At 38.3% G+C, this 72,089-nt stretch overlaps 2 protein-coding genes across 3 annotated transcripts; both read left to right on the plus strand.

Annotated features, from left to right (window-relative positions):
• The first annotated feature begins 22,087 nt into the window (after nt 1-22,087).
• LOC121987671 (cysteine proteinase inhibitor 1-like) lies at nt 22,088-22,606 on the plus strand. The gene has a single exon (XM_042541406.1). It carries the CDS (start codon nt 22,097-22,099, stop codon nt 22,487-22,489), a length of 393 nt encoding a protein of 130 aa, XP_042397340.1. The 5' UTR covers nt 22,088-22,096; the 3' UTR covers nt 22,490-22,606.
• A 530-nt stretch (nt 22,607-23,136) lies between these two features.
• On the plus strand, nt 23,137-44,788 carry LOC121985146 (putative MO25-like protein At5g47540). Of its 2 annotated transcripts, XM_042538437.1 has the most exons (12): nt 23,137-23,269; nt 23,336-23,496; nt 31,403-31,564; nt 31,727-31,845; nt 32,784-32,858; nt 37,399-37,492; nt 37,847-37,906; nt 38,788-38,856; nt 39,894-39,992; nt 43,934-43,978; nt 44,064-44,166; nt 44,308-44,788. In XM_042538437.1, the coding sequence occupies exons 2-12, from the start codon at nt 23,377-23,379 to the stop codon at nt 44,385-44,387; spliced, it is 1,026 nt and encodes a 341-aa protein (XP_042394371.1). In that variant the 5' UTR covers nt 23,137-23,269; nt 23,336-23,376; the 3' UTR covers nt 44,388-44,788. The 2 variants fall into 2 exon arrangements, with proteins under 2 accessions (XP_042394371.1, XP_042394372.1); XM_042538438.1 differs by lacking the exon at nt 37,847-37,906 and having other exon boundaries at nt 23,201-23,496.
• The last annotated feature ends 27,301 nt before the right edge of the window (nt 44,789-72,089 follow it).

Here is a 72,089-nt window from a genome sequence, read left to right on the forward strand (position 1 = left end):
GATTAACACGAGAATGACAAAGAAAAACATCAATGGACGAAAAAGAAACAAGTGAACTTCATGGCAAATGACAAGGCAGAATTTCATCTGTTGAGCATTTTACCGTCTCAAGAAATCAACTAGATCGAAGCCTACGAGCCAGCCAAGGAACTCTAGGAGAAATTCTTAGAACTACACGAAGGGACCTCGGAACTCGCAAGATAGGACCTGCTCCGGAACCAGATCAACAACCTCTAGTTAGAAGAAAGTAAAACCGTCGCACACCTCTACTCAAGGATCAAAGAACTTATCACCGGACTCATGAATCTTGGACTGAGATTTGCTAAGGTACACGTTTAACTCTTTTCCTAGGACTTTTGAATGGTCAACCCTAGTAGATGTATACTTCATTTCTAGGGACTTAGAGGTAAGTAATTTAGAAGAACTTTTTTCAACTTTTAAAATTCATGAGTCTAGATGTACAAATCTAAAGGAGTCAAAGAACAACATTACTTTAAAGGTAAAAATAGATGAACTAGGTTTTGAAACGTCCCTCGATGATAATGAAATGATATTCATGGTTAAGGAAGTTCAAATTTTTTTTAAAAACTAATAAGTTTAATCAAGTGCAGGCCAAAAAAAAAAGAAAAAAGTAAGTAAGGTGCTATCATTGCAATCAAGAAGGACACATCAAAGATAACTACCCAAAACTGAAGAATAAGGACAAGGATAAGGAAAAGGATAAAAGAACGACCCAGAAGAAGTACAAGAATCTAAAGGCAACATGGGATGAAACATTTTCATCAGATTCGGATGTCGTAGCCTATGCCGGTCTTGCATTGATGGCAAGTCACAAAGAAGACGACGGAGCAAGTTCATCGGAGATGAACATCGAGAGCATCGATGAAGGGGGAGCAATGCCATAAGAAAGCAGCTCTACAGGGGAGTATTAAATAATGAGATCGACAAGATAAGTCACGTACGATTTCTACCCTGATAAGCTATTTGAGTTTATAAAAATATTGTCAAAAAATTCTTGTAAATTAGAAATTGAAAATGGAATATTTAAAAATGAAAATGAGGTATTAGAACTAACTTAACAATATCTTGTCGATTAGAAGATTTCGATAAGATAAAAATTGAAAATGAAAAATTGAAAGTAGAAATAAAAAATTTGAAGCAATAAATTAGAAATTATTCATGACTTAATTGGTATTTTAGATATCATAAGGGTCAAATTAGAAAATTATCATCAAAATATATCCCTAGGAATTTTTGATTAATCCGGTTAGAAGGAACTTATATTGGGTTCCAAAATTATGCTTAAATTAAAATTTTATGCATGTCGTACTTTAAAATTGATTTAATTTTTGTTGTTTGTTTAGAACTATCTAAATAAATTCTTTTGTATAATTTTTTTTCTAAATTAATTCAACATTAATTTTTTTTTGATAAAGAGGATTTCATTTCTTAACCGTAGGAAAATTTTCAACATTTTTTTACTGTTATTGAATTTTATATAAATTATTTATCCAAATACTACTTTTAATATTAAAATTTTTAAAAAAATTATTTTATGAAAATTTATTTATTCTGCGAAGTTACTTGCTATAATACATTTTCAAAAAAAAATTCAAGATTTTTTGAGCTTAAAAACAATTTTAAATAAATTTTTACGAAAATACATCTTTTTATACAAAATAATTTATTATTGGTCAATTTTTTTTAAAAAAAATTAATTACTACTTTCTGTTTAACTATTATAAAAAATTACAGAATTAATTTTCAATTAAAAATAATTTTAACAATTATTTCTCCAAAAATACTTTATAAATTATAAAAGTTTCGATTTTAAACATTTTAAGTTCATAATTTTTTCTGAATGTTAGTAAATTTTTTTCTTAGCTTCAATTTTCCCTTAGAGATTATTTCATATTTATTTCCAAGTTTTTTAAGATTACCTCTATTTTGATGTAATCAAAGGGGGAGAATTAGAGATTAAGTCTAGGGAGGGTATATTTTTTTTTTACATTAACAATTATTAATTGAAATTTATGTACTTGCTATTTTTTTACTATTATTTATTTTTAATTTACCCTGACTTAACTTGGTTTGCTCACATCAAAAAGGGAGAGATTATAAGTATTCCGTGGTAGTTTTGATGTGATCAACCAAGTTAAGTTAGGTCCTATTATGATTTGATCTTTGTGTCTAAATGTGCAGGAACTTAGGAGCACAAGAAGTCGAGCAAAACACACAGCTAACGAGAAGGATGACATTGGAGAGAGTCGACGGGCTTGGTGCATCCAAAGGACGAGGGGCTGCGGAAGAGTACGTGGCGGACAAGAAGGAAGAGCACAGTGTTTCTCAGGGATGAGAAGCTGGAGCGGAAGGTTGCTCAAGAAGGTCGAAAAATAAGTTCGGGTGAGCCTTATTCCGGACGACCGAAATCACTAAAGTGAGCGGAGCTAGAGTGGGAGACTTGGACGGAAAGTCAACCTGAACTTGATTGTGGTCCGGACGCTTGGACCTGAGGCACCCCTGTGCGAAAGCTATCCAGGCGCCCAGAGCTTTTCCAAGCACCCATACCACATAAAATATTATCTTTCGCCTATTGCATAGCCGTTGCGACGCGGATAAACTTTTATCCACACCTAAGTGCCTGGAACCCTTCCAGGCACCCGTATCATGTCACGCCAGCAACGGTCAGTTTCGACTAGTGTGCTATAAATAGAGCCATGGTCTTCTCCTTTCATAACAATACACTCTGTACTTCAATTCTCTTTCAGTTTTTTATTTCTGAGCATTATTTTTGTGTACGAGGCTTCTCCACCTTTGACGTTCAGTTTGAAAAGGAGATCTTGATAGTGCTTACATTCCTTGAAGTAGCAGTCTTGTGATTGCCACCTAAGTAAAAATTCCTTTGTCTCGTACTTGTTTTATTGCTTTATATTTTATTTAAGTGTGTAATTGATAAAACCCGATCGAGTTGAGAAAAGTATTGCTTATTTTATTTTATGCAGGATAATTCACTCCCCTCTTGCCGACCGCAAGGGACCAACATATTTCTCCCACAGACAATAACAATTTATATACCCTGACTGCTTATGAGACTCATTTGTGGTAGCATATGTTGGATCGAACCTGTGTTTTGATTATGTCAAAGGGTCCAAAGTTAAGTTTGTAACGACCCGCCTCCTACTAGCTAGGCTGCGAAGCCGATCGCTACATTATGCTGTGCTGGACTATTAATGCGGAATGAAACTGGCTAATTTAAAATTTTACTGAACTAAATGCCGTAAAGTTTAACTTAGTGTTCTGGGTGTACCTAGGAGTTGTACACATGCTAAGGGAGGTGTTTACAACTGATAATAAACCTCGGATCGATCCACAGACCGATCTACTGATACTGGCACGCTAGGAAACTCCGGATCGTTCAACCGACCGATCCATAAACTACACTGCAATACTGTACGCTGCTGGATCGGTCTGCCGACCGATCCAGCTGGTCCCTGATCGGTCAATGAGACCGATCAGTGGCTTACTGATCGGTCTGCTGACCGATCAGTGAGCCAATCTACCGACCGATCAGAGACTCCCTGATCGGTCTACCGACCGATCAGAGACTCCCTGATCGGTCTGCTGACCGATCAGGGGTTTCTGATTTTGTATCAGGCCCCTGATATCAGCACTGATGCGTGCCAAAGTCCTTACACAACACTATAAAAGCTAAGAGAAACATTCTATTAGGTAATGGCTAACATACTAAACATGATTAAGGCATAGAATACTAATTCATGGCATGTAAACATATAGAAACCAAAACTAACAAGGTTTTAAACTGTTCTCTTGCTAACTAACATAAACATAAGATAACGCTTGCTATAAGTACTAATGCATACTGAACACGTTCTAATGCATAATAAAATAAAACTAGATCCCTAGGATCTTTATTCCAGTTCCTTCCACACACATCTTGATCTGCATTGACCTCCAGCCTCCACTGCTAGTCCATTTTCCTTTTACCTGTATCTGCAGTATAAGGAAAATAGTATCTGTAAGCTAAAAAGCTTAGTAAAAAACCATCTACCTCACTAAAACATGCATACGATGCAAATATGATTTTAAATCATGCTGTTTGAAAGGATATGCTAAGTATACTGAATAAACTAAACATGGCATGGCATATAAGCATACAATCATGGTATATCTAAAGCTGAACATGATATCAATCACATTGTATCAATGAAGAACTAAGCTGATACTAAAAACTGAGCTAAGCTAATACTGAACTACTACTAGGACTGTACTGAATTCACGAACTAATTTGTGAAAGGTTGAAACAATATACATATAGTAAGTGAAAATACTAAACATGCTGCTGATGGGCCCTGGCAACTGTACTTGTTGTGCGTGCATCCCTAACTAGACCCGGGATTGCAAGTTCTGAATCTAGTAGGGTTTACTAGGCTAGCTAAACCTAGGGACGACTATGGGAGCCCAACCCAATGGATATCTAATCCAGTACAGTGCCATTGAAAAGTAAAATACTGAAATAGCTAATACTATTTTGCTGAATCTAGGTTATCTGAACCTAGAACTAAGTTGTCTGAACCTAGAGGCGACTGTGGGAGCCCACCCATTTGGACATCTAGTCTCGTAAAAGCTAAAATAAAAACTGATCATGCTAATTAACATGTTCTATGGCATTTAACTAAATGCCCACTGTATCATAAGGCTGTGCTAGGCATTTTGTCGAGCATTTGGCGCTCTCTAACTCTCCTCTCGATCAGGGAGACCACCTCTAGGCACCCAGCAGCGTCTAAACCCCTATCTACAGAGGATACACGTGCTCGGCCCATCTAGAGATGCTCACTAATCCCTAAATCTGTGAGAAGAGTTAAAATACACACTATATGCTGACAAAATTCAATAAAACTAATCTAATGCATAAAAGAAAACACGCGAGAGCTACTTATACTGCAGGTGAGAGATTTCTTACTTCCTGCGTGTAGTTTCTTACAAATCTGATCGCTAAGTTTCCGGTGGAGATGATCTTCTCGACGATCCGCTCGCGTCTACGTGTTCTTCTCGCGAAGGGGAACGTCCTCGTATCGAAGATCTCGCCGGAAGAAGTTCCCTTGGCCCTTGGGGCTTGGTGTGCCGTGCGTGAGGAAGAGGAGAAGAAGGGAGAGGCGGCGGTGGTGTTGGGTCTCGGTGGAAAAGATTTTGCCGAAACAAAACAAATAAAACCTAAATTTAATATCCACCTAATTAATTCCTATTTCTATTAGAGAATTAATTTAGCTAAAACAATTATAAATATAATTGTTTCTCTTTCCTTTCAGCACACCTCTGCTGGGGCCTCCTGGCTAGCCGAATTCACTTAAGTCCCGGTTCGGTCCAAGGTCACGGGTTCGATCCCCCGCGTACGCTATTTACGCTTCTAATTGTTTTTGTTACTTCCGCTACTTGGAAAATTCTGTAAAAATATTCTAAAATTCCAGAAAAATAATAGAATATTTCTAAAAATAATTTGAGAATTTTTGGGCGTTACAACTCTCCATACCTTATAAAAAGTTCCTCGAAATTAGAATAATTCTGGGTACTTCTGTCTCATGCTGGCTTCTGTCTCCCAAGTTGCCTCTTCTGCTGTGTGACTGTGCCAAATGACTTTGACTAATGGTACTTCCTTGTTCCGCAATTTCTTAACTGCTCGGTCTATTATCTGAATAGGCTGACTATCATAGCTGAGGTCTTTGCGGATCTGTACCGACTGGGGCTCAATCACCTGGGTGGCATCTGGGGTATGTTTCTTCAGCATAGAGACATGAAATACGTTGTGGACAGCTGACATTTCCTGGGGTAGCTCTAGCTCATATGCTACCTTGCCCACTCTTCTGCTGATAAGGTATGGTCCCACATATATGGGACTAAGTTTGCCCTTCTTCCCAAAATGCATCACTCCCTTCATGGGAGCTACTCACGAGGAACTTGTATCCCGAAAACTCTAGCGTCTGTAGTGTATCGACATAGCTTTTAAGGCTCGAGTCTCTATCCTCTGGCGGATCTGCTGTATAGTTCTGTGGTATCTGCTACTAGATCAGTCTGAAGTTCTAGTTCTTTCTATTCACCACTCTCATACCAGCAGATTGGAGATCTACACCTCCGCCCATAGAGAGGCTCGTGGGTGTCATGCCGATAGTGACTGATAGCTGTTGGTATGCAAATTCTGCTAAGCTCGGATATTTGCACCAACTTCCTTAAAGTCTAGGGCACACGGAGCATATCTTGAGTGCACGATTTACTCGCTCCGTCGACCATCCGTCGAGGATGGAATCTTGTCTGAATTTTAACTTAGTGCTTGTACACACTCCCGAGTGTGATGTGAATCTCTTTGTCTGCGAAATGATGGTTCGTGGGACTCCATGTAGTCGGCGATCTCCGAGATACAACCGAGCTAGCTTCTCCATGGAGTAGGATATCTTGATAGCTAAGAAGTGGTGATTTAGTCAACTGTCGACTATTACCCGGATGGCGTCAAAACCATTCGTGGTTCGGGCGGTCCACTATGAAATCCATAGAGATATCCTCCCACTTCCATTACGGAATCTGTATAGGCTGCAGACCTCCGGTCGCTGATGTTCCGCCTTGACCCTCGACAGGTGAGGCGGATGCTAACATATCTGGCGATGTCTCGCTTCATCCGGGCCACCAAAAATGGTTCTTGGTCTTGATACATTTTGGTGGAACACGGATATCGCATAGGGAGTCTTGTGAGCCTCATCTAAAATCTGTCTCCGTAGCTCCTCCTGATCTGGAACACAGAGTCTGTCACCAAAATACAACACCCCGCTATCGGACACTCTGAATTCTCTACTTTCTGATTCTGCTAGCCCTTGCTTGATTTTTTGAATTTCAGGGTCCTGCTCCTGAGCTGACTGAATATCACCAAGCAAGGTAGACTCTAAGGTCATAGTAGAGAGCTGTCCAACGATGAGTTCGAGACCGAAATCTACGATCTCCCTCTGTAGGGGCGGTGACATGGTTGTAAGAGATAACAAGGTAGCACTGGATTTTCTGCTAAGTGCGTCGGCTACCTTATTGGCTTTCCCTGGATGGTAGAGGATGTCTATATCGTAGTTTTTGACCAGCTCAAGCCATCTGCGCTGTCGCATGTTCAGATCCTTCTGAGTGAAGAAGTACTTCAGACTTTGATGATCTGTATACACTCTGCACTGAGCTCCATATAAGTAATGTCTCCAAATTTTGAGAGCGAACACTACTGCTGCAAGCTCAAGGTCATGAGTAGGGTAATTCTTCTCATAATCCTTAAGTTGTTTAGAGGCATAGGCGATCACCTTGCCGTTTTGCATCAGTACTGCTCCTAGTCCCAACTTAGATGCATCACTATAGATGTCAAAGCTGCTGGTGTTGTCTGGTAGAGCCAAAATGGGAGCACTGGTCAATCTCCTTTTTAGCTCGCTGAAGCTGTTCTCACAATCCTCTGTCCACTGAAATTTCCTGTTCTTTCTGGTAAGAGCTGTCAGTGGGGAGGCTATCCTGGAGAAGTCCTCTACAAACTTTCTGTAATATCCTGCTAATCCCAGAAAGCTCCTGATTTCGCTGGCGTTCTTAGGTCTCTTCCAGTTACTTACTACTTCTATCTTGCTGGGATCTACCATAATACCATCCTTTGAGATGATGTGACCCAGGAAGGACACCTGATCTAGCCAAAATTCACATTTCTTGAACTTGGCGTATAGCTGGTTCTGCTGAAGGATCTGCAATACTAGTTTCAGGTGCTCTGAGTGTTCTTCCTGAGTTCCTGAGTAGATAAGAATGTCATCGATAAACACAATAACAAACTTATCTAAATACTCCCTAAATACTCTGTTCATGAGATCCATGAATGTAGCTGGAGCATTGGTCACGCCAAAGGGCATGACTATGAACTCGTAGTGTCCGTATCTGGTTCTGAATGCTGTCTTGGGTATATCCCCTTCTTTAACCTTTACCTGATGATAACCTGATCTGAGATCTATCTTAGAGAACACTGCTGCTCCCTTCAGCTAGTCGAACAGGTCATCGATTCTGGGAAGGGGATACCTGTTCTTGATCGTGACTTGGTTCAGTGATCTATAGTCTATGCACAGTCGCATGCTTCCATCCTTCTTCTTCACAAACAATACAGGCGCTCCCCATGGTGAATGACTCGGGCATATGAAACCCTTGTCAAGCAGCTCCTGTAGTTGCTCCTAAAGTTCCTTCAGTTCTGTTGGAGCCATGCGATAAGGCGCTTTGGAGATAGGATTTGTACCGGGAATGAGCTCTATCTCAAAATCAATCTCCCTGTCTGGTGCTAAGCCTGGTAACTCTTCAGGGAAGACTGCTGGGTAGTCACATACGACTCGAACCTCTGCTAGCTGTTGGTTCTTGTCCTGGCTGGCGTTGACTACGTGTGCTAGGAATCCTGTACATCCTGAATCCAGCAGCTTCTGTGCTTTCATAGCTGAGAGAAACTTCTTGGCCTTTCTCTTTGGTTCCCCGCTGTATTCAAATTGCACTGCCGCTTCAGGTTGGAAGATGACTTTCTGTTTACGGCACTCTATGGTAGCACCATATCTGATCAGAAAGTACATTCCAAAGATAACGTCATAGTCGGCCATCTCTAGTACTATCAGATCACAAAAGAGCTCTCTGTCTGCTATAATGACCGGCACTGCTCTGAGCCAGTGCGTGGATGCCATGATCTCTCCTGAAGGTAGTGCTATCAAAAACTGACCACTGAGTACCTCTGGGGGTATTTCTAATTTTTCGGAGAACATCCTGGCTATATATGAATGGGTTGCCCCAGTATCAAATAGAACAGTAGCACTATACTGTAAAATGCTAATCTGACCTGTGACAACTATCGAGGCATTGGCTACGTCCTCTCTGGTGAGTGAGTAGATCCTCGCATTCGCCATCGCTGGAGGGGCTTCTAATCTGCCCTGGCTGATAAGTGGACCTTCTAGAGCGGCCTGCATCTGATATAACTGAGCGGGGCCTGCATACTGAATCTGCTGTGGTGAGGAAGACCGGTCTTGTTCGGGCCTTGCTTGGCCATGTGCCCTTCTTGTCCACATTCAAAGCATCCTCGTGTGCCCTTGCGACAAACCCACGGTGGAATTTCCCACAAGTAGAACACTTTGGATAAGCTGGGTCGCTTGCTAGATGGTCCTCCTTTTGGGTCACTCCACGATTTGCGCTTCTTGTTGGAGTTCCCTTTCCAGTTTGTGGCCTTCTTGTTTTTTAGTGTGAGAGTTTCCTTGGCCTTTGGACTCGGAGGAGACTTGCTTTTGCTGCTTTATGATAATGCTCTGTGGTCAAGGCACCGCTCACTAACTCCTCGTGGTTTGTGGCCTATATATGCCACCGGCCACGTTCATTGCTATCTCGGCCTCGGCATCTTGAGCATCAGCCGGATTCGTTCCTTCTCTGTGGACTCTGGGCATAGACGAGCCAACTGTTGAATTTCTTCACGGCTTCCTCAACCGAAAGGTTGCCCCAGCGAAACTCGGTGAACTCGTCGTAGTGGCGGTTTGTAACCCGAATGTGAAAGAACTCCTCGAAGAATTCCTTCTCAAGTCACCCATGACATCCGGTTCCTTTGGGCGCTTCGTCGATTCTTTCCCACCACATCGCGTCTCTGTCGAGCGAAGGAGGCACACTTCACCTTCTCGTGTTACGGCGTCCCGAAGCTCCATCGTGCTCTCCAGTGTTTTGAACCGGCTTGTGCATCCCATGGTTCACTAGTGCACGAGAAGTTCTCGGCTTGACTCACGCCACTGGATCGGATAGGCTTCCTTTCTTGGCTCATCTGCTGGGGCTACTGGTCTTGGTGCTGTAGGCTGGTGGTGGAACCTCTAAGACTTCTAGAGTCGTCGGGTTCGGTTCCAGTGTGGGGGTACTCTCTGATTAGCCTTTAAGGTGGCTATTTCATGTTGCTGTTCAGCTAGCTGCTGCCGTAACTGAGCCACTCATGCCTCTTGCTGGGGCTCGGTGGCTAGTGCCCTTCTAGGGCGTCCTCGTGCCATTGCTAGAGACATAGAGGACAGAACATGAATAACTATTACAATCATAATTGTATAACTATCGTTATCATGTTATATACTATCACATACTATCATGCAGCAGTTTATCTATAAACATGAACTATAACAAGGAAACAGAAAGCATAAATAAAGTAGAGGTATTCTTACTTGGAAGCTGTAGGTTCAATGCTGATGTGTGTGTAGGAAGTATGGAACACTGCTCTGATACCACTCTGTAACGACCCGCCTCCTACTAGCTAGGCTGCGAAGCCGATCGCTACATTATGCTGTGCTGGACTATTAATGCGGAATGAAAACTGGCTAATTTAAAATTTTACTGAACTAAATGCCGTAAAGTTTAACTTAGTGTTCTGGGTGTACCTAGGAGTTGTACACATGCTAAGGGAGGTGTTTACAACTGATAATAAACCTCGGATCGATCCACAGACCGATCTACTGATACTGGCACGCTAGGAAACTTCGGATCGTTCAACCGACCGATCCATAAACTACACTGCAATACTGTACGCTGCTGGATCGGTCTGCCGACCGATCCAGCTGGTCCCTGATCCGTCAATGAGACCGATCGGTGAGCCATTTTTTTCACGACCCAGCTCTTGATCGATCCACGGATCGATCGACCGACCGATCAGAGACTCCCTGATCGGTCTGCTGACCGATCAGGGGTTTCTGATTTCGTATCAGGCCCCTGATATCAGCACTGATGCGTGCCAAAGTCATTACACAACACTATAAAAGCTAAGAGAAACATTCTATTAGGTAATGACTAATATACTAAACATGATTAAGGCATAGAATACTAATTCATGGCATGTAAACATATAGAAACCAAAACTAACAAGGTTTTAAACTGTTCTCTTGCTAACTAACAGAAACATAAGATAACGCTTACTATAAGTACTAATGCATACTGAACACGTTCTAATGCATAATAAAATAAAACTAGATCCCTAGGATCTTTATTCCAGTTCCTTCCACACACATCTTGATCTGCATTGACCTCCAGCCTCCACTGCTAGTCCATTTTCCTTTTACCTGTATCTGCAGTATAAGGAAAATAGTATCTGTAAGCTAAAAAGCTTAGTAAGAAACCATCTACCTCACTAAAACATGCATACGATGCAAATATGATTTTAAATCATGCTGTTTGAAAGGATATACTAAGTATACTGAATAAACTAAACATGGCATGACATATAAGCATACAATCATGGCATATCTAAAGCTGAACATGATATCAATCACATTGTATCAATGAAGAACTAAGCTGATACTAAAAACTGAGCTAAGCTAATACTGAACTACTACTAGGACTGTACTGAATTCACGAACTAATTTGTGAAAGGTTGAAACCATATACATATAGTAAGTGAAAATACTAAACATGCTGCTGATGGGCCCTGGCAACTGTACTTGCTGTGCGCGCATCCCTAACTAGACCCGGGATTGCAAGTTCCGAATCTAGTAAACCTAGGGACGACTATGGGAGCCCAACCCAATGGATATCTAATCCAGTACAGTGCCACTGAAAAGTAAAATACTGAAATAGCTAATACTATTTTGCTGAATCTAGGTTATCTGAACCTAGAACTAGGTTGTCTGAACCTAGAGGTGACTGTGGGAGCCCACCCATTTGGACATCTAGTCTCGTAAAAGCTGAAATAAAAATTGATCATGCTAATTAACTTGTTCTATGGCATTTAACTAAATGCCCACTGTATCATAAGGCTGTGCTAGGCATTTTGTCGAGCATTTGGCGCTCTCTAACTCTCCTCTCAATTAGGGAGACCACCTCTAGGCACCCAGCATCGTCTAAACCCCTATCTACAGAGGATACACGTGCTCGGCCCATCTAGAGATGCTCACTAATCCCTAAATCTGTGAGAAGAGTTAAAATACACACTATATGCTGACAAAATTCAATAAAACAAATCTAATGCATAAAAGAAAACACGCGAGAGCTACTTATACTGCAGGTGAGGGGTTTCTTACTTCCTGCGCGTAGTTTCTTACAAATCTGATCGCTAGGTTTCCGGTGGAGATGATCTTCTCGACGATCTGCTCGCGTCTACGTGTTCTTCTCGTGAAGGGGAACGTTCTCGTATCGAAGATCTCGCCGGAAGAAGTTCCCTTAGCCCTTGGGGCTTGGTGTGCCGTGCGTGAGGAAGAGGAGAAGAAGGGAGAGGCGGCGGTGGTGTTTGGTCTCGGTGGAAAAGATTTTGCCGAAACAAAAAAAATAAAACCTAAACTTAATATCCACCTAATTAATTCCTATTTCTATTAGAGAATTAATTTAGCTAAAACAATTATAAATATAATTGTTTCTCTTTCCTTTCAGCACACCCCTGCTGGGGCCTCTTGGCTAGCCGGATTCACTTAAGTCCCGGTTCGGTCCAAGGTCACGGGTTCGATCCCCCGCGTACGCTATTTACGCTTCTAATTGTTTTTGCTACTTCCGCTACTCGGAAAATTCCGTAAAAATATTCTAAAATTCCAGAAAAATAATAGAATATTTCTAAAAATAATTTGAGAATTTTCGGGTGTTACAAAGTTGTCTTATTGTCTAACAAGGTTCATTGAGCTTGCAAGAAAGTCTTAAGTGTTATTAGGTAAAAGTCCTAGCTGTAGTTAGGCAGGTGAAAAACCCTAGGGGGCGGTAACCTAGGTCCTAAGGGGTGGTAACCTTAAGCAGAAAGTCTTGGCAGGTCGAAGGCTTTGGGTAAAAATCCTAGAGTCGGGGACTCTAGGTTAAAATCTTGGTGTCGCGAACCGGGTGGAAGACTGGACGGGTCGTGGAGCGAACATTCAGCAGAAAGTCCTGGAGATTCGGACGATGAGCAAAAGTCCAGTTGATCTGAAGGATCAAACTGAAAAACAGGTAAACTCTCCTGAGTGGAGTAGGCGAGGATGCGTTCCTCGGTGAGGGAATAGTAGGCGTCGGTTCGACCTAGGGTTTCCGGATGTGAAATCTGAAATCAGAACCGGACAGTCCGGAGACTGTCAAAATAAGTTTATATTTATCTTATTTTGTTGTACTAGCTTTATTTTGCAGGGTATGTCTTGTTTGTAGATTAACATGCCTTGCAGGACGGAAACTGCACAAGAAAAGTCTCGGATGAACAGTCCCAAGGCGCCCTCCATGGAGCTTGGAGGCGCCTCGGGTGACTTGGTCGACAACCTCGCAGTAAGGCACGAGGGCGCCCTCCATGGAGCTTGAGGGCGCCCTGTACGCTGGATAGAGGGTGCCTTCCATGGAGCTTGGAGGCGCCCTAAGGTGGATAAGCAGTGAAGATGTAGAGCTTATCAACGTAGCTGATTCGACGGAGTTGGGGGTGCCCTCAATGGGCTACTTAAGGCTAGTTTGAACAACAGCTAAGCATATCAAGAATCTGGCAATCCTTCTTCCGTGTGCTGCTAACAAGACGATCCGACGAAGTCCTAATTCTACTCCGACCACCAGAAGCTTTCAATTTCAGTTTTTCTTGTTGTCGATATAACATTTGATAGTGCTTTAATTTGTATTATTTTGTAATATTTCTGAATTGATAGTGATTGCCCAAAGTAAACACTCAACGAGTGTGGGCCTTGGAGTAGGAGTCGCCACAGGCTCCGAACCAAGTAAATCCTTAGTGTTTGTGTGTTGTTTTGTTTTTTTGATGCGTGTTTTACTCTAACGAATGAATTAGCTACGAGCCCTATTCACCCCCCCCCCCCCCCTCTAGCGCTTTCGATCCTACAGCATATTGTTGTGTGCAGTCAAGATTTGTTATATACTGGCTATGTATTTGTTCATGCAAGTTTTGGATGTACTATATGTATTCCTTATTTGTTGGTTTTATTTGGTTGATCAAGTTTGTAGATGACTATATTAGTGTTCTTACTCTTACTTTTGTTAGTAAGTAACATTACATGACACTGCTTCTTTTGAGATCCTTATATATAGTGTCATGTACTATGTATCTTATATCCATTGAGTATTTTATACTCACCACCCTTTACTTTTTTTTGACTTCTAGGTTAGCAGATAGAGGGCAAATTGTGTCAACTACCCTAGTGTCGCTCAAAGATAAATGCTTACTAGTCCCGCTTGACTTTGAGTTATCGAGTTTCATTTTTATGTTGTTGTGATTCGGTTGCTTTTCATTGCGTATCAACTCTTTGAGTTTTGGTAAAATTATAATAATCTTTACCTTATTTAGTTTTGTTTAGTTTTAATATGTTCACATGTTCATGTATGCATGCCCACATTATTATCTTAAAGTTAGTAAGTTTCTATTTTGCATCAATGTTTATTTTACTTGATCTGAGTTTGATATCGTATTTCTCATATTATCACTAAGAGGTATGGTCCGGTTTGGGGGGACAAGTATATCCTCGGGATGTGACAATCAGAGGGAATGATGTGCTTCTGACAGGATGTCGTGTCTGGGTAAGAAAGGTACCCCCTGTAGGGGATCGAACGGCCGGCTTGAAGGGGGGTTGGATAGACGGCGCCCCCAAATACTCGCTTCTTTCTACAACGTTAGTGCGCAAGCGAAAATGCAAACAAAGCAAGTAGAAAGCTAAATACTAAAGGAAAGAATGCAAACCAAGCTACACGATCATTTACGTGGTTCGGAGATAAAGCTCCTACTCCACGGCGTGTCCGTAAGGTGGACGATCCCTATCTGTCGGTGGATTACTCCCCGGAAGATCTCCGGCTAGCTCAAACCTCCTTGTGGGTGGAGAAACCTCACCACAAACTCACCAAGACCTCTTGGACACAAGGGAAACTCTTGAGCACTTGTAGACTACTAATTAGACCTTAACCAAGTCTAATTTCGTCAGTCTCAACCAAGCTTCCAAGGCTTGGTTATATAGGTCACGGGTTGGAAAACCCCGCTTACCAGTCGACTGCTAAAACATGCAGTCGACTGCCCTCTGTGAAAATTCGACCGTTACATCCCAACGGCTCGATTCCACACTAACCGAGCGAACAGAGACATTCTGTTCGCTGCCAGTCGACTGCTAAAACATGCAGTCGACTGCTACAGTACTGCTACGGTAAACCCCCTAAAACTAGGATTTTACTCCGAGTACAATCTCTCATGCACTCGTACCCTCACCCTTATGACTCATTTGACGCTTCATTTGCAGCTTTGACCTCTTACCTTCAAGCCTACTTCCTTTGGCTCTCGTCCCTCGGATGCATTCAAGCCCGCGGCTCGTCCCCAATGTCATCTTTCGCGTATGCCTCGAAGTCGCTTCCCTCGGCCCTTGTCCTCGCTGCCTTATCCACGGTCCCTCAGATGCTCCATCCTTCACCGGACCCGAAGCCATCAACCTGAGTCACATGTGTATCCTGCAAACCTGCACAACTGAAATACACATATCAAATACAAGGGTGAACCTAACTTAAACCCTTTTCCCAAACACCAAAACACATGGTCGCACGGACCATTGGGATTGCTCCAACACCCCCATCATCACATCAGGTCACATTATCTATATATGGTATTGTAAGAGATCTCGTGGGATCACACTACCTTAATCACACTGCTCTATGTGTCATGCCAGTCCACGTGCTAAAATATCTTGAACTGGGAGTTGGAGGGAGCGATGCCTTGGAAATCTAAGGGTGAAGCCCTGGGAGTTGGAGGGAGTGATGGTGATGCCGAGTGAGCGATCATAGTGATGCCGAGTGAGCAACCGTAGCAATATAATGTTGAGTGAGCGCTCGTAGTAGCGTCGAGTGAGCAGTCATAGCAATGCCGAGTGAGCAACAGTAGGGGTGCCTAACGAGTGTCTATAGCGATGTCAAGCAAGCAAGAGCGAGCGACCATGGTAGTGCCGAGCGAACGACCGTAGCAGTGTCGAGCGAGAGCGACTATAGTCTCTTTACCTGTCATAAGACACTCCTAGTCTTTTTGCATGTCATAAGGCACTCCAAGTCTCATTATCTGTTGTAAGACACTCCTAGTCTTGTTGCTTATCATAAGACACTCCTAGTTTTTTTGCCTGTCGTAAGGTACTCTGAGTCTCGTTGCATATCGTAAGACACTCCTAGTCTTGTTGCATGTCATATGACACTCCTAATTTCTTTGTCTGTCATAATCCAACCCTAGTTTCTTTGCCTATCGTAAGGCAATACGAGCTTGACGTAAGGTCATAGTCTCTGTTCCAAGCTAGCGGCTATAATCTTTACGCTGAATGAGAGTTGCAAAGAAAAGTAACAATTAATATATGAATGCTAAAACTAGAAGAAGTCGAACCTAATGCACATTAATAAGGCTCAATCTCACAACTCCTAAGTAATCGCGGAGTCGGGGAGAGAGCAGAATATCGATGATTGCTGGAGATAATATCTCGACCCCTTAACTCTTGAAATCCATGGAGTCAATGAGAGAATAATAATAAGGCTCAATCTCATGATTCCCGAGTGACCGCGAAGTCGGGGAGAAATTCCTGCTGAGAGAATGAATAGCTTAATCTTCCGACTGTTGGTGCAATCAGTCTCGAAAGTTTTGATGTTTGACAATATACCTAAGTCTAGTAAATTTGAGCAAATGTTTATCTAAATAGGACTTAATGTTTGGAAGAGAGAAGTCTAGTCAGGACTAGATGACTAGCAAAAGTTTTAACTTAGTTAGGCAAGAGTAAGTCTTAGTAAGTGAAGCTAGGCAGTGGAAATCTTAGGGGGAGGTAACCTTAGGTGGTAGAAATCCTAGTGAGTGAAGTTAGGTCGTGAAAATCCTAGGAGGAGGTAACCTTAGGTAGTGGAAGTCTTAGTGAGTGAAGTTATGCCTTAGTGAGTGAAGCTAGGTGGTTAAAATCCTAGGGGAAGATAATCTTAGGTGATGAAAGTTTTGGTGAGTAAAGTTAGGTAGTGAAAATCCTAGGAGGAGGTAACCCTATAAAATGATAAAGTCTTGGATGCTGTCTTAGCATGAAGCCTAGTAGGTCGGGTAGACTTACAGGAGTGCGGCTTGATCCTAAGGGATTGACCCTTAGATGGTAGACTTGGAAAAGGGACTCCAAGCAAAACAGAGAGTAGACAAATGTAAATGGGTGAACCTGACCCAAACCGATTTAGGAGACCGAATCGATGGTTCGGTAGATCGACTGGGTTTAGTTTAGATTGTTGAGTTGTCAAAAATATTGACATAGAAGATGATGTGGCAAAAGATCATCTTTATGATTTGGATCAGGACGAGGATAAGCTAGATGATGTGGCTAGAGATAAGATTTCATCCAGATAAGAGTTGATCCAGATAAAGATTTGATTAACTCTATAAAAGGAGACAAAAGCTCTATATTCAATACATAAATTCTTTCATCCTACTCTTCATCTTTACACTCAGACGAACTTATTGTGAAGCTCTGCGACTGAGGAAGCTCCAAGAAGGGTGTGCTACACTCAGGACTTCCGGATTGATCGTCATATTTTGTTTGGTTTGATTATTTCAAGTTATATTTAATTTATTATTATTTGTGCTTGAATTTCAAACTGTAAGATGAGTTTCTCCACCTTCGGAAAGCTTCTGGAAAGGAGACCACTAATCGATGGGTGCCTCCTATGATTAGGCCTTGGATGTACTGACCTTGGGGGGTTGGGAACCAAGTAAACCCCACGTGTTTTTTTTATTGTTTGATTTATTATTTCCGTTGCTACTAACTAACTTTGTAAAAAAGAACACGATGAAACACGAAAAGAAAATGTACGAAAATGACCCCATCGACGTGCATCGATCCAACACCGACTCCCAAATACCCACGAAACTGGGGAGAGAATATATAAGTTCAATCCCTCGACTACTCAAAACCTGTGGAGTCGGGGAGAAAGTAGAATATCAATCCTCATTAAAGATAATATCTCGATCCCTCGACTTTCCAATATCCACGGAGTCGAAGAGCGAATAATAGGCTCGATTCCACGACTCTCAAATATCTACGGAGTTAGTGAGAGAGTATAATAGAAAACCAAACTCTTGTGCCAACTGAGGATTTGGAGAATAAGAATTTCACGGGGACAAAGACTCATGAACTTATAGGGCAATGTTCGAACGAAAATAACGTCTAAGAAATTCTATCTTCTTCTTACACTATGATGGCGATGTGTTTGTCGAAATCCTCGGGGGTCATGGTGAGAATAGAGAGTTTTACGACGCCATTCATCTTCACATCTCAGATCAGGCTTGCGTTTCCCATAGATAAAGTTAAATTTGATCCTATTTGAAATTGATGAGGGTTGGATCTTCGATGCGGTGTCCCTGATATTGACCCAACCACTATAACTAGGAGGAATGTGGCACCATCAGTGATGCTAGCAAGTTTAGTGAGCTAGCTTCTGCTTGACTAAATCATTGAACCTTCAAAAGAAATCAAGAAAAGGAAGTCAACACATGGAGGAAGTCTCTGGCCAACCGTGCCTACAAACCTGCTAGAAGACAAGAAAAGGAGAATAGAGAATTAGAAAGATGGCGGAGGGTGCCCAAGCTAATCCACTCCAATGCTTAAGTTAATCTCCAGATCAGTATAAAAAGAACTTACCTTAAATGGTCATGCTCAATACACTCAGAGTGTACTAGTGTAATTTTATAGTTAAGATAAACTAATACCAAATTACACTACGACTATTCCAATAGTTTGTTCCTTTCCATCTTAGTCGTGAGCTACTGTTTATAATTTATAAGGAATTGATAACATGATCTTCTGTATGTGACACCACACACCATGTTATCTACAATATAAATTAATTGAATAACTATACTTAGCATATAAATGTAGACATTTGACCAATGTGATTCTTTATTTCAAAATAAATGTTTATAAAAAGCTAGACTTTTAGTATACACTCTAACAATGATTATGGAAAGGATAAGGTACCCAAGGTTAAGAAAAAGAAGTCTACTAAGGTACACAATGTGGGTGTAGCCAGGTTAGATGAGTCACCTAGGGAGATGATTAAGGTTAAGAGTTCTAAGGTTAGGAAGAGCCTTTGGGACCCATGGTAGATGAGTTATCAAATGTGCCAAGTGATTTGGAGACGGACTTGAGTCTCAAATCCAAGAAATTAGCACAATTGGGTTGAGTTTCATGTATGAAAATATGAATTGAGTTCATATTGCATGAAAAATAGTTTTTGATGTATAGATGTCATATAAACTAATGCTAGGGATGCATTATAGTTTAGCATGAACAGATACATCAAGAGAAAGTCAAAATTAGGACTTTAGGTCAAGGTTCAAATGAACCATTTAACTAGTTTTAGATTTTTATCAATCTTGGCATCTGTGATCAATATATTTATATATATATATTTTCCAAGTAGATATTGGTAAAATGGACATCTCCACAAAATTTAAAATTTTTTGGAGGTCTATGAAATTTTTGGTGCATTTCTGAAGTTGAGTCAGAAATGCTGTTTTTGGCTGAAATAGAGTGCCAGTCGACTGCAACATTTACTAGTCGACTGGTAACACTATTCACAAGCATAGAATATTTTTGTGAGTTCATTTTGAAGAGGACATTCGACTGGGGTTAATGGCAGTCAACTGATACAGTCTGAAAATATTTTTTAGTATTAAAAAATGATCAAAAGAGTGGTGAATATATATGTAATCTTATAGGGAATTAATACATGATGTTTATGATTATTAGAGGTTAAAGAGTCCAATAATTGGGATATGATTGGAGCTCTTTCTGATGTATGGCAAAAGGAGAGAAGTGTTAGTTTAAGTGGGAAACCTACACACCTTTGCAAGAAAACCTAGCTCAAGGGGGAGCTTAGGTGAAGGGGGAGCAATTGCTCACTTGTTGGCAAAGATGGAGAAGTTTAACTTTATGAAAAATCCTAGCTCAAGAGAGAGCTTAGGTGAAGGGGGAGCCTAGAGTTAGATTCCATGTTTATGCATGTGTGATTTGCATAGTTACTTTATATTGTTATTGCATTTATGTTTCCCTAACTTAAACGGGCCGCCAAACATCAAAAAGGGGGAGATTGTTGGAGCAATGCAGGTACCCTAGGTGTTAATGTATGAGTAAAGGTTTAAGTTAGATTTATTATTGTATTTGATATGCATTGTGAGTGTGCAGGATACAGGTACAACAAGGAGAGTCCAAGTGTGACCTTGGCAAAGGAGGAAAGTCCAAGGGTGAGTCTTGACGGTGTAAGTCCAAGCATGTAGTCTTGGCAACGTAAGTCCAAGTGTGACTTGATAATGGATAAAGTCCTGGAGGCACGACCTCTTGGCCAAGGAAGACTTGACAACAATGACAAGAACGATGGAAGCTCTAGAAGACAAGGCGTGAAGGATGAGGAGACATCCGAGGGACCAAGGCTGATGGAGGAGGCTAGAAGGCTAGGTTTAGATTGGTCAGGTGAGGACGAGTGCTGAGTGAATGTACTCAGGGGTCAAATCCTAAGATTAGGATTTTACGGTAGTAGTTATTGTAGCAGTCGACTGGTATTTGATCAGTCAACTGGTAGTCGACCGTTGGCTTGTAATTGTCGAATTTTACTTAGGACCAGTCAACTGGTAGTCGACCATTGACTTGTAATGATCAAATTTCACTTAGGACCAAAATTATGCTATGACATCTATCATTTTACCACCTGTTTTTGTTGCATATGATTTCTACAAAATGCACTTTGTTATTTTAATAGGCGTGATTATGATACTTAGGTGCTTGGTTACATTTGTTAGCTTTATGTCTTTGGTTTGACCACACTCCAAATTAATGTAAATGTCTGTACGGGAGAAATTCATGCTTCTCTATGTTAAGCTTTGTTTAGCCATTGTTCTGATGATTTTGGTTGAAGCCTTGAAGGTAATAAGGATTTCTATATTTCAATATTAATGTTAATTCTATTTGTTGCTTGGAATGTTATTTAGTTGAAGATCAATCTGGGGCAATGTTGTCCATTTTGTCCTTTAACCTTCATATACTCTCTTTTTTGTGTGTGTCATATTCTATGATAATCGCATGCAAATGTCATGCCACGGTTAATTGGATTGTATCAAATCAATATGGAAATTAATCTTAGTAGCAATACGTTTTGATGACCAATACTGGAGCAAAACATCACCTAAAATACAAGGTGAAGGTCTCATATAAACCTGCAGGGAAATCTCTAAAAGTACAGATGATATTATCAGTTCAAAATTTGAAATATTCAGATATTGTATTTGAATAATCACAAATAAGGGCTCAAACACCTTTACCTGAGCAACTATCCAAAGGTTCCAAACTTAACTGTAGTTGATGCCAATGTAGTTGATAGTTGCAAGATGGAGTTGATTGTAAATAGGAGTTGTATGATTGCAGATCATCCTTTGCTTTGATATCGTATAACGTCAGGCCATTTTCCTATTTTGGTCCAGCTTCCTAAATTTGTGACATCGAGTCCTTATCAGATCCTATGGCTGAGATTATCCCTTGATGTTTTTTAAATATTCTTGTATTTCCTTTGAAATCATATCACCATGCAAAGTATATACAAGCATGTTATGATCTGAATAAAGTTTCTTTCAAAATCAATAACCCTGGTGGTACCTTGGAAGAGATCGATGGTCATACATCTTGCTCAGTAGAATAAAGTAATGTCTCCTTCCATGTGCATACCTTAGTCCGCGGGGCCGTTGGCGGCATCGTCGTGAGGCTTTCCTTCTGCGAAGGAAATCCCTAACAAGGGAAAAAGCAATGAAATCCCCAAAAAGTCCCACAAGGAACCTATTTCATAGTCTCAGATCATGTATGATATCCAAATTCTCATGTTTCTATAGATATACTTCTATTGTCATATTCTCATGTCAGATAGTTTGTGAGATTTGCCATCCCTTAGGACAACCACGTTCAGCAAAACCGCATGAGTCAGAGTCGACGATGCTTTCAGCACTTGCCACCTTTCTGTTAGTTGCAGCCGTTCTCCACCTGTGACACGCATGCCACACGCTGCCAAAAAACCACCAACCTCCGCTCTATAAACGTACTCCACCTTCTCATCCTCAGCCACTCCAAGTTGAGCGGCGCTGGCGGCCATGATCACGATGATGCCCCTAATGAGGCCAGTCTCGCTTCTCTTGGTCCTCCTCTTCCTTGCTGTTCCAACAACTGCCCATCCGATCCCTGTCACGTCGGCTTCGAGAAAGATCGGCATCGGCGGGTGGGCGCCGATCAAGGACGTGGAGGATTCCCACGTCAGAGAGCTCGGCGATTTCGCCGTGGAGGAGCACAACAGGCGGGAGCACGGTGAGCTTACCTTCGACAAGGTGGTGACGGGTGAGACGCAGGTGGTGGCCGGGATCAACTATCGCCTGGTGCTGCGGGCTAGGGACGGCGGAGGCTCGGCGGCCGACTACCAGGCGGTGGTGTGGGAGAAAGTGTGGATCAACTTCAGGCAGCTCACTTCTTTCGTGCATATTGAATCGTAGGTGTTTCTACTGTTTGGCTGGGGAGAAGATGAAGATGGATCCATTGATGAATCATAAATAAAGGAAGTTTTATTTGGAATTAAATTCAATCAATTTTGTTTCAAAATATAATTAATAATCAAGATGATACAAGTTGGATTTTGTTTGTTTTTGATAAATGTGAAAATCAAAATTGCATAGAACCTGTATGATTGGAAGATTCTTCGATGAAGATATATATAACTCTTAATTGTGGATCTTCGAAAGATGGACCGGAAAAGAATTCATAGTGAAAAGAAAATCCCTAGTAAACAGATACTTTATGATATAATAATTCCAGAGACTTTCATTATTTTGCTCGGGCTAGATTTTCTGGCGGAGCTTTCTTTCAAGTCAATGCTGTCCTCCCGACAAGATCACTAGCAAAATGGTGCAAACGCAAACGAAATGAGTTAAAAATACGTAGCCGTAGCTCCTTATCTTTCACATTCACTCTGCCGGAGAAGACAGGATACCGAGTCCTCCGTTCTCCACCAACGCAACGGATACCGGTTTTCCACGGGCTCCACCAAATTTATAAAACACGAGTACGACGTGGGTGGAGGCGATGCTAGTCTCATAAGACAGAAATCCAATTTCAAGTCCTAAAATTCAATAATACAGAAATCTCCACCGCTCGTTTTCTTCATTTTCCTTTTTTTATTATTCTTTTTGATCGAGAGACGAACATAAAAGCCGTTCTCGGCGTCGGCTGATCGTAGCGCCCCGATTCTGATCGAGCTCGCGCGACCGGAGCCCCAGGTTTTTAAATCTCGACTTTTCCGCCCTTCTCGAACGCGAACCCTAACCGGAAAAATCCTGCTTCAGTCTGGTGTGGCGGTGCCTGGCGATCAACGCTGGGGCGCACAATGAAGGGTCTCTTCAAGTCCAAGCCGCGGACTCCGGCCGATATCGTGCGGCACACACGGGAACTCCTCGTTTACATCGACCTCAACGCGAATTCCAGGGACCCCAAGCGTGAGGAGAAGGTTAGCGGTTCCAAGGGGATCGGCTTGTTTTATCTTATTGCTCAGTACTGAACTCGAACTTGAGCACTTCGTTTCCTTCGTCTAGCAATTAGACTTGATATATGTTCTCGATACGAAAAATCAACATTCAATTCAGGATATTCTAATTTAAGTCGGATTCCACGTAATGGTCCTTTTTGTTGGTTAACTGAAAGTGCGTTAATCAGTTGAGCCGCTTGGTTATATCGGATAGCACAAATCCATTTCAGTCTAGTATTCAATCATGTTTCTTTTGGACAATCGTTCCCTTATATTGGCATTTAGTTAGTTACAAACTGGAATTTACTTGTCCACCTCTGTCTCGGTGCTGCCATTTCTACAACATTTCAAGTTTGGGCATGTGCAAAATGGTAGTGCTGCTCATTTGGTGCAGCACACAAGGTGTCTTTGATCCATGTTGCAGAGTACTGTTAGATGCAGTCTCTTATCCGGTCTCATGTGGTGTGTATGCACATTCTGCAAATTTAGATTTCCTAGAATAGATGGGCAATAGTTATAGAACTCTTTGCTATCTCCTGTGACAGTTATATACCTATTGTGAATTATGATCAGAATAGGTATGCTGCTTGTTCTTGAAGTATGTCTTTGTCTCTGCCAATTCTGATTTAAGTTTTTTGTTTGAAGTATACTGTCATCTTGATGCGTGTTTCAGTTGAACCAAATAGCCCTGCCTAACTCACTTTTCCTTCATATCAACATAACCAAAAGGTTGATTTTATATAGAGAACTCAATATTTTACTGCAGATTGGAGATGCATGATATCTACTGAGATATTTTTATCGAAGCAAATTTGTTTTTTTATGCCATAAACTCATTGTGGCATTCATTATCTTTGCTTTCAGGTGGCCTTTGGATTAGTGTTGGATAGTTACACTGACAACAGACAATGTAGTACAAAGAGAATGCTAAGACTAATGTATGAAGTTATTAGAAAAATATAAAATACTATTATCTAGAAGCATTTGTACATAATTACAGTAGATGATAGAATGAGAAAAAGTGAAGTGAGATGACATGGATTGTTCAAAGTTGACTAATATGTTCTACAACTATGATGAATTGGGTCTATTAGTATTGGAAGTGTAAAGAGTGGAGATTGATCTAAGAAAACTCTAACTAATGTAAGAAAAAGTGATTTATTTGATCTGAATATTACTTGTGTTATAGTCTTGCATGAAGAGTGCCAATGTCAATCCCTAGATTGAACAAACAAAGTTGAAAGTTGCATTAGACCTAGACAATCAATGTTAAAAAATCTTATAAATCTATAGACATGAATTTTTAACTAGATCTTGGAGGGATAAGATCCATGTAACTAACCCCAAAGACAAATATGGAATGGTGATGTATATTGTCTTGCGTAGAGTTCAATGAAGGGAGGATAATGTCCATGAAGCCAACCCCAAATATTTGCCACTAACACACTTATGATGGTGATTAATTTCTTTAGCTGAGTTGCAAAGATCGGTCTTTCATTATTATTATTATTATCATTATTTCTTATAATTTTATAAGTCTTCTATTTCAAATTCAGAAATTTTGCAATCTTTTACTTTTGACCTTTTGACCTTTTGAGGATCACACTATTAGCCAATGCAAACCAGTTGTGAGATTATGTGGAGTTCTTTTTGCAAGCATGATCATTTCTATCTTTGGTATCTAAACTACACTAGAAAGTCTTATTTACCTTGTTTGGCCTTCTTTCTTTTGATATACAATACTTATATAAGGTTCAAGTTTTAAGTAGTGCTATCAATTTCAATTATGTTAAAGCTTTTTATCAGTCTAGGGGAAAAAATTCTCATGTTATTATCAAACAAAAAATGCAATATATTAGTTTATAACCATGGTTCCACATCATAAATTTTGTAGTGGCATTTACCTTAATAGTTGGTGCTTTTCCTCTTGTTAATTAAAGTTAGTGGCTGGTATAATTTGATTGCTTTGAGTAAGATAACATTATTGTCACTGGTCATGCAGTTAAAACAAAATTTTTAGTAGATGCCAAGCATTTAAATTTCATTATATGTCGGACAACATACATCCATTGTCATATGGAACACATCAACACAACTAATAGAGGCGAGGGAGAGTTGTGATCATCTTCCTTAGTTTTGTGAGTCACCACCGGAGTCACAATGGGAAGCATGATGCTGAAATGAGGAGGAGAGCAAGTGTATTCCTCAGTTATAGAAGCTGCCACCAGAGCCATGGGGCCTTCCGCCTTCTTTTGTAAGACTAGTGGCATTGTGAGTTCTGTGAGGTATGATTTAGTTGCCATGTCATCTGTGGAATTCCTCCATTTCTTCTTCTTCGTCTAAACTCTCATCCTCCTCCTCCTCCTCCTGATTGGTGCCGAGCAACACTACCTCGATACGTTGTTGACACTATCGCTACATTTAGTTGATGTGCTTTTACACATGGTTTAAAATTTTGAGTCATATCGGAGTTTTGATTTATGATCAAAACGATATAGTTTCTGTATCGTATCGTGCCGTGGGAATATAGTTTTGGTATTTTTTAAATATAAAATACATTAATTTAAAATATTTTTTTAATTTAAATATTTAAAAAAAATAAAATACATAGTAATAATAATAATATTTTTTAAAAGGAAAAAATATTGAATCATGGAGTCTCTTGACCCCGTAGAGGTCACCGCAGTGCTGGTGTTGGGCGGCAGATGGAACAATAAATTTCGTTCGTTTCGCTTAGCATGGTACGAAATTTAAACCATATATTCACATACTATGTGGTAAAGTAATTACAATGTATCACGACAAGATTATCTTGGACTAGTGCTGTATTAATATCTTAACTTGTCTGATGTCAATGACAATTACATGAGATAGAAAACCAATTAATCACCAGAACTATTAAAAGATTGTTGTATCTTTTTATTCTATTTCAAATCAGTTTACATGCCCTGTATTTAAAGATATACAAAGGAATTAAAAAAGGAAACAACTAATTACAATTAATTAACTTTCCTAAAAGCTACATATTTATACGGCTTGAATCTTCCTAAGATCATGCTAATATCATGACTAATTGATTTTATTTTCAACACTTTCCAACACTTCCCCTCAAGCTGGTTTGAAGATATCTTCCATAGTCAGCTTGTCAATCAAATACTCGAATTGTTTTGATGACAATCCTTTAGTGAGTATATTTGCAACTTGTTCAGTAGTTGGAATGTAGGGCATATAAATCAGACCATTATCTAATTTTTCCTTGATGAAGTGCTTGTCAATCTCAACATGCTTCTTTCTATCATAAAGAATTTGATTGTGTGCAATGGAGATGATTGCTTTATTGTCGCAGTATACTTTCATAGACAATGAATATGAAACTCCCAATTCTTCCAATAATCTCTTGATCCATATTGTCTCACAAACACCAAGAGCAAGAGCTCGAAACTCAGTCTCAACACTACTTCTAGCCACCACATGTTGCTTCTTGCTACGCCATGTAACCAAATTACCCCCAACAAATGTACAATAGCCCGAAGTTGATCTTCTATCAGTGACATTTCCAACCCAATCTGCATCAGTGTAAGCTTCGACTTGAAGATGCCCATGCTTTCTAAACAATAGACCTTTTCCTGGAGTTCCCTTCAAATACCTTAAAATTCCGTAAGCTGCATCGAAGTGTGTTGGACCTGAAGAGTGCATAAACTGACTTACAGCGCTAACTGCAAAAGCTATATCAGGGCGAGTATGCGAACGGTAGATAAACCTCCCAACTAGCCGTTCGTACTTATCTCTTCTTCAAACTTCTTCAGGTTTGGCTCGTTGGAACTTAATATTAGACTTCATGGGTGTCTCAGCTGCCCTACAACCTAGTATACCTGTTTCCTTGAGAAGGTCCAGAACATATTTCCTTTGTGTAACAAATATACCGTCTTTGGATCATGCAAACTCCATACCAAGGAAGTATTTCAATACTTCTAGTTCCTTGATCTTGAATTCATTGGCAAGCACTTCTTTTAATCTTGTAAGTTCAATATGATCATCTCCAGTTAAGATTATGTCATCCACGTAGACGATCAGGATGGTAATCGTCCCTCCTTTAGAGCGTTTGAAAAACACGGTGTGATCCGCTTCACTTTGGCAATAACCTTGACTTTTAACAGTCTTCCTAAATCGCTCAAACTAAGATCTTGGTGACTGCTTAAGTCCATAAAGAGATTTTTTTAAGCAACATACTTTATTTCTGCCATATTTTTCCTTGAATCCCGGTGGCAACTCCATGAACACTTCCTCTTCTAAGTCTTCATTTAGGAAGACATTCTTTACCTCTAATTAAGACCAATCAAAATGTACTGCCAGAGAGATAAGAACTCGGATTGAATTTATTTTTACAACTTGGCGCAAAAGTTTCGTGTCTGTGTAAATCCCTTAGCTACGAGTCTAACTTTGCACCTTTCTACACTACCATCAACTTTGCACTTAATGGTAAACACCTATTTGCATCCCACTATAAATCAACAACCTTCCAAGTGTCATTTCTCCGAATAGTATTCATCTCTTCTAGTACTGCTAACTTCCAATTCGGGTGATCTAGAGATTCCTGGATGTTTCTTGACCCAAACAGGTGAGTAATATTTGAGACAAAGGCCCTATAATTGTTGGAAAGCTTATGATACAACAAATATTTGACAATAGGATGACTAGTACAGGTTCGAACATCTTTCCTAATGGCAATAGGTATATTATTGTGAAGCATGGTTGCTAGAATAGAGAATTACTTATAGAATTTTGAGTGTCCAATTGACCTGACTCCGGAAGTGATGATAAACTTTTTAGGGATAGTTGTATGATCCTCACCCTTTTGACGAAAACGTTTCCTACTAAAAACACAAAACTTAGGCAAAAAGATTAGGAATCTTTGATAGTATTTCTCCCCCGTCTATAAATTCTCTACATTTGACACCAATAAACTAGGGTTTTCTTTATTTTCATTAGTTAAAACTTGTGTCTCTTGGTTTATTTCAGAATTTTGGTTGAATTATGGAAAAAACACATTCGGCATAGGTACATATGAGTGCCAAAATTGATCTTCACTCTTTTCTATCTTCCCCGGAAGATCATTTTGTTTAAAGAAGGTTTTTTTGTTTTTTTCCCCAAAAAAATGTCATCCATCCTAACTATTTTTTTTTTTTTTTGTATTGGGATTCAAACATTTGTATCTTTTTTATTAGGAGCATAATCAAGAAAAATGCACTTTTCTGCCCTAGGATCAGCTTTGAATGCAAGTGATTTGGTATATGGACAAAAATAGTACAACTAAATACCTTTAATGGCAAATCAGAAATGATATTTTTCACACTCTGCAGAGCTATAATATAATTTAAGATACGTGTTGACATCCTATTAATTAGATAACTTGCTATTAGAACTGCATCCCCCCAAAGATACTTTGGAACATGAATAGAAAACATTATTGCTTGGGCAACTTCAAGTAAATGTCAGTTTTTTCTTTCATCTAGTCTATTTTGTTGAGGAGTAATACGACAAGTGGATTGGTGTTCAATGCCTTTCCCTTTTAAAAAGGTCCCCAGACATTCGTTAAAGTATTCAGTACCATTATCAATTCGAAGAATGCTTATTTTGGTTTGAAATTGATTTTCAACTATAGTGTGGAAATCTGTGAATAATTTTTCAACTTTAGATTTTTCACTCATCAAATAAATCCAACAAAGTTGAGTATGATCGCCAATAAAAGTGACAAACCATGTTTTTTCCAGTTGAAGTAGTAATTTTTTGATGGACCCCAAACATCACTATGAATCAAATAAAATGGTCTTGATGCACGATAAGGCCTTGACTTATATGAAACTCGATGACTTTTTGATAAATGACAAACATCACAATTCAAGGAATTGCAATCCAACTTCTTAAATAAATTAGGAAACAAATGTTTTAAATACGGAAAACTAGGATGCCCTAGTCTATGATGCCAGAGCATAATTTTTAAACAAACAGAAGTAGAATTAGAACTACCACTTAAGCCATGAGCTTGTTTATTGCACGAAGAGCTGTCATCGAAATAGAAGAGGCCTCCTAACATCCTAGCACGGCCAGTCATCATTCACGGTGGGAGTCAAAGAATACGACACGACAATTAGAATCTTTCGACAACTTACTAACAGATAAAAGATTGCAAGAAAGTTTAGGAACATGAAGGACGGAATTCAGTTCAATTTTTTCTAAAATTTTGACTGAACATGCCCCTGTAATAGGTGAAAAACTCCCATATGCAATTCTAACTTTTCTATGGCCAGAAGAAGGAAAATAAGATTCAAATAAATGGGACAGATTTGTCATATGATCTAATGCACTCGAGTCAATGATCTAAGGTGTGGAATTGATGGTGTTGGATAGGGTTTTGGAAGTATTACCTAATTGTGCAAGAGAACCACTAGGAATACCAGTGGTGGATTATATTTAAGTAGCTTCTAGAGTTGATCCACCTGCTCTTTGGTGAAGAAACTGGCCTCGACTTCATTTGCTAAAGGAGTCCCAGAGCTATTTTTGTCACCAGGTTTGCTACCCTTCAAATTTATTAGTTTTCCATGAAGTTTCCCGCAAGTATCTTGAGTATGGGTTGGTTTTTTATAGTGTAATCACACTAAACTCGAGGTTTTCCTTCAATTTTCCACTGACTACTGTTTGATCGAGCAGCGTTAGCATCAACAATAGTCAATGCTGAGCTTTCAAGGGATCCACTGTCCCCTTTTTGCTCAGCATCACATTTTGGCGACTTTCCTCACCGTATTTTAGAAAATACCTCTCCAATGGATGGAAGGGGTTGTCTTCCAATTATTCTACCCTTACTTCATCAAATTCAACATTCAATCCTGCCAAAAATTTATAAATCTTGTTATTTTCCACCATCTTTCGATGATAAATGTAATCGTCAGTACTTTTCCATTCATAATCATCAATAAACGATCCAAGTCCTGCCATAGGCCTTTCAGGATATTAAAGTATCTCGTCACACTATCTCCCCCTTGTCGAATCTCTCCAAAATGCAACAACAACTCATAAACTTGTGACTGGCTGCTAAGATCAGAATACATCTGACAAATATTATCCCAAAGCTCTTTGGCAGTGAGGTAACACATGTAGTTGGCACTAATGTCTTCCTCCATAGAATTGACCAACCAAACCATTATCATGGAATTCTCTGCATCCCATGTTGCAAAGGTTGGACCTGTTTTTGCAGGTTTCACTAGTGAGATATCCGATTTTTCCCCTCTCTTGGATGTACATCCTAACTGATTGAGACTACCTTAAAAAATTATCTTCATTGAGTCGAATTGTGGTGATTTGAACATGACGAGATTCAACATAGGAATTCTTGGTTTCAGTGGTTTCAGAAGACACAATAGGAGAGGAATTGAGAATTTTAGACATAGTGAAAGAAAGAAAAGAAATCAACTGCTAAGGTTTAAAAAAAAAGACAAAAAGTGGCTTTGATACCAAAAAGATTGTTGCATCTTTTTATTCTATTTCAAATCAGTTTACATGCCCATTATTTAAAGATATACAAAGGAACTAAAAAAGGAAATAGCTAATTACAATTAATTAACTTTCCTAAAAGCTACATATTTGTACAGCTTGAATATTCTTAAGATCATGCCAATATCTTGATTGATTGATTCTATTTTCAACGCTTTCTAACACTATTGCTATGCATTTTAATATATTTATCTATAGTCCATGACTTTTAATGCATATGTAAAACATGGTGCTACATGGATCATGTTGATCTTTTCCAATAATTTACTTGTCATTTCATCAAACATTCAGTCTAGCATTCTACCTTTTGCAAGCTAATCTGTGATTTATTGTTCTGCAGATGTTAGAATTATGTAAAAATATACGGGAGTTGAAATTTGTTCTCTATGGTAATAGTGAATCAGAGCCAGTTGTTGAAGCTTGTACAAAGTTGACTCAAGAGTTCTTCCGACAGAACACCTTGCGACTATTAATAGTTTGTCTTCCAAAATTGAACTTAGAAGTAATTTGCTACTTAAATGTTCCTATTTTCAGAATGATTAATATTTCCATAGATTTGAGTTTTTTTTAAAGGTTTCATACATATCTATGATTTTTTCCAATCTTCTTGATTAAGAGTTATTTACTGATTTGAAGCTAAAATTTGGTTCATGTCATTTTAAAGGCCAAAAAAGATGCTACTCAAGTTGTGGCAAATTTGCAAAGGCAACAGGTTCAATCAAGGTTAATTGCTTCTGATTATTTGGAAGCCAACAAAGATCTTTTGGACATTTTAATTTCTGGGTGAGATTTTGATTTATTGCGATTGCCAAAAAATAAAAAACCATTCTTTGGATGTTCAATTGATTGCTTTTGTTGTAATTTCTCTTTTCTAAGATACAGTTGACATGTTCAAGCGAATTTCTGTTTTAGTATTTTATTGTCCCTCTAGGAATTTGGTTGATCACACTGATAGCATATTAGTGTTTTTATATTTGTGTAAATGAAGAAGATTTAGTAGTAACCTTTAATATACATGTATACTGCTTTAAAGTGATTGTTAAGGCCAGAGTTCAATTGTGGTGATTCCATTTTGGATGCTGACTCATATTGAAGTATAATACTTGGTCTGCCCCATTGATTTCTTCAAGTAAAGAAAAACAAAACAACAAGATTATCAACAATTAACTGGTTAAGAAGTTGTCTAATTGATATCATTGAGTCTAATCTTCAAATAACCAAAGGTTGTATGTCACAGAAGCTGTTATTAATTAACTATATTCTTATGTACTAGTTGATAATTGTAATCATGATTAGTAATTTTTTTTGTATATATTCTTATGTATGACTGGGATTTGTGATTTACAAATGATGTCCTGTTACTAATTTCAACTACTTTATGTATAAACCTTGAAGCTCATTCTGAACACAACAAAGAATGATTTGAAAAATATTTTTAAATTTGGACTACCCATTTATTAAATTGGTAGCCATATTCAGCTCATTAAAAGATGATGGTAGCAATGAGTGTGTTCATATATCGTCACTTTCATTGAACTACACACTCACGGTTCAAGATTTCTTAGTTTTTAGTTGTTCATTAATGTTACATCAACTATGCTATGTGAATTATGACAACTTTGACTTTGGCCATATCAAACTTAGGACTTTGCTAATATTGTATTTATTATTTTTGTATACAGCAAAGTTTCATAGGTTAATTGGATAATTCTCATCTGCAGTTATGAAAACATGGACATTGCGTTGCATTATGGGGCTATGCTAAGAGAATGTATTCGACATCAAAGTGTAGCTAGGTACTTTCTGATTTTCAATGAGAAGGAATTTTGTCTCTCTTTTAATAATGTATCTGTGGCTGCCATTATCTATGTCTATATTAGTGTTCAAGATTATGACATCGACAGTGTAAGGAAAGCTTGTTGTCGTCTTCATGTGGATTGATAGTGGCTGCTTTATTTTTCCTTGATAGATTGCTCTTTGCTCTTGGCCTCTTGGTAAGGGTCTTGATATATTTCTAATAATCTAACACCAAATTAATAAAAGAGTTAGTTTCCATTCTGCCACAAATTAACTTGGATCAGGGAATCGGTTACGGGATAGGATTTCTTTTGAGAATCAACTGACCTTTTAGGTAAATTCAATGCTCCTCCACTTGAAGAATTGTTGGGAGAAAAAGATAATTAAGGTTTACAATATGGTTTGAAATCTTATACTATTGGTGGCATGGTTGAATCATACCATCCTAGTTAATTACCAAAACACAATGCTGATCAGTATGACTAATGAATGTGCCATAGTTGTGTCATGATTGATGCTATTGGAAGTGGCTCAAGTGTTATATGAATGTTGGGCAAGAGTACAATTGTTCAAGGGACCTCATCATGAGGTTGCATTGATATCTTTCCTTCCATGACTCTAAGACATACTATAGGCAGCAAAAGGTGAAACTATCACCTCGGCACCCCTCCAGGATGGCCTCCCACTGTCTGGAAGGAAAGTAAATCATGGAAGGCTTTACCCAGCAATAACAGCGCATGCAAGGAGGGGTTGAGGTAACTAGCGGGGCATCCCGCACCCGCTGGGAATCGATCTCAGACCTATGGGCAACAACACTTTTGCATGAACCAACCATCCCAGCTCGTGGGGGTGACTCTAAGACATACTATAGACATTATTGTTGATGATCTTAGACTAGGCTACTAAACAAACTACAATAGACATACCTATACAAACGAGACGAAGAAATCCATCTGACTTAAAGCACATTGGGCTTTTCACTTCAGTCAAATTCCACTTAATCTATCAAATAATATATTCTTTATAGTATGGTCACTATGGTGTCTAACATCAAAAAAAATCTAGCTTGGTATCTCACCTGCGATTTCATTTGAAATTTGTTGGCTGGTATAAACAAATAGGAGAGATCAAACCATGGATGTTGCACAAGAAACAATTGGGCTGTGTAGGGTTATATTGATGCGTGATAGCTAGACAAGATCAGTGTAGATGTAAATCAAGTTTCTTCATTAATGCAACCTAAAGGTAATATCTACAAATTTATTGTTGTAATTGTAGAATATTGCAATACTAATTATACACAAAGTTTAATGGATAGTGTAATGCGAGAAATAGATGTAAAACACAATTGTTAGCAACAACAACACTAACTTCAAGAACATTGGAGAGCTATGGAGATAGAACATCCAATATTGTTTTGGATATCATGTGCAACAGACTTATTTATCTAATGATGGTGACAAACTCATACTTCTGCAGAAGATTGTGAAAAAGGGTTGATCATTAACTAAATTCCTAGCAACCATCACTTCGTTAATGAATTAATGAGGAAAGTTAATGGGAGATCCTATGACTTGGAGCCACCACTGAAAAAGTTGGATTAAAACTATATTCACTTTAATAAATGGGAAACTTCTTTGTACACTGGAATTGCGAGTGGAGCCACAATGGCACTATAATCCTTATACATTTTTGTCCACATGAACAAAGGTATAATAGGCAATGTTTATCACTTATTTTGAAACAAAGAGACGATGAAATGATATATGCTCTTTCACTATTTTATACGTTATTGTCTTAATCCAACATAGCAATATTGATATGACTTATCTACTAATGGTGAGATCTTGTGGCTTTTAAAGAAGTAATATCAAGACTCGAGCCAAATAGAGAATTAGCTATTGAGGCGTCTATTATTTCAAGGGACATTCAATACCTTTGGACATTTTTTTATGGTGTATTGCAAATATAAATATGATGCAAACTGAATATAAATATTTACAAATGTGGTACACTATTCTAAAAGACTATTGTAGATTTGTACATTACTTTATCTTAAAAGTTACAATTGAATGGCAGGTATAATATGGAGGATTTTAAATGGATTATAGTGCAGATTTCACATTTAATGCTTGCAAGTTGCTACGAGAAAAATTAATTCACTTTCTCGTTCATTCATATAAACGTGAGAAATCATCTCCTTTATTGCCTTTGGAGAAGATTGTCTATGTTCACTATACATACGTATTGTGAGTGATAATCAAAGAGAAGAGAGAACAAAGATTAAAAGATGTAGATCCTTTTCATATTGGCTTTGTCCAAATGAGGATAACTCAATGATGAATTAATTGAGTGATATCAAAGCTAAGGTTTATTACTTGATGATGAGGGATATCCACCATTACCTCTCAAATTTTTTACTTAGTAGATTGAAGATATGTAATGATTTGCTTATGATGAAGATGACGATGCATCTTTCAAGTGAAAATTTATATTATCTAGATCTCTACTTAGATATTTGCAAACATTTGAACACTGAGCACGATCAATGGTCACAGACAAAAGGAAATACAAAACTCCTATAATAGCTAGCTAGCACATAGAAAGAAATTAATTTTACGAAAACTAGCTCACACAAAAAAGTGCAAAGTCGTGATTAAGAATAATCCTCCTAATGTAATCAATGAGCAAAAAACTTGATAATACTGAAGAAACTTTAATACCTTTTATTATTATAATCTGACAAGAAGCATGATACTGATGTTGATAGCAATTCAACTAATGACAGAGGTGTTGACAACGGACACCATGTATTGGTGATATATTTCTTCAACTCCAACACCTAAACCACCTTTACTATGGACATCTGAATAGGATTACATAAATGATATATAGGATAATGGCCGTAACACTAGATTCATTAAGCACCATTGTTAATAGATTTGGAATATAGGCAACAAAAAATCAAGCTCATGACTATTGGGATACTTAAAAAGAGTACTTGGGATTGATGCTGATCAAAGGTTCATTATATTCTTAGCCTTCTCCTATTGTATTAATGAATTATACGGTGATTCATCACATCAAAGCTTTGGAGAACTATTTGTATCCCAATTATGTACCTATATGTGCTTTATTTCTAGTTGCGATAGATCAAGTCCAACTTCCAATGATATAACTTCTATTACATCACATGAGAGCTTTGGGGCTGTCTATATCCAAATGTACCTATACGTTAGTTTTAGTTGTGCTAATTTAAGTCGATCTTTGTTGGTTAAATATTGACGGATATGTAGAGAAGCATGCTTTAATATCATAAATCATGATAGTAGTGTTATAATAGGGTATTGGAAAATTATTGGGTGGATCTCACTTAAATGTAAAAAAATCGATGCTCCCACAAGATGCACAATACTCTTTGTGGTATTAATAAGGTGTGGTTGTTAGTTGAGATAGTTATATTTTTTTAACTCATTGCACTAAAATTTTATCTAATTGCATAAGCTTTTATTTGGAGGTAATAAGCCAAGTGGAAAAATATTATTAGATTAAAAAAGATTAAATTTCTCTAGGCATATTTTTAAGGATGTCGAGTGTTGGGATGACTTAGTACTGAAACCTTCCCATTTTAGCCATATATTAAAACTACAATATGGAATGATACTTTGAACCTTGATGTCATATGGATGTCGATTGGGCAAGGATGCCTATGGATAGGCAATTCACATTGCTTTATTGCGTTCTCTTAAGCAAAATTTGATATCTTGAGAAAAGAAAAAAAAATGGTGTGGGGAGGTCAAGTGAAAACCAAAATATAGAACAATTCTCTCATCGAGTCACCGTATGTGAGCTTGTCTTTGTTACTGAGGTCGGTCATGATCTAGTGAATCTAATAATAAAATTGTTTTCTGACAATCAAGCTTATGCACTTTGCCTCATGTGATTGTTTGACGAGGGACTACATATACAGTGATTGTTCATCACTTTTGCATGGGAAAAGATGCAATACAAGGAGATCATCACTTTGTTTAAAACTCCAGCAATAGGTTGGCAAATTAAAGTCCTTGAGAGGTCATTGCATACATTTCTACAAGTTGGGTTTTTTCGTTATCTTTGAATAAGTGTAGGGCCTTAAGTGTAAATATATAAGTCCTTGAGAGGTCACACATACATTTCTACAAGTTGGGTTTTTTTCGTTATCTTTGAGTAAGTGTAGGGTCTTAAGTGTAAATATGTAGAGACCTAGTTCTAAATATACAACTTTTACAAGTGCAAATGCAAAATCACAATAAAAGTAATACATATATATTTGGTAGAGGAGTATACTTAAGGATTAACCAGAATAATTTCTCACGACAGTATTTTTTAAATCGATAAGAATGATATACATCATTTTTTCTGATGCTATGTTGATTCTGTCCATCATATGACTTTTAAGTCATATGCATGCTTCTGATCTGTTGATTTGACATTGAAGGTTTATTCAAATCTGTATAATTATTTGAAAGTGTATAAATTTTGTTATCGATCCATTTGCAAGTATATTCTTGAGTCTGAACACATGCAGAAATTCTTTGATTATATTGAAATTCCAAATTTTGACATTGCATCAGATGTCACTATCACTTTTAAGGTCAACCTGTGCTTTTAAGCAACTATTTTATTCCATTTAAATGCTATTTTAGTTTACTGGTTATTCAGTGTTTCCTCTTTGTATTGCAGACAAAGTGCTTTAAATCTGAACCTTTATTCTTAAAAATTCTATTACTTTGTATAAATAAAATGTACAGCCTTCTTAATATAAGTAGCGCAATCCCACAACAGTTAGTAAGAATAAGTTACTGAATTTTCACATATTATTCAAAAAAAATTAAGCCGTTCTTATTGTACAGTAATGAGTTACTTAAATTAAGCTATTCTTATTCTACATTGATTTGTTATGTACCAAAGAGTCAAGATCCAAAGCTAATTCATAACTGCAATTCAGGAACTTTTAACACGGCATAAATCAACTGTAGCCGAATTTCTATCCAAGAATTATGATTGGGTAAGTAATTACTGTTTTCATGTGCTACCTGCTGCAACTTTATCTTGTTCTAAGTTCTAACAATCTAGGAAACTGAGGTTATTTTATTGGGCCTAATTTCCTGGTCATTCTTGTGAACAAGCACATTGATCACAATACATATTGGCTACCCTTGTCTTCCTTCAATGATTTCTCATTTGGTCAATTTACTTGGTGCTTGGGCAAGTAAGTTTTAGGTACTTTATAGTTGATTAAATTTTTCAATCACTTCTTATCTCTGGAAATCTATTTTTACACTTCTATGAACTTAAATTATATATAACCATCATTTACTTTATTGTTGCCATCTGCAAATTGACTTTGATATGTTGTCATTTGAAGTAGATATCAGCTTGACTATAATCTATTGTTAATAATCTAAATAATTATACCTAAAGGGTCTCTTGAAACAAGTTTTTTAAGGTTTATCATCCTGTGAATTTATCATAATCTATCTATAGAAATTCTATATGTACATCTTATCTAGATCAATAGGTTTAGGAACAAAATGTCAGATAGGACTGACTTTGTGCTAAAACATCACAGATTCTCTGCATAACTGCAGCGTTTTTTTTTTAAAAAAAACAAAAAAAAACAACTTTGACGCATGCCACCAAATGTTTGGCTTAAACTTGTGCCTCAGTATCAATTACTAGGATCCACATTAACAGCTTAGCGATAAACCATATTCGGATCGTAGCTAGGTTGTAATCATAACTTCTGTTGACTACATTCTTCTAATAATGAATCTTATACTAAAAGCAAATAATCATAGTCATAAGATCTTGAAGCTTTAGTTGTTGAAATCTAAATGATGCACTTTGATTGTTGGAGGTTTCTAATTTTTGCAACTACCTGGACAGTTTTTTACAGAATTCAATTCAAGGTTGCTGTCATCCCCTAATTATGTCACAAGAAGGCAAGCTATCAAGGTATTGCGTGTTGGAATTCATTATCTTTTAGACAACATAATTATGCTATGTTTGATTCATGGATTGGAATTGATAGGGATAACATAGTCATTCTTAGGGATATGGGGAATAGAATAGGAATATTTGTTTCTTTGTTTGGTTTGTTGAATAGAACAAGTAGACCATTTTCATTCCTAGGAATGCTATGATTAATGGACGAGGAATAAGTTTCGACAATCATAAAATATCCCTCCAAATATAAACAAGTCACTTGGTCAAGCTTGCTGTATCCTTCTTCTGTAACTTGTTTGGCCCTCCCTATCAACCTGGCTTGTTTGGCCAGTTAGCAAGCCCAATCTGTCCTACCTGCCCAGTTTGCATGGCGAGACTGATCTGCTAGGCCCAACAGATTTGCATGACTTGTCTTTCTTTCTTTCTTTCTTTCTTTAAGAAGCATGGCGAGGGGAAGGTACTGACCTGGCATTGCTTCTCTTGTTTTTAAGACATTGCCCAACTCACCTGACTTTCTTGGTCCAGTGATTGGTTCAGCCTAAATGGTACATTGGCCCTGCTGATCTGCTCGGGACACGAGGCTTACTCAATTTGTCTGAGTGACTTGTCCTGTGAGGCTCGTTAGGCTTATCCTACCCACCTCGCTTGCTTGGTCCGCTCTATCCCCACTCGTTCAAATATGTATATTTCTTGGAGAGCTAAATATAGCAAATAAATTTTGTTGGAGGATGGAATAGAGTAGGAATATGTATTCCCTAGAAATTGAGTAGAAAATAACTATGAGGGATGATTAGGAAGTAATGACTCTGTGGGAATTGGTATTCCAAGTTTATTTTGGTAATAAAAAGGAATACTTATTCTATGGGAATTGATAGGGAAAAAGACTAACCTGTGAACCAAATTCTCCATTGTTGTTCTTACTGGCATAATCATTTGATATCTTGACTCCTAATTTATTTGCTAAAGTAGAAATGATGTATCCAATCCAATTATATATTAGTTAGTGCCAAAAGTATCTTTTATGTATCTACTAATTTGGTTTTCAGATTTTGGGAGACATGTTGTTAGACAGGTCAAATTCTGCTGTTATGGTCCGCTATGTTAGCTCAAAGGACAATCTTATGATTCTAATGAATCTTCTGAGGGTACGTATGCTTTCTTCTTTACTAAAAATGGAAACTGTTAGAATATTATAACATAATAACTAAGGATATTATTGTAATTATGTTGTATATTCTTCTCTATATAAGTCAATAACTCCATGGTGTCTAACACACAATTTTCTCTTAACATGGTATCAGAGCCAAGTTAAAAGAAAACCCTAACTTCCTATTACTCTAATTTTCCCCGATTCTACCTCCACCGCCTCCCATCTTCGCGTCTCCCTCGCACCGGCGCCTGCACCTCGCAATCCTCACTCTCTGGCGAAAGCGCATCTCCTTCGCTCGCCGGCGGCTCCACCTTTCTTTAAACCCATCTCCTTACCGACGCTGACTGCCTCCTTCACTCTCTTGGCGGCGGATACCAGGTGAGCCGAGCACCTGAGCTCGCTTTTTGTTCGTGACCTAGACCTCTACCGTTGCTCCTCATCGTCAACGCCTGGCGCTCTACCTTGCCTTCAACATCTCCTGTCGTACCTACCCTGACGTCGCGAGCACGTCCAGATCTTCATTTTTGACGCTGCGCATACTCTGCCAAGGGCCACAGAGGCAGTCGGAGCTTGGGGTCGTAGGAGAGCAGCGCCCCTGCTTTCCTCGCCACCTCCATCGCCTTCAGGTGCGCTGATCTGCACGATTCTATGATCAAGCTTATAGATCCATAGTGGAACACTGCAACGCCTTCCTCCGCCCGACACCGACTCTGCGTCGCCTCTGCCATCCCTACCCATCCCAAAAGGGGTCTACAAAGGTTGTTGTGGGTCGTCATCGGGGAGTTGCGACGTCGCCAAAGAGTCGGGCTGCTGCCCTCTTTCAAGCCGGCGTATCGCGAGCAGCAGTTGCTGCTGCCATAGTGCAGTGTGTCCTCCCTCGTCCGTGCGACTTCCGTCCTTCCTTATCCGTGCTGCTGGTGCCGCTCCTTTCAAACTAATCAATGGCTACATACGGCGTCCCAAAGCCAGATATCTCAATTTTTACTAACCATATCACTGCACCCCTCTCTTCCGAGCAATTGGATGGTAAGAATTATGTCTCTTGGGCATCTCATATTGAGCTTTGGCTTGTTGGGCAGGGTTATGAGACACATTTCACTCAAACCGAAGAAGATGTTCAAGTTGCCGATCGCCCTCTATGGAAGAAGGTTGACGTTCAATTGTGTTGTATTATCCGAGCCACCATCCATCCATCTCTTCAGAATGTCTTCTGTACTCACAAAACTTGCAAAGCTGTTTGGACACAAGCTCAACAACATCTTTTTAAACATTTCTAGACAAAGAACCTCGGCAAACTCAAATATTTCTTGGGGATAGAAGTAGCACAGTCTAAATAGGGGATCGTCATATCCCAAAAAAGTATGTAATAGATATTCCGGAAGAAACAGGAATGTTAAACTCAAAGACAGTCGACAGCCCTATGGATCCTAATGTTAAGCTCCTGCCTAATCAAGGGGAGCCTCTTCTAGATCCTGAACGGTACAGACAATTAATACTACCTTACTATTACTCATCCGTATATCTCATATGCGGTAAGTGTAGTAAGTCAGTTTCTCAAATCTCCATGCAAAGAACATTGGGATGCTGTGACTCGCATTATTCGATATATCATAGGCGCACCAGGAAAGAGTCTTTTGTATGCAGACAAAGGACATACTCGAGTCATAGGGTACTCTGATGCAGATTGGGCAGGATCTCCCACTGATAAAAGGTCCAGGGTTTTGTATATTTGTCAGAGGTAACCTTGTTTCTTGGAAAAGAAAAAAGCAGAATGTTGTGGCAAGATCCAGCGCAGAGGCAGAGTATCGGGCTATGGCCATAACTAGTCAAGAGCTTATATGGCTAAAACGGTTGCTTTAGGAACTCAGGTTTGGGAAGGTTACACAAATGTCACTTATATGTGACAACTAGACTACCATGCATATTGCCTTGAACCCAGTTTTTCATGAGAGGACAAAGCATATTGAAGTTGACTGTCACTTTGTTAGAGAGAAAGTCATATCAGGAGAAATATCTACTAGTTTTGTCAACTCACATGATCAACTAGCAGATATATTCACTAAATCACTGCGAATTTCTCGAATTGACTACATATGTAACAAGTTGAGTACATATGATCTATATTCTCCAGCTTGAAGGGGAGTGTTAGAATACTGTAACATAATAACTAGGGGTATTATTGTAATTATGTTGTATATCCTTCTCTATAGAAGTCAATAACTCCGTGGTGTTTAACATACGGTTTCTCTTTAACAGAACCATATATATTACTATTTTACTTTTGTTGGTCTCAGATATGAAGGTTCTCAAATGTAATTCCTTATTGAAAATTCTAATTTTCTAAATTGTACTATGGAGAATTTTATATAGTAGTTGTATAAGCAAGGATTTAAAAATAGATATTGAGATATTATCAAACATTGATGCTGATTTATACAGTTTTTGTTCTTAATCTTCTTGAATTTCAGTGTTTCAGTATCTAACAAACGTGTAAACTTAATTGATTGCTATGTCCCATTCCCTGTGGCAGTGGTGGTTGCTGTAATTGTTTGTTAATGATCATGGCCTGTATTTTTGTCTTTTGGCTTCGCTTGTCTTTGCCATGTGTGAACTTATTTTACGTGTGAACTTATTTGACCTTATTGCAATTTGATTGAATTTGTTTAGGTGTAAAGCTTAAGATGGAATGGGATTGGAAACTGAATGAAGATGACAACAAACTGAAAATGACCTTGTCTGTGTAGCTAGCTTGAAAACAGAGAGGAAAATAATATGTTTGTTTCTGGCCTCCCCTTATAATTCACACACACCAATCAAAATATAATTAAAGCAATCCTCTTTTGTGGGAATATTGGTTCAACCAATGAGCTGCACTTGATGGCTCCAACTGTATCACAAAAGGGCGAGGTCTTTGGCTAACTTATTGTTGTTATTACGTTATTTGGGTTATCATCAATATTTTATCCTGATTCTTGCTTACCTTGTCTGGCTACTTATTCAATCTGAAATACCAATTTTAAATATAAATAAGGATCAGTCCAGATCCAAGTCTATATATTGCTTGACTCAAGCAGATTCTAGATCCCCTTTTTTCATGACAGTGTGAAAAGTCAATTCCTCAGCTCTAAAAAAATCCTAGAACATGCAGCACTTTTAACCTGGGCGATCTAGAGGAACCATGAAATCCAGTTTTTGCAAGTTTTTCATTTTGTGTGCCATAATGTATACCTTATACATGCAGCAGAACGAATCTACTTAATTAGACACCACTGCCTATTTGTTTGAATGGAATTATAGAACTTCCACTGTTTTGCTATGCTTTATCATGCTCGGTTGCATTTTGGCTAGTTTTTATTAGCCACCACTAATGGGTTGGCAGGGAGGAGCGAAGCAGGCATTCACTATATTTATATTTTTATCACTTTAGAATGCATACATGCATCGTTTTTGTTAGTTCCTAAATAATCTAAATGCACAAATATCACCTACAACCAAAGGAAGGACAAGTATGACACAAGGTAATCTAGATAAATCACCATTCTTGACATCATATTTATCAGTCCCTGACAATGAACCTAATAGCTCGGTTCAATCTTTATAGCTGTGTGTAACATTCTTACTCAGCTTTTGTGCTATTAGCTGGATGCCTTTTTTCTTCTGCATTTAAATGCTAATGTTTGTATGAAATTCTATCGTGGATATACCATACTTGGTTGATGTTGCTCTAAGCATTCATCTTAATTCTTTCGTTCCTGTAACAATCTATTCCGTTTCTATTGGGGTGGTTTTAAATCAAGACCAAACCTATGTTGAGGAGTTAATGGCTTCTCTTTCAGATTGTTTGTAATTGTAAAAATACACTAAACAGCAAATCGTATATATATTTGTGCTCTATATGCTGAAACTTCATCTGTACTAATCAATTTTCCAATCCAGGAATCAAGTAAGAATATCCAAATAGAGGCTTTCCATGTATTCAAGGTACAATCGTGTTCTTTCTGTTCATTTTTGCATGCCGTATTCAGTGAGTTCCCAAATATTCACTATGTATTTGTTTAAAATTTAGTTATTTGCTGCTAACCAAAACAAGCCACCTGAGATTACAAGCATATTATTCACAAACAAGGATAAACTTCTTCGGTTTTTTAGGGACTTCAAGTTAGACAAAGGTAAAGCCTTTACCTACTTTGCATAGCTCAAGTTTTTCATTCTCGAACTTTAACACATACAAGAAGTATTACCAGAATGTTTTTCCCCACTTTTTGTTGGACCCAAAGACTCAACCTCAATTGATCTCTATTTGTCCATAGAGGATGAGCAATTTGAAGCAGACAAAGATCAAGTTGTCAGAGAGATACAAGCTCTGAAGAAGGAGAACTCATCTGAATGAAATTTGTGATCACACCATGACCAGTCTCCTATATCATTTGCACAGACCATCTATATAGGGGTGTGGACAGGAGACACTGACCTCTATTGTGGTGGACAAAGATGTCATTAATATCATTTTTGACCAATAAATATCAGATATGGGAGAATGGGACTTGCTATTTGACCTCATGATTGCAGTCTTTTATGTAATCATGTGTTCTTGAGTCAATTTAGAGTAAATGGAAGTGATTATGCGTATTATTTCAGATTTCTGCTTGTTATATTACAGACGCAAACAAAGTTCAGATTGACTTTGAATGTACATAAATTGAGCGTCTGTGTTTAATTCATAAGCATGCTATTTTTATAAAAATAGATATGGAATATTTTTTATAATTATAAAAGCATTTTATTTGACAAGTTTGTATAATTTGTTTAGTTTGATGTGGTTGATGTATCATGTTGACCGTACCAGTTGGCATTGTCCTAGTTGATTGGTTTGCCTAATTTGACCCATTGGTCTTGTTCTTCTGATTTCATTAGCATGTCTAGTTTTTATTAACCTTACTCGGGAATGAGTTAAAAATTAATATGTATTTACTCTGGGAAAAAAAAAATAATCAAACTGACTTAAAATTTTAGATTTTTTCTTGTTTTAAGTCAAAATATATAGACTGCACGCACACGACATCAGTCTGTTTTCTTTTATTTTTTTATTTTTTTTAAAAAATTAATATTTTTTGAAATATTAATCATAAATATATTACTATGTCTTTGTAACATTACTATGTCTATTTTTTAATTTTTTTTTTTATGTTTTAACTAAGTACTATAATCTAATTGAAAAGTATGGATTTTAAAGATAAAATCTTAAAAAATTTTAATTTGAAAATTATAATTTAATTGGGAAGTCTAAATCCTAAGGATACCGAATTAAAAAAAATTATATTAATTTTTTTAAAAAAAGTTAATATCTTACAATATTTTTTTTAAATCAATATTTCTTTGAATATAAATTCTAAATATATTACTATACCTCATAAACATATTACTACTATATATCGTAAATATTTAATTTTTTTATTTTTTATTTTTCTTTTAATTGACCATTATAATTCAATTGGGAAGTTTGAATCTTATAATCTAATTGGGAAGCTTTATCATAGGGATAGGAATATATATTGAGAGTTAAAAATAATTATATTAGAAAAAAATAAAAAAACAAAAAAGAAAAGCTGATACATTGCGCGCGACCTATTGGGGGTGTGGAGAAGGAAAGGCCAAACACTTCACGGGAATGAGCAACGATGAAATGATAAGATGAGGTGCACCGGACACCCCGAAAGAAGGCTCGAAGGGAATGGGCCTCTAGCTTTCCCCGTCCCCCCCTCGTCAAGTGGTGCTTGTTTGGGGGGTGTGCCACCTTCAATCGGGCTTGAAGCTCTCGCCTTATCAATGAGCTGATTGTTGATGGCTCTTGGTCACTGCTACTACAAAAAAGTTCATCTTCATCTTCCTATTTCACATGGAGTGTGCATCTTTATGTTGAGTGTTCTTCTGTCGTGCGACCTGGTGGCTTATGTGTGACATGTGGCCCACTCCTCCTATTTGTTCAGGGTGGGCGACGTGAACTCTGATTCTTTCCGGGTATTCAATCCCGCCGTTGAGATGCTCAGTTGACTCCTTAACCTTGATAAGAAGACGGCTTATTCAAAAATTCGTGCATAAGGGTAAGGAACGAAGGATGAACTAATGCGAATGGGTCTAAGCCTCGCTGCTCGGAAACACCCAGTGTTGACCACACTTAGAGAGATGAAAGCAAGGATAGCGCTAGTTGGCGAAGTGGCGTTAAGCATCCCTAGCAGTACGCAAAGAGAGGTCGCGATGATATCATCAGAGTTGGGAGCGGGTGGTGTACTTGATGGAATTAACTGCAGCTGAGCTAACTAAAGCTTTCCCGTACTCTTTCTCTCCCTCTCCCTTAACTACAATTTAATTTATAGTACTTAAAACAAGGTAACTTAAGGTCGAGCCTATCGCATCAGTCCTTACTCGAGAGTCATTTGTCTTCGTTCCTCATATTCACCGCTCAGTGGGCTCAAAAGCGCAAGGGCTGCAAAGGGCATAGGCAGCTGAACCCCCGACACTAGCTCTTTCAAATATTGATTGTGCCGTCCGATTGTGTTGTTCGATTCTTTTAAACTCCTTTGCCCGCTCTCGCGTATCCTGTAACTTCAGTCTTTCTATTCACCACTCCTTAAAGTCGTACCTATTGCGCACATTAGGAGTTGGATAACTTTCACGGGCTCAAGCAACTATTAGTCATGAGTCCCCCCTGCCTTTTGTTAATGACTCCTCAAATAAACACATTAACTTCTTGAAAGGACTACAACTGCCCTATCTGACTCAATCTCTTGAAATGCCCTGGAGCTCAATTAATTCATTGAAACTTCATCTCTCGGAAGAGAAAATTATCATTTTGGTCCTGTAACTTGAGTTTTTTTTTCAATTTTCGTCCTGTTAAGAGTTAATTTATACTTTTAGTCCCGTAACTTGTAATATTTTTTAATTTTAATCATTTTTTCTAAAATTAAAAATTTTAACCAGTAATTGCTTAGTTGGCGGTCATTAGTTTCTTACGTGGAAAAAAATATACCGAGAAAAATTAAATGCCCCTTCGCCTTGACCAGTCAGCATTTCACATTAAAAAGACGCCGAACGAAAACCTACGCTCATCCTCCTCCTACGCCGATCTCCCTTCTCCCTTCTCCTCCTCTTAATCGCCCTTCCACCCCCTCCCCCAACGCGTCGCCTCCCCACCGACCCCCACAGGCTCCAGCGCCGATCGTGCTCTCCTCCCCTGCTTCTGCCATTCTCCCTTCTCCTCTCAATCGCCCTTCCCCCCGACGCCACCCCTGCTTCTGCCATTCTCCCTTCTCCTCCTCTCAATCGCCCTCCCCCCCGACACTACCTCCCCAAATACCGTGTTCCAGCGCCGATCATGCTCTCCTTCCCTGTCTCTGCCTTCTTCCTTCTCCTCCTAACGAAAGGCCCTTTTCTTCCACCCGCCCGTCGATGTCCCGACCTTCTGCCGCTACCGCCTCCCCACTGACGCTCGCAGGCTCCACTCCAGCGCCAACTTCGGTTGCTACGGGGTCGGCCTTCGTGCGACTCCCACAGGTTCAAGGGAAAGACTGAGAGAATTGACATGGAATAGAGGAGATTTGGGTTGGTGGACTGAAGGATGGGAGCCAATAAAGAGTACAGAAGCAGAGAAGGGGCAAGAGGAGAACAGACAACAGAGATGCTCAATTTTTGGCTATCGCTACTGTGTGCGTGTCTTAATTCTACGACGTTCTTGAAACTAAACTATTCCGTGTTGTGTCGTGCTGTGTTAATTTGAAATAAAGAATGTGCGTTTCTATTCTATTTTGCTGTTGTATCTATCATCTGAGCGAAAGAACGGCTAGATTTTCGATATCTGATTTAATTTGGCACCGACAAAAATAAGCTCGAACAAAAAAAAAAATTGAAGCAGGCTGCCAAATATAATTAATTTCTTACTGACAAATCATGTGCTATTTTTACAGTGGGATGACCATTTTAAAATCATTAATCATTTCTGTTCATGTACTGTGTGAAATAACTATAACTAAATACTTATCGCTGTAATAGCTATGAGGAGGCAATATAGCAGATATGTGTGAATTACAGCTAGTACTTCCGACAATCCAAATGAACAATCCAAACTTTTGAGACAATATAGTTATAGTTATTGCAGCGATACAGCAGATAAAAGGCAATATAGTTATTTCAGTTATAGTACATGAATTATATTTTGTTTAGTACATGAATAATTATTCACAATATAGTTATTCACAAATAAACTGAAATATTATCGCTGCAATAACTAAAATTGAAATATTATTCACAATATAGTTATAGTACAACAGATAAACTTTTGAGACAATATAGTTCTTCACAAATAACTATAACTGAATAGTTATCGCTACAATTACAGCAGATAAAAGGCAATATAGTTACTTCACACATAGCAGATAAAGACAATATAGTTATTTCCACCTAACATAATGAACAAATAGCAAATAAAAAGGGATGAAACAAACATATACACAAAAATCACAAAGATACAGAAGGGATGAAACAAACAAAAACACACAAATCATATCATATCATTGAAGAATACAAGAGAGAAACCATAATTCATATACTATCAAAATAACTATAACTGAAACAATGTTTCATAATTCATGTACTAAACAAAATAACTCTTACTGAAACAATGTTTCATAATTCATGTACTAAACAAAATTTTGCCAAAAAACAACCAAAAAGTTCACACTTCATTCTTCTTCACTTATGAGGATTCTTTCTTTTATTCTTTTTAGCTCCCAATCCACATTCATTTTCAGATACCGAAGTATTTATGCCAGACATTATCATGAATTCCTGCCCTCCTACTTGCACAATTGACTTGCATGGTTCAACACTTTGTATGTAGGCTCTTCCAAAAAATGATGTAGGTGCCCTTACATTGGCCATATTTGAGGGAATTTGACATTGTTTAAACTGCTCATACATGGATAAGCGAGCTGTAGACCTCAATGGGGGCATTGGTGTAGTTTGTTGAGATATATTGCTGTCTTTCCCCTGTGACAAGTGAATTTTTTAGATAAAATATTTCTATAGAAAAATACACTACTAAACACAAAATAAAACATTAGCTTACACTTATATTGCCATGATAGATATTTGATTTTTTTAAAACATTTTCTCCAACGGTATTGACATCAAACCTCGCATTCCTCCTTACCTGAAACAACATTAGTAAGAAAAATTACTATAGAAAAATAATAATTGATGAATTACTAAAGAAAAATTATCATAGAAAAATTACTATAGAAACACATACCTGTAACTTTGATGGTGGTTGACTTATGAGCTCTTCAGTCAACTGACTTAAAGGGTGTTCTTGTGACTGTTCGATTTGTTCGGATTCCACTGGCCTTCCTAGTTCAGTTCGAGTACAACCTTTTTTATTGTGACCCTTAACACCACAAATGCTACATGTCACTGTTCTTTGCTGCCTCCTCATTTCGTGATCAATTTTTACTATCTTTATTTTTCTTTTTCGTTTTGTCTTTATTGTTTCAGCTTTGTCTCTTTCCATTCTTCTTGCTCGTTTGGGCCTTCCCACAGGTCTCCCAAAGTTTGGTGGAAGTACTGGAATAACTCCTGTTGGTTGCCATTCACTCCTACCATTTAGTGGCATAACTATAGGAGAATAGACTTGTTTGTATGTGGCTAAACTATAGCATTTATGCACGTAATCGAAATAATCCAATCGTTGAGCTAAAATAGCAGATAAAGCATGGTTGCATGGAATTCCACTCAAATCCCATTTCCTACAACCACATGTCCACTCTTTTAGGTCTACACTATACTTACTGCCATCATAGCATGAAACTTGGTAATGACAGTTATCTGCTTTAATTGGTATGCAATCCCCGGTCTTTGTCAAATACTTCTCGATTAGTTTTCTTATTCGAGGACAAAACAATCCTTCCCACTTTTCTTCAGTCCTATCCCTGTTAACTTGCATTCTCATCATGAAGTATTCAACAAGCCATTCAAGCATTGACAATATAACCTTCTCCCTTGCATCCAAAATACTGCTATTAAAAGATTCACAACAATTATTCAATAAAAAGTCACATATAGAGTTGGTTGTGAAATGTGATCTACTCCAATGCATTGGGGGCTTGTCATTGAACCAATCAGCAGCGCTTGAATCGATATCCCTCATTTCTGCCATTTTTTTCCTGAATTCATTCACTGTTGTAGTCGTGCCACATTTCCACAATGCATTTTTAAATGCTTCACCTCTAAACCCAGCCGTTTTAAAATTCCCATGCAAGTGCCTAAGACAAAACCTGTGGTTAGCCCTTCGGAATACTTCATTGAATGCTTGGATCAATCCTTTTTGCTTGTCAGACATGAATGTCCATTCATAATCCTTTTCAATATTCAAATCTAATTTCAACAAACTCAAAAACCACCCCCATGTCTCACATGACTCATTATTCACAATGGCAATAGCAATTGGGAAGTTACTATTGTTTGGATCAATTCCTACCGCTGATAGTAACACCCCTCCATGTGGCCCCTTCAAATGACACCCATCGACCCCAATAAAATGCCTACATCCTAACAAAAATCCAACTTTCAATCCATACAAACACATATAAAGCATGTCAAATCTATTTTCGTCAGTTACATCATTAGTGCCAATCACAACAGTGCTCCCAGGGTTCGATCTCTTCACCTCATTTGCAAAATCCCAAATCAGTGCATATTGCTCATAAGCTTGTCCTTCAAGTAATTGAGTTGCTTTTGCTTTTGCCCTATAAATTTGAGACTTTGAAATGATGCATCTAACATCTTCCATAATATCAGTTCTAAAGCCTTTCACATTTCTTTTCGGATCTGATCGCATATTGCTCATAAGCTTGTCCTTCAATTAATTGAGTTGCTTTTGCTTTTGCCCTATAAATTTGAGACTTTGAAACGATGCATCTAACATCTTCCATAATATCAGTTCTAAAGCCTTTCACATTTCTTTTCGGGTTTGATCTGATCTTGCTCATATACTTTTTAGACAACCAAGTAGATTTCAAATTTTTCACATACAAATTCATCACACATGTGTGTTCAGGCACATACTTCCTGATTTGAAAAGTGTATTCTCCACTAAGCTTCAAAGCATGAAGCTTCCACTTACACTCCTCATCTGCACACTTAGCATATACTCTGATCTTGTCATTTTTGGTAATGTTAACACTTCTTCTATTTTTTATAGCATGTGAGTGTATTGCATCTCTCAATTCCTTCTTGTTGCTAAACATCATTCCCAACTCAAAATTGGGATCATATTGTTGTACACAATTAAAATAAGGAAATAGCTCCTTTGCATCATTTTCTATATTCGATCCATCTTCACTTTTCCTATATTCATCCTCACTGTCAATTAAATTCTCCTCAGCTGAATCCTTGGTCATATATATGTTTAGGGCACCTTCCAAACAATTATTTTCCCTACACCACTCACTGTTAAAATTTACATTAGCATTGTACTGATCATTATCATCATCATTTGTGCTTTCAACACTTCCATTTTCATTCTCTAAACTAACATTCTCTTCCACTGCATAGTCACTTTCTTCACTCAAGTCGCCGTGCATTCGATCTTCATTAGGTGCATATGGAAAGAAAGTTAGCATACTACACCATTCTAAATAAATAAAAATATACAGAAGAGAAAAAAAATTACACTAAGCTCAAGCTTCCATCAGATTACCAATAGTTAAATAATTGTTCTGCTCATATATTTATTTTTTGCCAAAATCCCTGATCCATATGTAAATAGAGGTTTCCAACTAATCAAGCAAGTTAACAATTCTACTTGACATAACTACTAGGTTTGTAGAAATGGGTGGTGTTTGAAGCCTAATTACTCAAATTTTACCTTCATTTTACTTGGTGGATGGAAAATCATCCATAAAATAAGTAATGAAAATTATCACAGGCAGAAAAGGAGAGGAGATACCGTCGAGGGAAAGGGAGAAGACGTCGATCCTACTGTGAACACCACTGCCAGGTTGCACGGAAGCCGACCCCGCAGCAACCGGAGCTGGCTCTGGAGTGGAGCCTACGAGCGTCGGTGGGGAGGTGCCGGAAGGTCGGGACATCGGCGGGGCCAGTGGAAGAAAAGGGACTTTCATTAGGAGGAGAAGGAAGAAGGCAGAAGTAGGGAAGGAGAGCACGATCGGAAGGCAGAAGTAGGGAAGGAGAGCACGATCGATGCTGGAGCCTGCGGGGGAACAGCGTCTGGGCGTTAGGGGTGGGCGGAGCGGTGGAAGGGCGACTGAGAGGAGGTGAAGGGAGAAGGGAGAATGGAGATCCGCGTAGGAGGAGGATCAATGTTAGGTTTAGGTTCGGCATTTTTTTTAAGAATAGGGAGAAGCGTTGTTTTATTTTTCTAGTATATTTTTTTCCACGTAAGAAACTAATGACAGCCAACTAAGCAATTATCGGTTAAAAATTTTAATTTTAGAAAAAAGGATTAAAATTGAAAAATATTACAAGTTACGGGACTAAAAGTATAAATTAACTCTTAACAGGACGAAAATTGAAAAAAAACGCAAGTTACGGGACCAAAATCATAATTTTCTCTCTCTCGGAATGGCACCAACAACTACTAAGAATAAATAGGTACGTGACTCTAGATCAAAAGTAGCCTATCTCGAGGCAAGTCTGCTGTCAACGTGAGTCTTAGCCGAGCAGGGATTCCAACAATTATTTCGGAATACCATCGTTATATTATTATGAAGCGAGGTGATAGAGGTAATAGGTTGGCCAAGATATATCTGTCGCGCAGCGTATCAACTTTTCTTCTTTGTTTTTTTTAATATAATTATTTTTAACTCTCAATATATATTCCTATACCTATGATGAACCTTCCCAATAAGATTATAATATTCAAGTTAAAAAAATTTAAGATTTTATCTCTAGGGTTCAAACTTCCCAATTGAGTTATAGTGTTCAGTTAAAAGAAAAATAAAAATAAAAAATTTAGACGTTTACGGGATATAATAATGTGTTTACGGGATATAGTAATATATTTAGAATTTATATGGGAGGAAATGTTGATTTTTAAAAATAAAAAAAATAAAAAAAAACACACCATACCGTAAGATCTTAATTTTTTTAATTTTTTAAAAATATTTTTATTATAGTTTTTTTTTAACTTGATACCCCTAGGTTTAGGCTTCCCAATTAGATTATAGTGTTCAAATTATTTTTTTTTTACGATTTTACCTCTACGGTTCAGACTTCCCAATTGGATTTAGTATTTAGTTAAAAGAAAAATTAAAAACAAAAAAAAAATTGGATGTTTATAGGATATAATAATGTGTTTATCGGGTATAGTAATATATTTATGATTTATATTTAAGAAATATTGATTTTTAAAATAAAAAAAATAAAAAAAACACATTGATATCCTGCGCATTGTGCAACGCGTGGGATATTAGAATTCATATTGTGTTGATATTATGCGCGACTTCTTTTAGGCACTTGTACTTGAAGGTGAACATTGTTGGTTGCTACTCGAAATATCGTACTAGTTTCCTTCTACAAAAATTTTGTACGAGTCCCGAACCTTTCCTAATAATATATTGTGTTCTTTAGAAATTAAATTAGGAATCACAAACAGAACTTAACATTATTGATTCCAAATTCAATTTATCTGTTCTTAGAGGTTTAGACTTGAACCGCAAACGATGCTTAACATTCTTAATCCAAATCCACCTATGTTACAAATTTGATTAAATATTTATTTCAGAAATTGACTTCCAGGTTAAACATGGCGGACACTAGGCCTTCTTGGTTATGGGAGCATCCACCACTTTCTAGACAACGCCTTTCAACGAAATTCAATATTTAATCTCCTTATAGTAACTCTAGATTTAACCAATAAGAACAATCGAAACACAAGATCGAAAAACAAAAGAAACACAAACTCGAATCATAAATCCGAAACCTAGAAACGTTAGCATCTTGTGTTTGGTATTTCAAGATCTAAACAAAAAGATGAACTAGTTATGATGCAGAAAATAATAACTAGTTATACCTTTTGTATCTTATAGACCTCATGATCTTCTATCGTATTCTTCTTCTTATCTCAGACATCGTGTGAACGACGATCTACCGAGACGAGAATCCACCCAAGCTTCCTTCTTCTCCAAGCAAGTTTCGGCCACCACCAATCTTCAAGTGATGAATAGCTTTCGGCCACCAACCAAGCTCCAAGGGATGCTAAGAAACAAAGCCTCCTATCTCTCCTTCTTCTCCAAGCAAAATCCGACCACCAAGATCTCTCCAAGAAGATGATGCCGCCGGCCACTTAAGAAGAAGAATAGGGGAAGAGAAAGAAGAGAGGGCCGACCACCAACCAAGGAAGAGAGGAATACTAGAGGATGTATTATTGTTATGAGGTGAGGCACCTCTACTCTCTCTTTTATATTCCTTGGTCTTGGCAAATAAGGAAAGTTTTAATTAAAACTTCCTTGATTTCCTTGCCATTGAAAGGAAAATTTAATTAAAATATCATTTTCTTTATTAATGTTGTCGGCCACCTCAATTCCTCCAAACAAGAAAAGTTTTAAACACAAAATTAAAACTTCCTAATTTGTTTCCGGATATTTTTAAAATAAAAATATCTCTTTAAAAATTCCCTTCATGGTTGGTTATAAAAGGAAACTTTTATAAATTAAAATCTTCCTATTAAAACATGTGGATGATTACAATAAGGAAAGTTTTCTCCAAAATTAAAATCTTTCTTTCAATCTACAAATAAGGAAAGATATCAAACCTTTCTCTTAATCTTTTGTAGAAACTATAAAAGGAAAGATTTAATTTTAAAACTCTCTTTTAAATCATGATGATGGTTACAAAAAAGGGAAAGTTTTATAAAAAATTAAAATATTTCTTTTAACTACAAATAAGGAAAGATATCAAACCTTTCTCTTAATTTTTTATAGAAAGCTATAAAAGGAAAGATTTAAATTTTAAAACTCTCTTTTAAAACCATGAGGATGGTTACAAAAAAGGAAAGTTTTATCAAAAATTAAAATCTTCCTTTTAACTACAAATAAGGAAAGATATCAAACCTTTCTCTTAATATTTTGTAGAAAGATATAAAAGGAAAGATTTAAATTTTAAACTCTCTTTTAAAACCATGGTTTCCACATAAGGAAAGATTTTAAAAATTAAAATCCCTTTTAATTTAATTGTGGCCGGCCACCTAAGCTTGGGTTCAAGCTAGGGCCGGCCACCTACTTGACCCATCTAACCTTGGTTTGGCCGGCCCTAGCTTGGGCTCCAAGCTAAGCTTGACCGACCACCTTAAGGTGGGTAAAAAAGTGGGTATGGGTGGGTATAACACTTTATAATTAAGAGACTACGACAGGAACCGAGAGGAGGAATTGCTTTTGGTCTCCCGATGAACTCGAGCTTCCCGTGTTCGCCCCGAACACCCAACTCGAGTTCATCAATAATAACTCATACCACTAAAGAGTTATTATTGAACTACCGCACCAATCCCATATTACTATATGGGCTCCTTCTTATCATGAGTGTGTTAATCTCCCTGTGTTTAAGATATAGAATGCCACTAATTAAATGAGTTACTGACAACTCACTTAATTAATATCTAGCTCCAAGAGTAGTACCACTCAACCTTATCGTCATGTTGGACTAAGTCCACCTGTAGGGTTTACATGACAATCCTTATGAGCTCCTCTTGGGGACATTATCAACCTAGATTACTAGGACACAGTTTCATTCTATAATCAACAACACACCATATAAATAATACCATTTCCCAACTTATCGGGCCTATTGATTTATCGAACTACATCACACCCTTTGATAAATTAAAGAAATGAATATTGAGTATATATGCTTGTTATTATATCATGATTAAGAGCACACACTTCCATAATAACAAAGTGTTGGTGCGGGAAGCATCTGACGATCAAACCCAAGTTTTGATAATGGAAAAGAGATTCAAAATTAAGATTCCTTGTTATCTAACATGCTTAAATGAGGTCTCAGGAAAGTCCTAACTGCGGTTAGGCAGGTGAAAACCCTAGGGGGTGGTAACCCTAGGTGAAGGAAAACCCTAGGGGGTGGTAACCCTACGTCCTAAGGGGTGGTAACCCTAGGTGGAGGAAAACCGTAAGGAGTGGCAACCTTATATCCTAGGGGCTGGTAACCCTAGGTGAAGGAAAATCCTAAGGGGGGGGGGGGGGGGGTAACCTTAGGTCTTAGGGGTGGTAACCCTAGGTAGAGAAAAACCCTAGGGGGCGGTAACCCTACGTCCTAGGGGGTGGTAACCCTAGGCAGAAAGTCCAGTCGGTCTGGAGGACCATAATGACATTAGGTAATCTCTCCTGAGGGGAGTAGGTGAGGACGCGTTCCCCGTAGAGGGAACAATAGGCGTCGGGTCGACCTAGGGTTTCCGGTTGGAAATCCGAAGTAAGACCCGGACAGTCTGATGACTGTCAATCACTTTATTTATCATGTTTATATCTGTTCTAACTTTGTCTTGTAGGGTATGTTGTTGTTTTGGGACTAACGTATCTTGCAGGTACAAAAGGAACAAGCTAAGCCTCGGATGAACAGTGTCTGAGGTGCCTCCATGGAGCTTGGAGGCGCCTCGGGTGCAAAGATGAGCTATCTGCGCAGAGGAGATGGAGGCGCCTCCATGGAGCTTGGAGGCGCCTTAGACTGCTTCTTGGAGGTGCCTCCATGGGGCATTGGAGGCGCCCTCAGGCGAATAAGAGGCAGCGACGAAGGCTTATCGCAGCGCTCAACTGGGGATATAATTTTAGGTCCGAGGTGCCTCCATGGGGCATTAGAGGCGCCCTCAATGCCCAATAAAAGGCAGTCTTGAGGCAGCAGCAGCAGCATCACCTTCCAAGCAATCCTTACGCAACCAGCTGCTAAACGAGAAGTTCCGACGAAACTACAACTTGACGCCGACGACCCGGAGCTCTGAATCTACTATTTCTTATTTGTCGTCGGTATATTTTACTATTGTTGATTGTACTTAATTTGTAATCCTTTTCAAAATTATAGTTGTTGCCCAATGTAAATGCTCAACGAGCGTGGGCCTTGGAGTAGGAGTCGCCACAGGCTCCGAACCAAGTAAATACCTTGTGTTTGCATTGTGTTCCTTTATATTTCCGCTACTTTAACTCGATAGTTTTACGAATCCGAAACGCGTGAAAGCCACGAGCGTTATTCATCCCCCCTTCTAGTGCGATCTCAATCCAACACAAAAGTCTTGTTCTTTTATGCAGTCAATATAAAAAGAACTTACCTTAAATGGTCCTGCTCAATACATTCAGAGTGTACTAGTGTAATTTTATAGTCAAGATAAACTAATACTAAATTATACTACTTCTATTCCAATGGATTATTCCTATCCATCTTAGTCATGAGCTACTATTTATAATTTATAAGGAACTGATAACATGATCTTCTGCGTGTGACACCACACACCATGTTATCTACAATATAAATTAATTGAACAACTACACTTAGCATATAAATGTAGACATTTGACCAATGTGATTCTTTATTTCAAAATAAATATTTACAAAAAGCTAGACTTTTAGTATACACTCTAACAAACATGACACCTCAGTGTGGATTTTTTTCTTTTATTTTTCAAAATCCAAAATTTTTTCCACAACATCATTTGATTTTTTTCTTTTATTTTCTTAAACCTAACTTTTCCTCTCCTACGAGGTCGTTCCGACGACGCAATATTATATTCGCTCTTCGATTCTCGCTCACCTCACCTTGACATTCCTCTCTCGTTGATCCTCCCAACCTTTTGTCTCTACCGCCTCCATCTATTGAGAGCAGTCGGCATCGACCTGTCATTGCAATGTCGTCCCTACCGTTATCTTTCGTTGCTACCATCACCGTCTGTCAAGAGCCGCAGACGCTGACCCATTGCCGTGACACCGTCCCTACCGCCGCCCCTCTCTATGAGACCCCTCCCTATTTTTGCTATTTGTATTTTAAGTTTCCCTTCTTGAATCATCGCTTAGCCACTTTGTTGAACATAACACTGAGGAACAGAATGAAGGATGAAGGCCATTCTACTTGCTAAATATCAACATTAGGAAAGCATTAAGAATTCGAAACTGACCACATTTTGGCCATCCTTTTTTAGCACAATATCTTTTGAAAGAGAAAGAAAAAGAAAAATACTTAAAAAATAAATTTAACACTCATCCATTGCTAGTTGGTCCGAGCAAAATAAGGTCGGTTTTAAATTCTTAATGCTTTCTTGATTTTGATATTTAGCATGTAAAATGACTTCATTCTTCATTCTGTTGATAATTTCCAATAATTTTATTGATTTAGTACTTGCATAAATCTGTGAGCGATGCTGGTTCAAGAAAATAACAAGCCTCTAAGTTGAACCAATGAGATGCATATGCTTTCAGTTTGAAAAGTGGGTGCTTGAGCATCTAAATTCTTAATGGGCATAGTATATAAAGCTAAGAATCGTATTCATTAAAGTATCCTAGATTTATTGCTTATTTGCAAAGATATAATGCATCCATTCTACTTCCCATTGTCCATGGTTATCATTATAGTAGTAAAAGTTTTGCTATTGTTAGCCTATTTGATTTGTTTCTCTGATGCTGAATGTGTACATACACTAGAAGCTTCATGATTTATAATTTTTCTCTCTTGTATTTGTTTCTTTGATGTCAAATGTAAACATTTCTCATTGGTGATGACCACCACATGAGAATACTGTGATGTTAGATTACTAACTAATTTTTAACTATTCTACCAAACAATGCACTTGTTATATAGTACTTATCAAACCTTCGCAATCTAGCAACATTATTTTCCTTATGTCTATTTGATTTAGAATATTTTTGTGGCTATATAGTGATATGTAGAGCTTCACTTCATCTAAATATGAAATTCCTCAGCAATGGAAGAAAATGATCAGCTATACATTCCCTAAGTTGCAGATGGTTAAAAGCTAAAATATGGGATGAAATTTTCATCAATAGAGGAGATATTTTCATTCTATAACTAATATGCATGAGAATCTGGATTTAGTGCAAGGATAAATAATAGCAAGAAAAATAAGATGACAAATAAAGTTGTTGAAAAATATTTGTATGCTTTAAAGAAAGACATACAAATGATCAACGAAATAAACAGACAAAAGGTAATCAATAAATGAGGGAAAGAGCACGTGGCGAAGTTAGAACTAGTTGTGAGTCAAAGATTTCACTTGTCAAGAAATAAACTGGACCTAATTGGGTTGTCACTAACTTCATGGAAGGTCATAATCATCCACTCTCGACTTCTTCAAATGTGCATCTGCTACGCTCACATCGTAATATTTCGACAGTAAAGAAAGCATTGACTCAATAGTTTTCAGAGGCCAATGTGGCAACTTACCAATAGATGCGATTATTAGAGATAGAGTATGGAGGGCCTGAGTCGGTAGCTAGGTTGCACAGAAAGAAATATTAGAAACTTTGAGAAATAGTTAAGGGGTGAACAAAAGGATATTGATACTGAAACACTAATCGAATTATTTGCATCTTAGAAAGAGAAGAATTCAACTTTTTTCTTTGATTATGAGACTGATTCAGATAATAGATTTAGTAGGTATTTTGGACAGATCATGTATCAAGGACGACATACAATGTATTTGGTGATGTAGTTATATTTGGTACAACATATAACACCAACAAATATGAGTTAATTTTTGCACTATTTATAAGAGTTAATCATCATCATCAAATAATTATTTTTTGTTGCAACTTTATAAGTGATGAGAAAATTGAGTCTTTTTTTTTACTGCTTAACAAGTTCATAGAAACTATGCCTAAAAGTGTGCCAAATGTGATTATCACTGATTAGGATCCTACTATGATGAAAGTCAGATAATGCATCGATATTGTTTGTGGTACATACTAAATAAATTTTTAGATAAATTACACCCTTTGACTTTTCGTGACTACTACCAAAGCATAAAGAATGTCATTAGAAATTCTACCACACCTGATGAATTTGAGAATTCGTGGGAAGAGGTTATCAAGTGTGCTAACTTGAAGAAAAATGATTGGTTGTCTTCGATGTATGAATTGCAACATAAGTGGGTGCCAGTATATTTTAGTCATATATTTTGTGCTGAAATGTCAAGTAGTCAAAGATCTGAAAGTTTACATGCATTTTTCAAGAGGTATATTTCAAATAAGAACTCATTGATGGATTTTATCATCTGTTTCAATAGGGCATTGAGACACCAAAGACACAATGAGTTAGTTGATATTGATATGAATGAACATCCCAGGATTAAGACAAACTGACCAATGAAAACTCAAATGGTTAAGTTGTACACGAAAAAGAAATGAGTGGAGTTTCAAATTAAGTGAGATCCATGGTTATTATGTGCAACAAACATCTATGGGAGTTGACTCAGTGGTTTATCGTGTGATGAATTTTCAAAGTAGTTCTTCCTCCAAACTAAGGGTGCTTATGCATGATAAACAGAAGGACAACATATTCTGTAGCTGTAGGAAATTTGAGTTTGATGATATTCCATGAAGGCATATGTTAGTTTTTTTTTCATATCAACCAAGTGTTTTATTTGCCAGATAAGTATATACTCAAATGATGGACACGAGATGCAAAGGTTGGAGTAATACATGCTTTGGGCGAGCAAAATTTCATCAATAATCCAGAAAGAATTTTGATGTCAAGACACTCAAGGTTATCCTATAAAACTTCAGTATTAATTGATGATGCATCTTTGACTGATGAGGGGACAAACTTCTTGGATGAACAATTCGATTATATCTACAACAAAATTCAAGAGATGAACATTAGTGAAATATGCGACAATGGAGGTCAAAGGAAGAAATTAATGGATGAGTCTCCTAATATTATTGATTCTTCTTTAGTAGGAACAAAGGGATGTGGGGAGAGATTGAAATCATTAAAGGAGAAGTCAACTTCAAAGTCTTGGTTATGTCGTGGATGTGGGCATCGAGGCGTGTCACATGATAAACACAATTGTCCAATTTTACAGTAAATGTATGTGTTGATTAATTATGTATTTGTATAATAATTTTATTTACAAATTAATTATTTTTATTAAATTTTGTAAATATAACGATGTGTTGATTGTTAGATCAACAATAGATAATCATCATAACAGTGATGACGTCATATATGAAGAAGAATTGATATTTATAGTTGGTACTATCAAAGTTTAATTTTATAAAATTATGGTGGTTAGTTGATTAAGATATTAAAATTAATAATTTCCTTTATTATTGTAGGTTCACACAATATGTGCTAGGATAAAACTTTTGTAGATTCAATAACAAGTATGAGACTGACGATGGTATTCTTCTTCAATGCCTTGCTTGCTATCTTCTCATAAGTCATTTGTTGTTGCGTGATCACTATTGTTGGAGTGTATACTAAAAGTCTAGCTTTTGTAAACATTTATTTTTGAAATAAAAGAATCACATTTGTCAATATCTGCATTTATTTGTTAAATGTAATTGTTCAATTAATTTATATAGTAGATAACATGGAGTGTGGTGTCACACTCAGAAGATCATGTTGTCAGTTCTTTATAAATTATAAATAGTTGCTCACGACTAATATGGATAGGAACAAACCATCGGAATAGTCGTAGTGTAATTAAGTATTAGTTTATCTTGATTAATAAATTACACTAGTACACTCTAAGTGTATTGAGTATGACCATTTAGGTAAGTTCTTTTTGTACTGACTTAATAAAAAAACTAAACCTTAGTTATTATGGAAGTGTGTGCTCTTAATCCTAATATAATAGCAAGCACATATATTTAATATTTATTTCTTTGACTTATCAAAGGGTGAGGTTTAGCTCGATAAATCAATATGCTCGATAAGTTGGGAAATGATATTACTTATAGTGTGTGTTGTTGATTATAGAAGGAATCTGTGTCCTAGTTATCTAGGTTGAGAATGTCCCCAAGAGGAGCTCATAAGGATTGTCATGTTAAACCTTGCAGGTGGACTTAGTTTGACATGACAATGAAGTTGAGTGGTACTACTCTTGGAGCTAGATATTAATTAAGAAAGTTGTCAATAACTTACTTAATTAGTGGACATTCGTTATCTTAAACACAGGGAGACTAACACACTCATGATAAGAAGGAGCCCATAATGTAATTTGGGATTGGTGCAGTAGTGCGGTAATAACTCTCTAGTGGAATGAGTTATTATCGATAAACTTGAGTTGTGTGTTCGGGGCGAACACGGGATACTCAAGCTCATCGGAAGGCCAAAACCAATTTCTCCTCTAAGTCCCTGTCGTAGCCTCATTATAGCCTCAAGTCCATCCAAATGTAAGGCTCTTCTTGGTGTCCAAGAAGGGGGTTGGTCCAATGCTTGGTGACCAAGCAAGGGCCGGCCACCTCCTCTTCTATAGGGGCCGACCCTTTGCTTGGTGACCAAGCATGAAGGGGCCGACCACAATAATTCAAAAAGGGAGGGTTGTTTTGAATTTTTTAAAATCTTCTCTTTGTAGAAAACTATAAGTTTTAAAAGAGAGATTTTAATTTTTAAAACTTTCCTTATTTGAATTAGGCCACATGCTTTAATAGAGAGTTTTAAAAGTTTTAAAACTTTTAAAACTTTCCTTTTTTAACCATCCTCATGGTTTAAGAAAAAAGGAGGATGAGTTTTACAATTTTAATTTTCTATGACCATATTAAAAATGAAAATTTTATAAGAGAATTTTTAAATTTTAAAATATGGTTTTAATTTTTAGAACTTTCCTTTTTTTTAACTCCTACTTTAGTAAAGAGAGCTTGTAAATTTTGTAAGAGGATTTCTTCTTGTAAAATTTTAAAAAATATATTTCCTTATTCTTGATGTGGTGATCGGCCACCTTGCTTGGAGCCCAAGCAAGGGGCCGGCCAATTATAAAAAAAAAATCATCATCTAATTGATTTGGTGATTGATTCAATCAAGAAGAAAGAAAAGGAAAAATAAAAGGGAAAAGGAAAAGCTAGAGGAAGATTTTAATTTTTGTAGCCCATATTTGCCTTGGCCAACTAATATAAAAGAAGGTGTGGGGAGGTTTCATGAGATACAACAATTCTTATTCTCTTGCTTGGAGAACCTCAAGTGGCCGACCCTCCCTCTCCCCTCTCTTTTCCCTTTTGCTCTCTTCTCCTTGGTGGTGGTGGTGGCCGGTTTTTGAAGAAGAGGAAGGAAGCTTTTGGGTGGTGATCATCATGGAGGTTCGTCGCCCACACGACGTCCAAGGCGAGGCGAGGAATACGGCAGAAGATCTCGAGGTCATTAGCTTGGAAAGAGAAGGTATAACTAGTAATTTTCTTCCGCATCATACTAGTTATTTTCTTTGTAAGAATTCCAAACACAAGAGACATTAGATCTAGTTTTTCGAATTAGTTTTTCGAGTTTGTGTTTTCTTCTTTTTCGAATTTGTGATTTGATTGTTCTTTTTGGTTAACCTAGAGTTATTTAAGGAAATTAAATATTAGCTTTCCTTAAAAGGCTTTGTCTAGGTGGTGGTGGTTGCTCCCATATCCAAGAAGGCGACATGCCTCGCCATGCAGTCCTGGAAGCCAATTTGGAAATTAATATTTAATAAAATTAATAACATAGATGGATTTGAATCAATAGTGTTAAGTTCCGCTTGCGATTTAAATCTAAATCATTAAGAACATATAAGTTAAATTTGGAATCAATGATGTTAAGTTCCGTCTGTGATTCCTAATTTAACTTCTAAAGAACACAATAGGTTATTTAAGGAAATGTTCGACACTTATACAAAAAAATTTTGTACAGTGGAACCGGTACGTTTTCCTAGGACTAACCAACAACTATCACTCACTTGGTCTCACATGGATGCTAAGGAAAAAGACATAGATCAAAATCAAGCGAACTGTAGTCAATGAAACCCTAATTCCACTAATTGAACTTGCCAAGCCAACTATGGTCAATGAAGCTTAATTCCACCAATTGAGCTTATCTAAAATTCTGCTGAACCTATTTGGAGGCTTTAAACCAAATCAAAGGCTAATATTCATATGAAGGATGCAACATATTAAGTATGCTAATGGTTGTTAGGCTTGAGATCCTACCTAGGAATATCTTGCAATGTCAAGTGGTTCTCAAGCTTAGAGTGTACGGTTCATAGAGTTTAACAAAATAGTTTTAAAATACTAATATTCAGCATTTTTATTTTTATTTTTATATATATTAACTTCCAATTTACTTTAAACAATAGTAGTTTTATGCATTTTTGTATTTTTTTTTTTTGCAAATGGGTAAATGCATTGTTCCACTATATATGTATGTTTTTTTGCAAATGGGTAAGTGCATTGTTTTATTAATTAAAGCATTTTTTATCTATCACACTTATGTTAGCTTCATTTGTGTTTATGAATGCTCTCATTAACATTTGAGTGAACATTGGTCCTCATAATTTGGATAACTTGAGGAAGCTTGCAGAGCAGTTCTAGAGACAAGCACCTGAAGCTGCAACACCTAAAGGTGGAGAAGATGACGATGCCCCAGATCTAGTGCTTAGAGATATTTGAGTAGGCTGATGAAAAGATATAAGTTTCGTAGGTTTCACATTTGAATATACTATTGATGTATTATTTTTTCTCATGTTTAATCTTGACGATGTAAACTTTTTTATATATTTCATATTATTTTTGGAAGCTTTAATTAAATGTTGTAATGATGAAGGATTTTTTTTATCTGTTGGTGTTAATCTATATCGCTTTGATCACATCCAACGACTTTGAATTTTGATTGTAAATTGTAAATTGACACCAACTTCTTGATCGCATCTCTCGGTTCCACTTTGATGTGGACTCCCATGCTTGGAAGTTGGAATTGCTGAGTTAAATTATTATGCAGTAGTTGATAATATTTTAGGAAATTATATCATCCTCCTTTTTTTTAAGAAATTATATTTTAAGATTTTTTTATTGTATCATCCTCCTGATTTATTCTTGTGGCCAATAGGAACTTCTAAAGGACTAGATCGGTCATCCATATCGACGTAAATTGGATATCAGTGTCGACTTAATAAAAAAAAAATTATATCATCATGTTGATTAAGATAAGAGAGATATTAATTGATATAACTTTAATTGTTGCTTCTTGTCAGTCCTAGGACTACAGTACAACGGAAGGTGTCAAGTTGCCACCTATGTATTCATGGTTCAATCCCCAGCTACAACGTATTTACAGGGATTTTTCCTCCAAATAGAACTGCAACTACGGGATGCTAGGATTCTTGTCCACTTGTTGTGAGCGCTTTCTGATTTATCCTAATAGTTGGTGGAAAACTTCCGTAAAACCGGATCGGTCACTTTTGGTGTTACCTACATGCTTTAGTTAAACCTTCTTTGTTGCCATAATATGACACCAACTCTAATGCACTAACGAAAAGATAATGAACTAAGGCACACTCGTTGATCGACATGGTTGATTAAGTAAACTAATGCTTCTTGGGATAGATATCAGCTCTGATTTGCGCCATTTGAATCGTTCACCAACTCTTGCAGTTCCCAAATTAATATAATTGGAAATTGATTAGTAAATTCAAGGAAAAACATGAATTGCAAATAAAAATTGGTCGAACTAAATTTGAATCTTACCGGGACAATCAATTTAGTTTCACCAGCATTTCATGTTCTAACTTCTACTCATTTGTTCCCATATGCATAAGACAGTTACAACACATGAGTATTGTATTTACATCTCTTTAGTTTGTTGAGAAAGCATCATATGCAGTAGGCATATATAAATTTCAAACAAAGAGGCATTTTATTTGAATGATTCAAAATATCAACATCCACTACATTCTCAACCTGCAAGGTCATCATCCTTATTCCTTGGTAGCTAGCCTGTTTGCTCGTCGGAACCAAGTCTTGAATGCCAAGATCAAGTGTGGGCAGTCATTGATGTTCTGAGTGGAAAAGCTTAAGCACTGCTTCAGCAAATCTTGAGAATCTGATAATGGAAGTGTAGATATTATTTTCATAAATGCTTCTTCGAGGTCTTGGGATGATTGATCTTTGACTGGTTGGCATCGAGAAAACAATGTCTCGACAGATGTTTAGCACTGGGAGCTAACAACTAACAAGATTCATCCTCACCTGAGAAAAATAAGCTTTAAATCCTCAAGCACCCACTTTTCAAACTAAAAGCATATGCATCTCACTGATTCAAACTTGGAAGCTTACTAATTTCTTGCACCAGTATCACTCATAGATTTATGCAAGTACTAAATCAATAAAACTACTGGAAATTATCAACAGAATGAAGGATAAAGGCCATTCTATTTGCTAAATATCAAAACCAGGAAAGCATTAAGAATTCAAAACTAACCACATTTTGCTTGGACCAACTAGCAGTGGATGAGTGTCAAATATATTTTTTAAGAATTTTTTTTCTCTTTCAAAAGATATTGTGCTAAAAAGGGATTACTAAAATGTGGTCAGTTTCGAATTCTTAACTCTTTAATGATGTTGATATTTAGCAAGTAGAATGACCTTCATCCGTCATTCTGTTCCTTGGCGTTCTGTTTTAGTAGAGTGGCTTGGGGACGATTCAGAAAGGGAAACTTAAAATACAAATAGCAAAACAATAGAGGGGTCTGATAGAGAGGGACGGTGTCTCAACGATGGGTCGGCGTCTGCGGCTTCTACAAATGGAGATGACAGCGACGAAAGATGGAGGTAGGGATGGCGTTGTGGCGACGGGTCGGTGTCGGTGACTCTCGACAGATGGAGGCGGCAGAGATGAAAGACGACGGGGCTTGACGAGTGAGGAACGCCGAGGCGAGTGGGAATCGGAGAGCGAAGATGGTGTCGCGGGAACGACGTCGTAGGAGAGGAAAAGTTAGGTTTTAGAAAATAAAAGGAAAAATCAAATGACGTGGTGGTTGAGAAAATTTTGGATTTTGGAAAAAAAATCCACGCTGAGGTGCCACATTCACTGTTGCATACAGGAAAGAAGTCACCCATAATATCAATACTATATATATATATATATCCCACCAAGGATGAGTTAAAGGTAGGAAAAGCAGTCGACGTGGAGGTCAAAGGCATGGAATCACTGTGTCACCAAAGTTGGCCGAGTGGGTGGGAACGAGTCGATTGGGCCTGAAGGGTCTGATCGGGCATGACCACCCACTCAGTGAAAAGAGGGCCCAGTATCAGGGTGCCACCCATAGGCTCCTTCGACCATATCGCTCGTCCGGCCGGGTGATAGGCAGCGACCTGATAGCCAGATGACTAAAGAGAGGAGAACAGATGTTTGCAACTGTGACGACCCTATAAGGGCTAGTCCGACCGGACCGCCTGTCCGACCGTACGAGGAACAACCTACTGAGAAAAGCTATCATTGAGAGAATAACCTAGAGCGACCAGACGGGGAACCTTGGCAGAGTGACTCCCCTACTCGGTAAAATAGTGGGACCCCTTGTTTAGCTCATCATATCCTTTTGGGAGTTGGTACCACTGACAGCAAGACATGATCAACAGACAAATCGTACAGCGGAAGCTTCCACTGTTATGTTAGGGATTTGCATGACCTATTAAGGAAAGGTGTTAGGAATACTTTCTTGACTTGTCCTTTCATAGGATAATTGGGAAGCGTACACACTCTTTGAGAAGTGTGCACATACGCCATAGAGTCACTATATAAAGGGTGGTCCAGGCACCGGTGAAGGTATGCATTATTAGTGATTACATTCTTGTTGCTACCATATTTTCTTTCTTCTTCACTGTTGCCAGTGACTGACTTGAGCGTCGGAGGGCCAACGCTGAGGACCCCTTCCCTGGTCCGGTACTGACGTTCTTGGTTTTGCAGAGTGGAGCGAAGTCTTCACATGTTCAACTACAGAGCTATATCCCCAACTAGCTGTCTTCATCGCTTTCAGATAAGATCATATTGGAGTCGTCTATGGGAACTTAGCCTGTATCCGAGATGTAAAGATGGAGGATGCTGGACGACTTATAACTGTGACGTTGACGCAAGAAGAATTGGACATGCTGATACAAGCACAAGCGACTAAGATGTTGGAGCAGTAGCAGGCGATAGCCAATTGCCAACCAAATGAACCTACGACGTCGACAATTGGCCAGCAGGCCGACCATAAAGGCTGAGCGGAAAACATCACCGCTCATAGGCCAAACAACAAGCCGACTAGCACATTTGGAGATGCACCAAATACGCCAATGCCCTTTCACCGAGCATTATTCCACACTCCTTCAGAGGAACAAGGCCGAGCGAATAGAGCACAAAAATCCTCCTTGGACCATGCGCCTATCCGAGACGGAAGGAAGGGTAAAGCACCTAGGCTCGATGACTCTACCAAATGGATAAATAGACAATTCTCTCAGAGGATTCTGGACGATCCAATACTACGACATTACACGACATTGACGATCGGGGAGTACAATGGGACAACTGACCCAGAGGACCATCTGATCAAGTTCGACAACACGACCATATTCCATAAATACATCGATGGAGTGAAGTGTTGATTCTTCCTCATCACTCTTTCTGGATTAGCGTAGAGGTGGTTTAGACGTCTGCCGATCAGATCAATCGACAACTTTAAGGACTTTTGATTGGCATTTTTGTATCATTTTGCCAGCAGCCGCCGCTAGCAGAAGACAAATGTTAACTTATTCGTCGTGAAGCAAGGGCCTAAGGAAGCATTAAGGGCCTACATCAAGAGATTCAACTAGGTGGCCATGGACGTCCCATTGGCCACCCCAAAGATCTTGGTAAGTGCCTTTTTATAGGGACTTACAAAGGGTAAGTTCTTTCTCTCACTCATCGAAAACCACCAAAGGACTTCGACGGTTGCGCCGGAGGGCTAGCGAATACATCAAAGTGGAGGAGACCCAAGCAGCTCAAAAGAAGGAAGTCATTCCTGAGTAGATAGGCACCCTTGAGAGCAAGTCATCTCAGACCCATCAACCACCAAAGGGACCCCAAGCAGGAGTGACTCAGCCGCACTAGGAGCCCCGAATCCATGTTATGCAGCATGTGGAAGCAGGGTGGCTGAAGGCTGCGAAAGGTAGGCCTTGGACACCATTGTTCTGCTCATACCATCGCTCGGTGACGCATAATACCCGGGATTGCTACGACTTGAGGCCAGTTTCAAGCCGACCAGCTCCTCCAAGATATCACCATCGGTCATCCTCTCCTGATCGGCATCATTGACGTTGATCAGGTGGATGACGGGAAGAAGAAAGGCTAACAGCCGAGCAACGTCAACGCCAGCCTCAACATAGAGGTAATGCGAGTCCCACCCGGGTTTCCGCCGAGCGGGCTCGACCTTCAGCTCGGGAGGAGGAGAATAGGAGTAACACTACACAGGGTGACATTGGAATGATCGCTGGAGGACCGACTGATAGTGATTCCAATAGGGCAAGGAAATCACACGTTTGACGATTAGAGATACACTACGTCGGGTGTAGCAGGGAGAAGACCGAGGGAACGGAGACCAGTTTTGGTCCTTAGGACTTAGGGGGTGGAGGTCCCTCATAATGACACCTTGATCATTCGAGCGGTAATAGCTAATTACAAAATTCACTGAGCTTTTATAGATGCAGGTAGCTCAGTGAATATCATCTTCAAAAAGGCGTTCGACCAACTGTAAATCGACCGGAATGACTTAAAGCCCATGAAAACTCCGTTGTACGGATTCATGGGCAACAAAATATTACCAACTGGCTAGGATATGTTGGCCATATCACTCAGAGAGGAGCCATTCAGGTGGACAAGGACCATGTGAGTGAATCCAAGTGAAAGACCTAGTGAGTGAAGCTAGGCAGATGGGAAATCCTGGTGAGTGAAGCTAGGTGAAAGCCCTAGTGAGTGAAGCTAGACAGATAGAAATCCTGGTGAGTGAAGCCAAGTGAAAGCCCTAGTGAGTGAATCTAGGCAGTAAGGAAGTCTTGGTGAGTGAAGCCAGGCATGTGAAAATCCAGGTGGGTCCAGGAGGATCGAACACTTAGCACAGAGAGAAAAGTCCAAGTGGGTCAAAGGATTGACCGGACACTTGGTGACGAAGTCCCAACAGGTCAAGGTTGATTAGATGTTGGGTTTGAGAACTCTATACTTGAATTAGGCAAGTTAGGATTGGTCAAGTTGATTAGGAGATCAATTGAATCAGAGCCCAATCAATCAGTCGATAAATTGGGAGAGTGCTACGAGAAAAAGGGGCCTAATCGATTGGGTGATCGATTGAGAGACATTCTCATGAGCACAGAGAGGTTCCCAATTGATCTGTCGATTGATTGGGCACCGCCAATCGATCGGTCGATTGATTGGGGTTCAATTTTTCACAGTGACGCGAGGAAAATTCAAAATCAATTGGTTAATTGATTCTAGGGTTTTCTGTGAAATTATAGAAATCCTTTAGATCGATCAGCTAATTGATCCAGCTACATCCAATCGATTGGCCAATCGATTGGGATATAACTGTTACGCAGGATGTAGGAGGATCGTTGTGATCTGACATGGCAATCGATTGGGAGCCCTAGATTGCGCAGATATAAAGGCGACAGTGAGGTTCAAATGAGACATCTCTTGATCCAATCTTCTCTGCTACTGTTCATCGGACCTAGATCTTTGGAAGACAAGTGTTGCTGCACTTTCCAACTGATCCAGAGGCATCTATAAGCTACAAGAGATCAAGCAAGAAGGGGTTTCTATTGAATTATCATGTATTTACTTCTTGTCTTGAGTTGTATGCTTGGTGAGTTTGTACGAGGTTTCTCCACCTCTAAATTTTCCCGAGAAGGAGTGTTTTTGTTAGTAGAGAGTGTGCTTGTGTATGGTGTTGGATCAATCTAGGTGTTCTAGGTGTTGATGTTTGCGCAAAGGTTTAAATTAGATTTATTGTTGTATTTGATATGCATTGTGAGTGTGCAGGATACATGTACAATAATGAGAGTCCAAGTGTGATCTTGACAAAGGAGAAAAGTCCAAAGGTGAGTCTTGGAAGTGTAAGTCCAAGCATGTAGTCTTGTCAACGTAAGTCCAAGTGTGATTTGGCAATGGATAAAGTCCCGGAGGTGTGACCTCTTGGTAAAGGAAGACCCGACAACAATGACAAGGCCGATGAAAGCTCCAGAAGGCAAGGCATGAAGGATGGGGAGGCATCTGAGGGACGCAAGGCTGATGGAGAAGGCTAGAAGGCTAGGTCTAGATTAGTAGGGTGAGGACAAGTGCTGAGTGAATGTACTCGGGGGTCAAATCCTAGGATTAGGAATTTACGATAGTAGTAACTGTAGCAGTAGACTGGTGTTTTATCAATCGACTAGTAGCCGACTGTTAGCTTGTAACAGTCGAATTTCACTTAAGACCAGTCGACTAGTGGTTGTACCAGTTAACTAGTGGTGGGAAACACATCTAGGTGTTTCCTCCCAAGCTCTATTTAAGAGAGCTCGGGGTGCTTTTCTATGGTTGATGAAATAGAGGTGGTTAATCCCTATTAGTAGTCTTCCAAGCTTCTGTGTGTGATCCGTGTGTACGTAATCAAGATTGTGGCAAGGTTTCTCCACCCATAAGGAGATTGAGCTAGCCGGAAATTTTCCAGGAGTCATCCACCAACGGATCGGGATCGCTCACCTTACGGACAATCGTAGAGTAGCAGCCCTAATCTTCGAACCGCATAAATGCCTTGTGTTAAGGTTTGTTTTGGTTTATTGTCTTTCCTTATTGTTTATAGGGTTTAGCTTTCTTCTTGTTAGTTTGTATTTTATTTTCCGCTGTGTACTAACAAGTGTAAGAAGTGATGATTTGGGTGAGACGCTATTCACCCTCTCTAACCGGCATCAAGGTCCCAACATGTGAATTCTTGGATTAGTCACCTCATCTTGAGGTGAATACTAAGCAAATCCCCTGTGTTAGCATTGTGAGTTTGTTGTGAGGTTTTCCGCTGCATATCATCTTCTTCGACGCAAGCAAATAAGCGAGACGAGCTATTCACCTCCCTCTAGCTCTCGAA

The sequence above is a fragment of the Zingiber officinale genome, chromosome 5B (genome assembly GCF_018446385.1).
Source record: "Zingiber officinale cultivar Zhangliang chromosome 5B, Zo_v1.1, whole genome shotgun sequence".
NCBI lineage: Eukaryota > Viridiplantae > Streptophyta > Magnoliopsida > Zingiberales > Zingiberaceae > Zingiber > Zingiber officinale.

What these genes read in the sequence shown, in the direction of transcription:
- LOC121987671 (XM_042541406.1), top strand. Translation starts at nt 22,097, where the DNA reads ATGATCACGATGATGCCCCTAATGAGGCCAGTCTCGCTTCTCTTGGTC.
- LOC121985146 (XM_042538437.1), top strand. Translation starts at nt 23,377, where the DNA reads ATGAAGGGTCTCTTCAAGTCCAAGCCGCGGACTCCGGCCGATATCGTG. An exon ending in TTCCAAAATTGAACTTAGAA is followed by an intron (nt 31,565 to 31,726) that starts GTAATTTGCTAC and finishes GTCATTTTAAAG; the next exon opens with GCCAAAAAAGATGCTACTCA. An exon ending in TTGGACATTTTAATTTCTGG is followed by an intron (nt 31,846 to 32,783) that starts GTGAGATTTTGA and finishes TCTCATCTGCAG; the next exon opens with TTATGAAAACATGGACATTG.